General features: G+C 47.6%; 10 protein-coding genes across 17 annotated transcripts in view; 4 read left to right on the top strand and 6 right to left on the bottom strand.

Moving 5' to 3' along the window:
* LOC120707651 (ribosomal RNA small subunit methyltransferase nep-1-like) overlaps positions 1–772 on the top strand; it is a 3,676-nt gene extending 2,904 nt beyond the window's left edge. Inside the window, exon 7 of the mRNA XM_039992603.1 lies at positions 437–772. Within this exon, the coding sequence (XP_039848537.1) occupies positions 437–516 (80 nt within the window). The 3' untranslated portion in view covers positions 517–772. The remainder of the gene's footprint in view (positions 1–436) is intronic.
* Positions 773–14,499: 13,727 nt separating this feature from the next.
* On the bottom strand, positions 14,500–17,515 carry LOC120707652. Of its 2 annotated transcripts, XM_039992605.1 has the most exons (8): positions 17,070–17,515; positions 16,462–16,765; positions 15,916–15,987; positions 15,636–15,703; positions 15,391–15,526; positions 15,226–15,306; positions 15,027–15,119; positions 14,500–14,946 (listed from the first exon to the last, which is right to left on the bottom strand). In XM_039992605.1, the coding sequence occupies exons 2-8, from the start codon at positions 16,684–16,686 to the stop codon at positions 14,848–14,850; spliced, it is 774 nt and encodes a 257-aa protein (XP_039848539.1). In that variant the 5' UTR covers positions 16,687–16,765; positions 17,070–17,515; the 3' UTR covers positions 14,500–14,847. The 2 variants fall into 2 exon arrangements, with proteins under 2 accessions (XP_039848539.1, XP_039848538.1); XM_039992604.1 differs by having other exon boundaries at positions 16,462–17,515.
* Positions 17,516–17,594: 79 nt separating this feature from the next.
* On the bottom strand, positions 17,595–18,375 carry LOC120707653 (formin-like protein 5). Its single transcript, XM_039992606.1, has one exon. The coding sequence runs from the start codon at positions 18,339–18,341 to the stop codon at positions 17,649–17,651; it is 693 nt and encodes a 230-aa protein (XP_039848540.1). The 5' UTR covers positions 18,342–18,375; the 3' UTR covers positions 17,595–17,648.
* A 3,003-nt stretch (positions 18,376–21,378) lies between these two features.
* On the top strand, positions 21,379–23,797 carry LOC120707656 (guanine nucleotide-binding protein subunit beta-like protein A). Its single transcript, XM_039992613.1, has 2 exons — positions 21,379–22,370; positions 23,383–23,797. The coding sequence occupies exons 1-2, from the start codon at positions 21,480–21,482 to the stop codon at positions 23,494–23,496; spliced, it is 1,005 nt and encodes a 334-aa protein (XP_039848547.1). The 5' UTR covers positions 21,379–21,479; the 3' UTR covers positions 23,497–23,797.
* An 886-nt stretch (positions 23,798–24,683) lies between these two features.
* LOC120707654 lies at positions 24,684–29,797 on the top strand. Of its 6 annotated transcripts, none has more exons than XM_039992608.1 (4): positions 24,684–25,529; positions 26,605–28,004; positions 28,204–28,265; positions 28,810–29,797. In XM_039992608.1, exons 2-4 carry the CDS (start codon positions 26,654–26,656, stop codon positions 29,542–29,544), a joined length of 2,148 nt encoding a protein of 715 aa, XP_039848542.1. In that variant the 5' UTR covers positions 24,684–25,529; positions 26,605–26,653; the 3' UTR covers positions 29,545–29,797. The 6 variants fall into 6 exon arrangements, with proteins under 6 accessions (XP_039848542.1, XP_039848543.1, XP_039848544.1 ...); XM_039992609.1 differs by having other exon boundaries at positions 24,684–25,451; XM_039992610.1 differs by having other exon boundaries at positions 24,685–27,863; positions 27,894–28,004.
* A 624-nt stretch (positions 29,798–30,421) lies between these two features.
* LOC120707657 (acidic endochitinase-like) lies at positions 30,422–31,687 on the bottom strand. Its single transcript, XM_039992614.1, has one exon. It carries the CDS (start codon positions 31,493–31,495, stop codon positions 30,584–30,586), a length of 912 nt encoding a protein of 303 aa, XP_039848548.1. The 5' UTR covers positions 31,496–31,687; the 3' UTR covers positions 30,422–30,583.
* Positions 31,688–33,733: 2,046 nt separating this feature from the next.
* LOC120707658 (methionyl-tRNA formyltransferase-like) lies at positions 33,734–37,525 on the top strand. Its single transcript, XM_039992616.1, has 10 exons — positions 33,734–33,904; positions 33,989–34,186; positions 34,292–34,394; positions 35,013–35,083; positions 35,163–35,267; positions 35,830–35,863; positions 36,090–36,190; positions 36,679–36,738; positions 36,795–36,992; positions 37,111–37,525. The coding sequence occupies exons 1-10, from the start codon at positions 33,785–33,787 to the stop codon at positions 37,201–37,203; spliced, it is 1,083 nt and encodes a 360-aa protein (XP_039848550.1). The 5' UTR covers positions 33,734–33,784; the 3' UTR covers positions 37,204–37,525.
* A 1,642-nt stretch (positions 37,526–39,167) lies between these two features.
* Positions 39,168–42,581, bottom strand: LOC120707659 (probable ATP-dependent RNA helicase DDX46). Of its 2 annotated transcripts, XM_039992618.1 has the most exons (7): positions 42,201–42,577; positions 41,906–42,122; positions 41,739–41,790; positions 40,882–40,980; positions 39,781–39,845; positions 39,532–39,690; positions 39,168–39,442 (listed from the first exon to the last, which is right to left on the bottom strand). In XM_039992618.1, exons 1-7 carry the CDS (start codon positions 42,500–42,502, stop codon positions 39,374–39,376), a joined length of 963 nt encoding a protein of 320 aa, XP_039848552.1. In that variant the 5' UTR covers positions 42,503–42,577; the 3' UTR covers positions 39,168–39,373. The 2 variants fall into 2 exon arrangements, with proteins under 2 accessions (XP_039848552.1, XP_039848551.1); XM_039992617.1 differs by having other exon boundaries at positions 41,906–42,581.
* A 272-nt stretch (positions 42,582–42,853) lies between these two features.
* Positions 42,854–47,166, bottom strand: LOC120707661 (IST1-like protein). Its single transcript, XM_039992620.1, has 6 exons — positions 47,003–47,166; positions 46,163–46,295; positions 45,960–46,063; positions 45,666–45,837; positions 44,118–44,258; positions 42,854–43,452 (listed from the first exon to the last, which is right to left on the bottom strand). Exons 1-6 carry the CDS (start codon positions 47,050–47,052, stop codon positions 43,096–43,098), a joined length of 957 nt encoding a protein of 318 aa, XP_039848554.1. The 5' UTR covers positions 47,053–47,166; the 3' UTR covers positions 42,854–43,095.
* Positions 47,167–47,864: 698 nt separating this feature from the next.
* On the bottom strand, positions 47,865–51,580 carry LOC120707660 (caffeoylshikimate esterase-like). The gene is made up of 8 exons (XM_039992619.1): positions 51,155–51,580; positions 50,539–50,568; positions 50,046–50,175; positions 49,811–49,957; positions 49,593–49,723; positions 48,818–48,955; positions 48,440–48,538; positions 47,865–48,284 (listed from the first exon to the last, which is right to left on the bottom strand). Exons 1-8 carry the CDS (start codon positions 51,563–51,565, stop codon positions 48,075–48,077), a joined length of 1,296 nt encoding a protein of 431 aa, XP_039848553.1. The 5' UTR covers positions 51,566–51,580; the 3' UTR covers positions 47,865–48,074.
* Positions 51,581–67,868: the final 16,288 nt, after the last annotated feature.

The raw sequence follows: 67,868 nt of genomic DNA on the forward strand, positions 1-67,868 counted from the left end.
TGTTAATTAGTTCTACACTTGCCGCATGCACATGTGCAGGATTATTTGTCAATTTGTTCATACAGCCATGTAAATTTACTGTTTTGGTGATTTTTCAAAAACTTTCTAATTCGAGGAATTTTCTTAGAAAGTTTTAACTCAGCAGCAACTGCCTTAACTTAGTAGCAACTTGGAAAGTTGGAGTTATTGCCAGTTTGATTTGAATAATGAAATTATCCCACTTCTAGCTAGTTTGAGCATGAGCCATTTTTGCTGGTTCTATCACCTAGAAACTGGCAAATGAATGTTCACGACTATGCACTTCAATCCTGACACTGCTGGCTAGTTTTTTGTTCTTTTGTTGGTGCTGTACGTGTAAAGGTAGTCATGTAGTGCTTGCATTTTTCTGCATCTGTTTTCCTTTCAACCATATTGACAACTTTCCATGATGGTGCAGTTTGCAACTACCCTCTCAGTGCTGCCTGTTGTTTAAATCGGATATGCAGCGCCCTGGAGCAGAAGTGGAACATCAGATGAATGGAAATTTTGAAACAGACATCTATGTACTCGATGGCTAGTGCCCAGTAGCACTGTGTTTTTTCCATCCTTCATGTACTGCCTTTTTTTTTGGGCCATACAGAAACAAGAAATTCTCCAAAACAACTGCAGGATCTAAGGTAGCGTTTGGTTGGAGAGCAGGTAGAATGGAACAGATCCTAAAGCGTCCCCTCATAAGAGAAAACTTAAATGTGATACTAACATCAGTCCCAGGAGGCTGATAACATATTTATTACATCAGATGGTTCATTATCATACAACTCTATGTGGTAGTGAGCAGAGAAATGCCACTATCGCGAGGATTACAACCCATACCAACAGAACGATATTAACTATAAAAAGAGGGTCATCAGAGTCTTGCGCCATCGGAATCTCCTGCGGGTGACCTAAATCCACAGGCAAGGCTGGGTGCAGGACGGTACCTCTACTCAGTTGTAACATCCCGAAAATTCACCAAATTAAATCGTGCGCTAAAACTGTTTTTCGTCGTTGAGCTCGACTCCCCCTTAAACTCTAAACCCTATTCCCAGAATTTCTCCTGAACAACCCGACACCCGAATTCAATTCGCGTCCCATCTTTTCCCTTCCAACGCGACGCGTCGCGACCGGCCGCCGCGAATATCGCCCCCTCTTTTTCCTCTCTCCCCTCCGACCGCGTGCCCCATCTCCCGCGTCCCGCACGCCACGCGTGGCTGACCGCGGCCGCGGTCGCCGCTGGCGCGCACCGCCCCCTCCTTTTCCTTTCTCTTTTCCCCCTTTTTCCCCATTTCCTTTTTCTTTTTCCTATTTTCTTTCTCTCTCACCCCTCTTCTTTTCTTTTCTTCTCCTCTCTTCCTTTCTTCCCCGTCGCGCGCCTGAGCCGCTTCCAGCCCGGCCCGCCTACCCCGCGTGCGCCTCACCTCCCTCCCGCATGTGCACCACCCGCTCCCGGCCGTGCACCGCGCCGCACCGAGCCGCGCCCCTACCCGACCTCACCTGCCCCGCTCCCGCGCCCCGAACGCCGCTCGCTCCCGAGCGCCGCCCGACCCCTCCTTCCTTCCCCGCGCGCGCTCACCCCGGCCCTCCGCTCGGCCTGCCCCGCACAACCACGGCCCGGCGCCACCCGCGCACGCCCGCACACTCCGACCCCGGCCAAAGCACCGCGCCGCGCCGGCCCGTGCACACGCGTGCGCGTGCACGCACTCGCCGCGCCACGGTGCACGGAGCCGCGCTCGCCCCCGGCACCGGCCGCCCGCGCGCAGCCGTGCCAAGCTAGCTCCCCGCGTGCACGCACCGCCACCGCCTTCCCCGTTCGCGCGTGCACCGCGTGCCGCACCGCCCGCCGCGCCATTCGTCGTCAGGACGGCCGCGCGCAGCAACCCCGCCCTCGCCGCTCGCGCCACCACCACTGTGCAGCACAGCAGCTTCCCCACGTGCTCGACGACGGCCTCGACGCCCACGCCGACGCCGCACGCCGCGTCACGACACAGACGGACGGCCGAACGCCACCTACACCCGGCCTCGCCACCGCCTCTCCCTCGCTATAAAGCGACCCCGGCGCCGCTCTTTCGCCCCATGACCGCCTCCGCCGCCTTCAGCTCGCCTCTCCTAGCCCGCAGTACCGCCGCCGCACGCACTGCAGCACGCCGCCGCCGCTTCCGTCGCCCCGCCCCCTCGACTCGCCCCGGCCCAAGGTAGGGGGCGCACTGGGTTCCTTCCTCCCCTCTCTCCCTTTGCCCCATGCCTGCTCACCCCGAGCCGCCCCCGCTCGCGCCGCCCATGGCCGCAGACCCCCGCCGCGACCATGGCCGCCGCGCGCCACCCCTGCAGGACCCCTGCTCCGAAATTGGAGAGGGGAATCAAACCCCCGAGCCTCCACCTCCTTTTCCCCCACGATCCCGGCCACCCTAGCGCCTCGAACCACCGGCCCAAGGCCGCCGCCGGCGAGCCCCTCCCTCCCCTGTTTCCCAGCGCGAGGGGGAGGAAGGGGATGGCAGTTTTGCCATTAGGCCCCCCCTTTCCTCTATTATGTAAAGAGCCCCTCCACCTTTGCGAGTTTCTTTCAAATAAAACCCCCTCTTTTATTATTTTTCTAAACAACTCCTCCACCGTATACAAACACTTTTAAATAGAACTCTGCCCTTTTATAAAATAACCCAAATACTTCTAATAATTCCAAACAGGCCCTTTTTCCTATTTACCAACAAGTCCTTGGGCTCTCGTTTGGGCCCTAAACACCCATTAACCTATCATTTCATGCGCCAAAACAACTTCGATCAACCCCAAACTTTACCATACCATTTCTAATATAATTTTGGGCCGTACCTTTAGCAAACCACTCAAAGATGTTACTTCTATCTCCATATTTTATGTGTCCCCGATTCGAGCTCAACGATAAACTTTTATTTCTGTGTCTTGATTGTGTGCTTGATTGTTTGCGTCGTAGATCACGGTGTGAATGAAGGAGAGCCCGCTAGCGAGCAGGAGAACGAGGACCAGTTCCGCGACCCCGAACCCGAAGGACAGGACCTCCCCGAAGGCTACGAAGACGGCAAGTTCAATCCCATCCTTTGATGCAAGTTTCTGTCCTAGTTTTTATAAACACATCCCAATGGCCTGCTTTATAAAATTGCATATGTTTTGCTTGCATGAAAACATGGTTGGATAGCCACCCCTTAATTTGTGATAACCATTCCTTGACCACCTAGATTAATGTCTGATTTTGCTTGGACGTTAATCGATATTAGAACGCTTAGAACTTTACTCATAATACTATTTATTTTATAAAGAAAATGTGTGCGTATGGGATGGGATAAATGTGGTGTTTTTGTAAAGAAAGTTTAGACGGGATGGATGGCATTTCTACGGATTTGCCATTTGGTGTGCTCGCGCCAATGTGGCAGGGCAGAGAAGGGAGATATCCATCTTGTCGTGTCTAAGGACCGAGTTGGTGTGTCAACTCACCTAACTCCACTTTCGTGCAAACCACTCGACCGTTGTATGGGCAACGACTTAGCATAAATCCCACTAGTTAGTCTGATAGCCATCAGGAGAGCTGAGAGCAACGGGTGACTAAGGAAAAGGGATAAGCCCCGAGTGACTTATGCCCGGTTAAACCTAGGTGAAAGGTCGATGACCCCTTGGTGCATCCCGTGATGGCTAGTCAGGTCTAGCTAAGGTGGGTAATGGCTTTGTTGGGATCTGCACCGACACTAAGGTTTTTCTACAAAAAGGTTTTCTGTTAAATGAACCCCTGCATAAAGTATCGTTTTTCTGTAATTTAAACCGTAACCTTATCCTTGGTTTACCTATGCATATTATTCTGATATAACCCCCTCCGTGGGTGTGGTTGGACTTGCTGAGTACGTTTGTACTCACCCCACTCTTACTTTTTACAGAAGAAGACCCAGACTTCGTGCCAGACGACGCTGAGTAGGGTTATTGTTCTACACCCAACCTTGCATGTGGAATCGGCCCTGTTCGAGATGCCTTTGCTGTCGCAATAGTCTGAGCCCGTGCTAGACCCCATGTGGTTTGCGGTCTGGTGCTATGTCGTAGCTTGGTTACTTATTATTATTATCTGTATCGAGTATCCTCCAAGGTTTGTACGGTTTTGAACCATCCAATGTAATAAATGTGGCATCAGCCTCATGGGACTGGTGTTTTGTATCACATTTAAGTCTTCTCTTATGAGGGGACGCTTCAGGTGGTATCAGAGCCGTAGGTTGGCCGTAGGACGTGACCCTAGGAGCGAAATCCGTTTTCAGATCCTTTACCTTAGGACTTTTCTATCCATAACCCTTTCTTGACACAAACACTTACCTTTGGTTCTTGCCCTGTTCCAGATGGCTGACAATGGATGGATTGGCGGAATCTGTCACGCAGAGCCCGGCCTTCCAAAGTTGTTGATACTCAGCCTGGAACGAATCAGAGTTGTGGATCCACCAGAGTTTCTCTATCGGGAGTACGACTCCAAGGGCACTCTTCGGTGTGACCTGATGATCTTCATAGCAAGAAGCACCCGCTACCCTGATGTGGACCCTTGGTTCATCTCCACCACTGGATTTCGCTTCCCGGATACCTATCGGAAAGCCGCTCGTAAAGCCCTGCGACGGCTCCAAATGATCTACAAACATCACCTTCAGCGGACTCCTATGGGATTCTTCCCGCCAACTGAAGGAAGAGGACGCACCTGGATCGCCCGGATGAGAGGACTCGGAAGAGAAGAAAAAGACCTAGAAGACACAGTATCCCACCTGTCCATCTACCTCACCGGCCTGGATGAGCTCTACCGCGAGCAAGCAGCACAACTAAAGCAACAAGTCCACAGAGCAGAAAAGGCAACCCAGGAGCTGGATGAACAACGGACAAGAACCGTGCACGCCGAGTATTCCCTAGCCGCCCTCCAAGTCCAAATGGAAGAAAAAGAGGCAGAGCTGGAAGAGCAGCGGGCAAGGGCCACACGTGCCGAGAATTCGCTAGCCGCTCTCCAAGCTCGGATGCAGAGGTACGAGGCTCGCTGGGGAATAGGTGGATGGATAGAGGAAGATGAAGAGGAAGACCCCGTAGAGACTCACTGGGATGTAGGCACTCAGACCGAAGAAGAAGAGCCCGAGGAAACCCATTGGGATAAGGGTACTCAGACCGATGACACCATAGAACAGTGCCTCCCACTGAAGAAGCGCCCCATTCGGAGTGAGGAAGAATCCCCATGATAGGAGTAGCACCCCAAGCTGGAACCTTGCCCTAATAATCGTGTATCCATGAAGTCTGTACCCCACCATGTTGTAATAATAATAAATATCACCTACTCCCTTTGTGTACCCCAATTAATTGTGCAAGTTTTTCACCCTATCTTTGTTTTCAGATGGCTGAGGAAGGATGGACCCAGGGCGACTGCCAAGCTGCACCTGGCCTCCCCAGCCTGTTGATCAATGCCCTGGAAAACCTTGGCGTCACGGAACGCCCAAGGTACTACAGCAGAGAGTACGAGCACCATGGTACGCTCCGCTGCAGGGTGATCATAGTCATCGCCAGAAGTGACCGCTACCCCGACATCCAGTCATGGCGAGTGACCGCTACGGGATTTAGGCACCGAGACACCTATCCCTTGGCCATCAGAAAGACACTCCGCTACCTGTGCCGGATTTTCGAAGAGCACCTAACCCCCACACCGATGAGGTTCTTTCCGCCGGCCATCAGAACCCTAGTTTGGGAAGCTCGCATGAGAAGCCTGGAACGGCGCCACCATGAAGAGGGCCCTCTGTATCAAGTGGCTAACTACCTAGCCGCTTTGGATCAGCTCTTCGATGAACAAGCCCACCTGCTGAGGGAGCAGACCCATCGTGCTGAGCAAGCTGAGCTCGCGGTGAGGCTCCAACAGGTCCGAGCAGCTCAAGCCGAGGCAAGAGCTGCAGCCGCAATTAGCAGTGAGGCAGTTGCACAGGAGAGCCTCAGACAAGCCCGAGACTGGCGCATGCAAGAATGGACCAGAAGTGGAACCCCAGTTCCGGCCATCGGAGAAGACCATGTTCTTCTCGGGACACCCGTCATAGGAAGGGGAACGCTCTTTGGAAGTCCTCAAGCACCACCCGAGAACCCCGAAGGGTCTACTGCTGTCGGAGAAGGAGAAGCTGCTACGCAACCCCAAGAGAACGGGGACTTAGAGGACGGCGAGCAAGGACTACTCGCACACCCCGCCCCAGAAGAAGGCTCACCCCGTGAGTAGAATGTCCGACCCTACCCCAGTGTTGTACCCCTCTAGCCCTTTCGGTTTGAGTTGTACCCCTAGTATGAACTTGTACCTGGACGTATAGTACGCGTTCTAGTCGTGTCCCCGCGCTTTAATAAAGTTGCTTGTTTGCCTTGTTGTGTGCTTGTTGTGTGTGCCTTTCGGCGGAAGGTTGATTCTGCCTTTTTACGCATTAAACAACTTAAACATCACCTAATCTTAACCCTAACCCACTTGTTCTACAGATGGTTTCCCGAAGCGTTACGAGGGCCTCCCGTGTCAGGGACCCTGCAGCCGCTGATGCAGGAGTACGTCCTAACGGGCAAAACCATCCTCAGGAAGAACAAGAAGTGAGTCAGGGCAGAGGAGAAAATCATGATGCACAGCTGCCACCACCACCACCACCACCCTTCACGGACCTGGCACAAATAATCCATAACCAGACTCTCATACTGGAGACACTGGCCAATGCCATAGTGAACAGGCAGCCACGAGAGCAGACCTTTAATGACAAGCTGACAGCTTTTCTGAGGGCCAAGCCACCCACTTTTGCCGGATCCAGCAACCCCTTGGATGCAGATGATTGGCTCCGCGTGATCCAGAGGAAGCTCGAGCCGTTTGGGTGCCAGGATCGAGATAAAGTCCTTCTGGCAGCACATCAACTTACCGGGACTGCCTTAGCCTGGTGGGAAAATTACTGCGCTGCTGCCAGAGATGCCTCCACCATCACCTGGAATGAATTCGTGAGGGAGTTCCGCCGTTATCACATCCCCTCGGCCACCATGAAGCACAAGGCAGATGAATTCCGAGCACTTCAGCAGGGGAATATGTCGGTGGAAGAGTATACCCACCAGTTTATGGAACTGGTTCGCTATGCACCAGAAGAAGTGAACGACGACGAGAAGAAGCAGGATATGTTCAAGAAGGGACTAAACCCAGAACTCAGGACCCTGCTCACCCCTCAGATCTATCCTGACTTCAACACCTTGATGAACAAAGCAATCCTCACCGAGAAGGCCAAGAGTGATGAAAGAAAAGATAACAAGCGCAAGTTCCTGGAGAGCAAGGCCCGCCAGCAGGATCGTTCCCAGAAGGCCAGAAGCTTCAGCTACAATGCACCAAGCTCCCAAGCCCCAATGCAGTATAGAACTCAGTCTCAAGCAATAGGACCACGGGCCCCTAACACACAACCCAGAAGCCAGAACACCATGAGGGCCCCACAGAGTAATGCGAGCCAAGTCACCAACAACAACAGCAACGTGAGGGCCTGCTTCAACTGCCGTGAGACGGGTCACTTCATCGTCGATTGCCCCTATGCCAAGAACAAGCCGGCTACTTCAGCTTTCTCCAACACAGTGAAAGTTTAGACGGGATGGATGGCATTTCTACGGATTTGCCATTTGGTGTGCTCGCGCCAATGTGGCAGGGCAGAGAAGGGAGATATCCATCTTGTCGTGTCTAAGGACCGAGTTGGTGTGTCAACTCACCTAACTCCACTTTCGTGCAAACCACTCGACCGTTGTATGGGCAACGGCTTAGCATAAATCCCACTAGTTAGTCTGATAGCTATCAGGAGAGCTGAGAGCAACGGGTGACTAAGGAAAAGGGATAAGCCCCGAGTGACTTATGCCCGGTTAAACCTAGGTGAAAGGTCGATGACCCCTTGGTGCATCCCGTGATGGCTAGTTAGGTCTAGCTAAGGTGGGTAATGGCTTTGTTGGGATCTGCACCGACACTAAGATGATCGAGTTGCGGTACCCCGCTTGTGGGTAAAGTTGCACACCTCTGTAGAGTTAAAAAAAACTATTCGAATAGCCGTGCCCACGGTATTGGGCGAGTTACGGTGTGGTCACATAACTAGTGTTTCATTGGGATGGGCTGGTGTGAGTTGTTTTGGAATTGTGTCCGGCAGTTGTGCCGTGTGCTACGACGGACGGGGAGTCCGGTAGCAGTTTAAAACTTGAACTCTGTGTTACTACAAAAACTGATTTTTCTAAAAAAGTTTTCTGTTAAATGAACCCCTGCATAAAGTATCGTTTTTCTGTAATTTAAACCGTAACCTTATCCATGGTTTACCTATGCATATTATTCTGATATAACCCCCTCCGTGGGTGTGGTTGGACTTGCTGAGTACGTTTGTACTCACCCCACTCTTACTTTTTACAGAAGAAGACCCAGACTTCGTGCCAGACGACGCTGAGTAGGGTTATCGTTCTACACCCAACCTTGCATGTGGAATCGGCCCTGTTCGAGATGCCTTTGCTGTCGCAATACTCTGAGCCCGTGCTAGACCCCACGTGGTTTGCGGTCTGGTGCTATGTCGTAGCTTGGTTACTTATTATTATTATCTGTATCGAGTGTCCTCTAAGGTTTGTACGGTTTTGAACCATCTAATGTAATAAATGTGGCATCAGCCTCCTGGGACTGGTGTTTTGTATCACATTTAAGTCTTCTCTTATGAGGGGACGCTTCATCAGTGTCGTCAGGAACAAAGGCTGGATCTTCTTCTGTAAAAATAAAGAATGGGGTGAGTACAAACGTACTCAGCAAGTCCAACCACACCCACGGAGGGGGTATAAACAGAATATAATGCACAAGGTAATTCAAGGATAAGACTAGGGTTTGTTTTGCGGAAAGCAATATTTTATGCAGGGGTTCATTTGAAAGAAAGCATTTTCCAAAACCAGTTTTCTTGTACTGAGTAACACGATGGGTTGATCCACACAGGATCCAAGTTTTAAGCTGCTACCGGACTCCTCATCCGCCGTAGCACACGGCACAACTGCCGGACACATTTTCAAAACAACTCACGCCAACCCATCCTAAGATAAACACTAGTTATGTGACCACACCGTAACTCGCCCAGTACCGTGGGCACGACTATTCGAATAGATTCTAACTCTGCAGAGGTGTGCAACTTTACCCACAAGCGGGGTACCGCAACTCGATCACCTTAGTGTCGGTGCAGATCCCAACAAAGCCATTACCCACCTTAACTAAACCTGACTAGCCATCACGGGATGCACCAAGGGGTTATCGACCTATCACAGAGGTTCTAACAGGGGCATAAGTCACACAGAGCTAATCCCTTCTCCTTGATCACCTGTTGCTCTCAGCTCTCCTGATGGCTATCAGACTAACTAGTGGGGTTTATGCTAAGCCGTTGCCCATACAACGGTCGAGTGGTTTGCACGATAGTGGAGTTAGGTGAGATGACACATCAACTCGGTCCTTAGTGGTGACAAGATGGATATCTCCCTTCCTTGCCCTGCCACACAGGCACGAGCACACCAAACGGCAAATCACACAGAAATGTCATCCATCCCGTCTAATCTTGTCTTTCGAAAATTCCACTTTTATCCCTTCCCACACACACCCACCTTTTCTTTATAAAACAAATTGTATTGAATTTAAGGTCCTAAGCGTAGCGTTCTAGCAGTGATTAACGTCCAAACAACACATTCAGACATTAATCTAGGTGGTCAAGGAATGGTTATAACAAATCAAGGGGTGGCTATCCAACCGTGTTTTCAGTAGGCAAAACATATGCAAATTTTATAAAACAGGCCAATAGGTTGTGTTTATAAAAACTAGGACAAAACATGCATCAAAGGGCGGGATTGAACTTGCCGTCTTCGAAGCCTTCGGGGAGGTCCTGGTCGAAGCACTGTCATTCGGGCTCGGGGTCGCGGAACTGGTCCTCGTTCGCTTGCTCGCAGTACTGCACGTCAACGGGCTCTTCCTCGTTCACACCGTGATCTACGGCGCATACAAACAAACACACAATCAAGAAAAAGAAATAAAAGTTTTATCGTTGAGCTCGATTCGGAAATAATTAAGATATGGAGGTAGGAGTAATATTTTTGGACGGTTTCTTAATGGTACGGTCCAACACTATATTAGAAACGGCGTGGTAAAGTTTCGGGCCGAACGGAGATGGTTTGGCGCATAAAGTGATAGGTCGTGTAAAGGTTTAGGAGTTAAATAATGGTCCAGGGACCCGTTTGTAATTAGTGGAAGGACTTGATTACAATTTCAGGGAAGGTTTGGGTTAATTTGGAAAAGGTAGGGGCTCAATTAGAATTAGTTCTATAAGGTGGAAGGGTTTATTTGAAATATAATAGAAGGAAGGGTTTATTTTGCAAAATGGTTAAAAGGTGGAGGGGCTCTTAAATAAAAACAACAAACAACAAAGGGCAGGGGGGTAAGGGCATTTTTGCCCTGTCTTCTTCCTCCCCTCGCGCTGAGAAACAAGGGAGGGAAGGTGGCTCGCCGGCGGCAGCCTGGGCCGGCGGCTCAGGGCGCGAGGGCGGCCCCGGGGTGAGGGAAAAAGGAGAGGGAGGAGGGAGGGCTCGGTCCCCGGTCGCGGCTCAGCTGGAATCGGCCCGAGGTGGCCTAGCCACGACGGCCGGCGGCTCAGAGGCGTGGTGGCGGTCATGGAGGTGGGGGAGAGCACCGGGGGACTCTGTGGAGTCGATTACCCCGCTCACCTAGGGCAGGGGTGACGCGCAGAGGCGGGACGACGGGAGAGGGCGGCGACGGTCTCTGGAGCTTGGCGTGGCGGCGCTGCAGGGCAAGGAAAGAGGCGGTGAGGGGCTGGGGTGGCTGTGGTGGCTTATGGAGCGGAAGACGGCGCGGGAGGGGGTCGCTTTATAGCTGAGGAGAGGCGGTGGCGAGTCCGGGTGTAGGTGGAGGCCGGCGAGCGGCGCGGAGCGCCATTAATGGCGTTCGGCCGTCCGCTTGTGTCGTGACGCGGTGTGCGGCGATGGCGTCGAGGGCGTCGTCGAGCTCGTGGGGGAGATGCTGTGCGTGCACAGGGGTGATGGCGCGAGCGGCGAGGGCGGGATGCTGCGCGCGACCGGCGGTGCGGCACGCGGTGCACGCGCGAGCGGGGAAGGGCGGGGGCGGTGCGTGCGCACGGGGAGTTGGCTTGGCACGGCTGCGCGCTGGCGGCCGGTGCCGTGGTAGAGTGCGGCTCCGTGCGCCGCGGCGCGGCGAGCGCGTGCCCACGCACGCGTGCGCACGGGCCGGCTTGGCGTTGCGCGTCGCTCGGCCAGGGAGGGGAGGCCGGGGGTGGAGCGTGCGGGCAGGCGGCCGCTGGGCGCGCGCGTCCGCGTGAGCCAGGTGCGGCGGCGGGCCGAGCGTGGAGGAGGGGCGGCGTGGCCGGGCGTGCGCAACAGGGGAGGAAGGGGGCCGGGGCAGGCCGGGCCGAGCCGTGCTCGGGGAGGAGAGAGGGAAGGAAGGAAGGAAGGAGAGGGAGAGAAAAGAGAAAGAGAGAAAAGAGAAAAAAAGAAAAGGGAGAAAAGAAAAAGGGAAAAGGGAAAAAGAAATGGAGAAAATATAAGAAAATGGGAAAAAGGGAAAAAGAAAAAGAAAAGGGGAGAGGAAAAAGAGAAAGGGGGAGATGCGTCGGCGCCGACCGCGGCGATCGGTCGCGCGTGGCCCACCGGCGGTCGAGCGGCGCGGGATGGGACAGCGGCGAGGAAAAAGAGAGAAGTACGATTAGCGGAAAAAGGGTGGAACGATGAATGAAGTCGGGTGTCGGGACGGCGGAAAACTCTGGGGAGGAATTAGGGTTTGAGCTCAACGATGAAAAATAAATTTTGAAAATAACTTAGCGTGTGATTTAATTAGTAAATTTTTTTCTGTGATGTCACAGATCCATTCCTAAATTAGGAATGGAATGGTTCCATCTTATGTTTGGTTGGAGGGTTGGTGCGGTTCCATTTTTGTGTTTGGTTGGAGAGATAGGTATATGATAGCTCACGGTCCGACGAGCTCCGTTACTTCTGGGTCCACCTGTCGGTGAAATAGAGGCATCTTCTTCCTCGTTGCGGTCGCTGGCTACGGGCTACGGCTACCTGCATGGCTTGCCTGCCGCTGCCGCGTACTCGCCCGGCCCCGCGCGCCCGCTGCCGCCCGCACCTGCAACCTCGCCGTCGGCTCCGCGCGCCGCTGCGGCCGCGCGACCAGCCTCCTTCGTTGCTACGGACGAGCGCTTTGCTTGCTGCTTGCTTGCTTGCTGCAGCCGAATCGAAGCACCGGCTACCAAATTGAAGTCACGAGCTAGCGAATCGAAGTCATGTGCCAGTGAATAAAGTGGTTAGCCATGGACAGTGCATGGAGCAAGAAAGATGGCGTAAAAGTGGAGCGAACTCGTTAGACCGATTTCACGGAACGAGCTTATCCCGAATCTATATGGAATATTCTTCGTCTAGAGCCACTCTGTTCTCTCGCTCTCCAATCAAACAACTTCAGAAATGGAGCCGCTCCGTTCTGTTCCAAGCCATCCCACCAACCAAACACACACTAAGCAAGAAATGTGAGGAAATTCAAAGCTTGGCAAGAGATGACCTTCCGGCATCAACCAAGTCCTGGCTTTATTTCTGTCGGTACCCAGGACTGGGGTACCCCCTCTTGCTGTGTCTAGGTAAGGATCTTGTAGTTATCCTTAACTACATCCAAACAGCCGGACCCCTGCGGTCCGGAGTCCTGTTCTCCCAGCAGCGGCCCGGACCGTTCCACAGTTGGGAAAGGTCCGGAGACACCACGTGTCCCGGAAGAGGCAGAAACTCGTGCGCGAGCAGCCGGGGCTCCGGACCTCCCAAGGAGACCGGACCCCCGCAGGGTCCCGGACCCCTCATGGGGTCCCGGACCCCCTGTATAGTAACCGGACCCCTCACTAAGGCGTCTGCATTGATATGACAGAAGCTGAGGCGTTTCATTGACCAGGGGACACTATTGGTCGCGTATTACCAAGGCAGTGAAGTCGCTGGCGCCGCCCATACCGCATCTGCCAGCCTGCCGTGACAGATGGATACGACGGCTCGGCCTCGCCCATTATGACGCTACATAATAGCCTCAGCAGGCCACGCCGCAAGCTACGCTACTCCAACGGGCGCCTCGCTGATGGGACAAGGGAAGACCCCCCCTGAGTCAGAGGAGCAGCAGTACGCATATCGGAGGAGAGATTCGCTACCACTGTAGCCAGAGTCACGTTGGGCCCACCTGTCGGGTATCAACGTTCTATGTATCCGCTCCCCCTTGATCTATAAAAGGAGGGGGCGCCGCTAGAAAACCTCAGGCTGGGCAAGAGCCAAGGCCAGCAGAGGATAGGTTCATACACACCACCAAGAACAATACATCTCCCAGTGGACGTAGGGTATTTCGCTCCGGCGGCCCGAACCACTCTAAATCGTGTGTTCTTGAGTCCTTGTCTCAGCGTAGATCCAGCCCCATAGCCTAGTACTTCCTCGAGTACTCCCTCACTGGGAATAGGCGGGTGCGTTCCGCCACCCGGCTGTGGGTACCCCTAGAACCCCACAACAATTTCTGTTGCCGAGGACGAGGAGAGGAGCTAACAATGCGATGATAAACCAATTTGTGTTCGTACTTTAATTTGTGAATCGCGAAGCTGATTCCGCGGCGAGCTTGGTGGCGTCTCAATTCTTCTTTTTATCAGTTATTCTATCTCAATTTTTGTACGCGTAGAGGTTGGCAGGGTGCGGGGGTTTGACCTGTCGAAGGCGAGGCCTATATTGATTCGCCTTTTATTTGATGGAGATTTGGATGCTCTGTGCGTGTTGGGGTGAATATAAAAAGGACCAGCTTTGTGGGCACGGACAGGAGGGACAGACATGGACTAAGACGAGATATGGGCGCTCTATTTTGAGTTCGCAATGTTTCTCCGTGTCTAAGTCGGGGCGGAACGCAATCACGTAAGTGTATCGAGTGATTGATGACGTTAAACCAAACGTTTGAAAATAAAATTGAAGAATTTTCCATAAAATTTCATAGCTTGATGTTTAAACAAATATCAGATGCTTCCGCTGCAACTTATGGAAGCACCCGATATGTATCTGTGACGTAGAGTACAATGACATATTCACATATATCACTCTACATTTTTTTTTGAAGTTAAACACTCTACAAATTTTTGAACTTAAAAGAAAACATGTACATAAGAAAGAAGATATAATTTTCGTAGGGGTTAACGAGTTAGGTGAGTTGAAATTTGTGTGGGTGGGTAAATGGATAAAGCAAATAGTTGGACAAGCCAGCTTTGTCATGAATGCATGTACATGTTTTACTCAATTTTCCTACATTGTTTCACATTACAGGCACCAGCCAACTTCATCTTCATGACTTTGTGAAGTTGAGTGGCTGTACCATAGAATTCTTTTGTACACAGAAACTACTATTAACCATCGCACCATCAATCACAATGATTTTGTATCTTCTGAATCCTATCGTAACAAGCCTGGAGCTCAAACTTTTCTCAGATATTTACAGAGCCATTGAACACACTTCATGGCTGCGGAGCATGTCATGAATGCATGTACATGTTTTACTCAATTTTCCTACATTGTTTCACATTACAGGCACCAGCCAACTTCATCTTCATGGCTTTGTGAAGTTGAGCGGCTGTACCATAGAATTCTTTTGTGCACAGAAACTACTATTAACCATCACACAGTCAATCACAATGATTTAATGATTTTGTATCTTCTGATTCTGAATCCTATCGTGACTAGCCTGAAGCCCAAACTTTTCTCAGATATTTACAGAGCCTGCTTGATTATGAATCGCCGTGCAGCTTCCTACCGGATGTTGATGATGATATGCTGTTGCTGTTGAGGCGGCACTGGCTGCAAACCCCCTGCTCCACGAGGTTCTGAAACCGGCGTCTCGTGCACAGCCTGCATTTCTCATGAAATTACACATTGTTAATCAATCTAGAATTTGAATGCAAATTAAAATGCGCCTGAATTCCACAGACCTGCCGCTGATTGCACCGATGAAGCAATGTGCTAACTGATATCAAGATGATGTAGACAGGTATGACAATTCCAGCCGTTCTGAACATCAGCAGCTGTACCGGCAGAGTGATTTGCACAGTTCAGGTCTCCAGTATGCATATAATTTGGGATTAGGAAGATAGTGAGACACGTATGAGATTTCAGACTTCAGTGCCTTACAGTGATTAGCTCCATTGAGCACACTTCATGGCTGCGGAGTATAAGCAAGATTGCGTCACGGAGCACCAACAAAATCATTAACTGCAGGCATGTTAAATAAAACATGGTGGCTGCAGAATGAAGAGTCATCCCAAAGTAAAAAAAAATGTGCTTTGTGACACTTACAGCAATGGCAAATACTCGGCAATACATGACGCCTTTCGTGTTGGAACTTTGAGAATAAAAGCTTGATACGCTATCAGCTTGATCCGAGACATGACCGTAACTAGCACCATGATTTTCTCGTCTTTCTACAGCGACCCTATAACGAGGTTAAGTTTAGTTATTACTTATTAGGTGACCTTGCGTGATCAGCTTTCGGATCTAAAAATAAATGTCCATCTATCAAGTATAGGGGCATCGAGTGGCACCTGAAATTTATTAGGTGCCTTCCATTCCGAAACAACTTCAGAGGAGCAGTGTAGTTTGGTGTCAATAGCTGTGGCATCAAGAGCAGAAACAACAAATCAGCCAACAGTCATGTCCTGTCATTCAGCACCGTAGACTGAAATCGACAACTTCCGCTTAAGTGAAATGAAAAACTGAATTGTATTATGAAAAGAAAAGTGCTAAAATATACCCAGCTGCTTCTTTTCATGTAATTCTGTTGAGAATAGTTAGTTATGATGAGGAAGTTTGGGAAAGAGTCACCTGCAAGCATATCTCACATATGGTGTCTCCCTTCTCGTTGCACCACCGCTGGACGCATCTGTGGTGAGCGTACTGCAGCCAGCAACAAACTAATTCAAGTAAGACTCCCGTTCTTCAGGGCAGTACAAAGATCTGGTGCGCATGCATGATGATGTAAAAGAATGGAAGAAAATAGTCGAGTCTGGATTTTAGTGATCACATGGCAATTGTGGCATCTTTTCGGAGATACAATTTGGTTACGATAAGTCAATAACTGATAACACAAGAAATCCCTCTGGTTGCATCTTGTTAAAGATGAAAAGAAAATTTGATGCAGCTAGCAATTTGGTAGAACTTAAGAAAAATGCTATCAAAGGGTGAAATATTCCATGAAGGCTCCTTTTTCTTTTTAAGCGATCATTTCAGCAGCCTCTTACACACTAATCATGAAAAAGCATGAAAAATGTAAATTTCATCTTATCTGTAATCGTACTTCAATGCAAACTTTATGATAGCCAAGGATCAAACTGGAACACCGAAACTAGAGGCCGAGGAAATTAAGCTTGCCTTCAAGCTGCCCTTGCAGGAGCAGGGGGTCTCCATGTAGGCCTCGTCACCTTCCTCCTGGCAGATTCTGCACTCCACCATGACACCACTCTTGGCCTTGCTCACGCCCAGCTGAACATCTTGAGGATCGGTCCGATCGTCGCCGGCGAGCGACTCGTGAATGGCGGACCGGAGCGTCGACTCCGTGAGCAGCCGTCCCGTCATCAGCGCCAAGTGGTCCGCCATCCTCGAGCTGCTTCCGGAGACCGGATCAACGCGAAGCCGTGGTCGGCATGCGGCGGCGGCAGCGATCGCTGGGACGTTGCTGAAACAGAGTTTCTTCAGAGTTCAGAACAAGCACCGCCAAACCAAACACGCGTATCTGAACCAGGCGACAACGCGCTGTTCGCCAATCACCATCTCCCGATACGATTCACGGGAAAATTTTCATGTTACCATCCACGAACACGGGAGCACAAGCGTGGCACGAGACAACTGAAAAGGGTCTCCTTTTGACCGTCCTTTTGGCTCAACTCTCGCGCTCGTGGTAGAAAGGGAGAACAAATCCCTCAAAAAAAAGGAAAAGAAAGGGAGAACAAAGAGGCATGGAGGTGGTGCGAAAAGGCTACCTGCGTCCTGAGCAAACGGCAAAGGGGAGCGGAAGCCAGCCGACTCGCCGAGGCAGAGAGAAAAAAGGAGCGAGCTTTTCACGGCACGAGGCGCGTTATACTAGCGCCTGCCCCTGGCCGCGGACAGGGGAGGAAGAAGGAAAGGCAAGGATGCCGGATGCGATGCAAAGGCCACGGCGAGAGCAAGGGAGCAGGAGCAGAGCAAGGAAGGGAGCAGAGAGCAGAGCTGAGCCTGAGCAGCAGGGGCAACGGCCAACGGCTACGAAACGACAAGGGATGAAGGGAAGGGAAGGAGGCGGGACTAGGATATCTGAATTCCCAGACACCCAGGGTGATCTGGGGAAGCAAGCGCACCAGGTGGGCGGCATCCTACTGGGGTCCCTCTCGGCGCTCGGCCCTCCCTTGCTCCCAGGTGGGCGGAAACAATCTTGATTCCGAGGCCGCCTCACGATTCGCGCCAAGGAATCGCGGTGGCCCCCTCCGGTGACTGGTAAGGCTCTCCGCACTGGGGATATGTATCCCGTTTCCAATTCGCTTTTGGAGTAAAAATCACCGCAGCGGCGTGCGCTAAGCCACGCGCTAAAATAGCGAGGCGACGCCAGTCCGCGACAACCAGTGCGGTACGGCGAAGACGGTAAGCCTGCCGAGCGCGGCCCCACTCATCCTTCCCGCGTCCATTCCTAATCGTTGCTCCGCCTTGGCCGCCATGGACGCCGAAGCAGGAGTCCCGCCCCCATGGCGAGGCGGAGGCGCGACCACGGGCATGGCGAGGCGGAGGCGCCCCGGCGAGCCATCTCCGCAGCGGGATGGAGGAGCGGGCGGAGCGCGGCGGCTCCTCGCCGGCGCCCCGGCCTCCCGCCCTGCTCCCCGGCTCGGCTCGCGGCGGCCCGCGGCTCTGCTCCCCGGCTCTACTCGCGGCGAGCACGGCGAGGGAGGAGGGAGGGGTCTGCCGGGATCCTGCCGCCGTCGCCATGGAGGGGCTCGCCGGCCATGAGGAGGAGGGCGCGGATTCGGCCGGCGGCGGCGCTCCGAGCTCAGGGGAGGAGGGGAGGGGGTGGCACGCGCCCGCGGCCGCCATGGCACGGAGCGGGGGAGGCCGGCCCTCCCCTCCGAGTCGCGGGAGAACGAGGGAGGGAGGAAGAAGGGAGGAGGGCCGGCGAGCAGCGCCGAGCTCTGCCGCCGTCGAGGGCGGGGCCATGGCCGGAGCTCAAGGGCGCGCACCCGCTGGCCGCCGTCGTGCCCGCGAGGAAGGAGCTCTGCCCGCGGCGCCATCGGGGGCAGCCCTGCCTCCCCGGCCCGACCTCTCCTCGTCCGCCCCGCCGCGCGTCCGCCCCGCCCTGCTCACCGCGGTCGCCGCCTTGTGCGCGCGCTCGCCATGGCCACGCCGCCTCGCCTCATCCCCAAGCCGCCCGGAGCAGCAGCAGGAGGGAGGGTCCACCGGGGAGGTGCGCTCGCCGCCGCCGCCGCTGAGATCCGCCGGGGTGCACTCGCCGCCGCTGCCGCCGAGATCCGCGCGCTCGCTCCATGGGACCGCCGAGGTCCGGGGGCAGCGGTGAACTCCATGGGCGGACGGAGCCCAAGTCCGGCGCCGTCTCGCGGGCTCCTGGGCGGCCGCGAGGAAGAGCAGCTCGGCCGTGAGGGAGCCCGGCGCGTGCGGTCCCTGCTCTCCTCCTCCGCCCTGCTCCACTGCCCCCTGTTCCGCCGCGCCGCCTCGCTATGGACGTCTCCGGCATGGCCGGAGACATGCGTGGGGGCGACGGCGTCGCCGCCTCCGCCTCCGAGCCCCGCCGCGCGCCGTCATGGCCACCTCGCCACGTGCCGCCGCGATGGGAGAGCGAGGAGGGAGGAGGGGGCAAGGGCGGGCGCCATGGCCACCTCACCTCGCCTCTACCGGGAGATGGGGGAGATGGGGGAGGGAGGGAGATGGGGAAGGGAGGGCGCTGGGAGGAGGAGGATGCGCCGAGCTCCGCCCGTCCCGCGCAGCCGGGGGCCGCGCCGAGCTCCGCCCGCGGCGTCGCCTGGGGCTGCGCCGAGCACCACCCCCGCCCGCGCGTGGGATCTGGCCGGCGCGGGCTCCTGCCTCGCGGAGAGGGGCGCGGAGTCGAGTGGGAGGGAGGGAGGAGAAGGGAGCAGGAGGGGGCGGCGCGCCGGCGGGAGGGCGCAGGAGAGGGGGCGGCGTGCCGGCGGGGGGAGCAGGGGAGGAGAACGAGAGAGATAGAGCGGGGAGGGAGAGAGGACGCCGACGGGGTAAAAAAATATATGATCTGTGGGCCCGTCTGCTGGTAGTTGGTATAGAGTGGAGATATAGAGAGTGAACCGGTGCAGCAAAACTGAATATAGAGAAGAGAATCTCGATGACCAGGCAGCAATATTTTTTTTTAGAGAGTGAATTTGGAGAGTGACAACTACGGAGAGGCTGATAACCGATTGATGGACGGGGACAACGGTGTCAGATTCTAGACTTTTTTCTCGAACACGTAGGAGAGCTACGTATTTTTATATTAAGAGAGAACGTCAGATTCTAGACCTGCGCGGTCAGAGACGCAAGTGAAAATCCATGAGCATGAGCCGGACACTTGTGAAACGGAGAGGCACTTGTTCATCTGTTTGGATCAAGATCAAGGCCATGACGAAGGCCTGATGATGATCCACAGCGTATACGTGGCAGTTGGCACACCTGTTCGACTCAGCTCTGATGTATGGACTCGATAGCCAACTCCCCTCTTCTGTTCCCGGCGACGGTGACACCACCATCGGCACTTCGGCGGAATGGAGGTGACAGATGAAGAGGAGGATTGGAGCTCTCCATTGTTGTACTGCACCGCCTGATGCTTCGCTTCCAGCCATCATCACTCATCGCTGTCGCTGCACATCTCTGCATCCCGTGACGTGGACGGGAGGATGGGATACGTGTGTGGCCTGGCCTCCTCCGTCCATGAACCGTGGCCGTGTGCACAACTCTGATGCTTTTCTTTGTTCTTGAGTTTTTGTGTAAGAACACCTTTTTTATTTATATATAATCACACTACTACAGAACATATCTTTGTTACAGACCATTTGTCCCGGCTGCCTTTGGGCCCGGAACAAAAGATGGCTTTTGTCCCGGATCCAACGGCTAGCCGGGCCAGCGGATAAGGGTCTTTTGTCCCGGGAGGAGCCACCAACCGGGACAAAAGGGGGCCAGCGGGAGATAAGGGCTTTTTGTCCCGGGTGGAGCCACCAATCGGGACAAAAGGGGGACCTTTTGTCCCGGTTGGTGGCTCCACCCGAGACAAAAGTTTTAACCCTTTTGTCCTGGTTGGTAACACCAACCTGGACAAAAGGCCCCTCCACGTGATAGTTCAAAAAGAATTATTCTATACTAAGTCACATGTACTACTTAGGTGAGTTGGCAAGAAAACCATACGCTAGGCAAGAGGTCTTGGGATCGAATCCCGCGGGGTGGCTTTTGTCCCAGTTTGGAACCGGGACAAAAGGCCGAATATGTAGTAGTTGTCAGTAGGGGATTTCTCCCCTTTTGTTTCAGCCAAAAAAAAAAACGTGGCCGTGGCGACCCCCACAGCAGCACAAGTAATCGACGCAGACGTTGATCAGCCGTAGGGTAGGGAGCTCTATCACTACCATCCAAGTATATCGCTGAACTTGCTCCGGTTAAAGCCTTAAATTTCGGTTACTGTTAGGCGTCTAAGAGTTGCAAGGAACCGCTCAACGGACAACGAGAGATGAACATGGATGAAAGAAGTTGTTGTTCAGGACAATCTTAGCAGGAAAGTCTGGTTGGTGTTTTTGGCGCCAGGAAAGTTTGATTTGCGTGGCCAAGAAAGTGCTCTTGTGGCTAATGAGCAGAGTTCAGGTGCCAATAACATGTTTGGTTTATCACATATTTTTTGAATTTAATCAATCCTTTTGCTTTAAAGGACCGCTTGCCATGATCATTCTACTCATCTCACAAAGATAACCTGAATATAAAAATATATGCTGTTTACGGTTTACTTGAATGTACAAGAGTTTAATTTGCTTATTCAGCAAATTTCTTTTGAAGAAATATTTCTTGAGAAGTTTTTTTTTTGTTTGAAACGGGTGCGTGAGCTGTAGGCCCATAACTCGAATGTTTTGCCGGGATTTAGGCCCATATCACATGAACGTGGAGCAGAGATGGGTTCTGATAACGAGGCCCATATATTGCCAGCCCATTGGAAAATCAGCCTCGTTTTCCTCCTCTCCCTCCATCCGTGATCTCTCCCTGAACTAACTTCACAGCCCATCTCTATAGTGCTATAAACCCTAACGCGCAGGCCATCTCCGAGTATAAAACACCACGCCTCCTTCCCCGCCCGTCTTCCTTCCCATCCCCCCAGCGCCGCCGCCTCGCACTCGCAGCCCCTGCAAACCCTAACCCTCCTCCCCACCATGGCCGGCGCGCAGGAGACCCTGGTGCTCGCCGGCGTGATGCGCGGCCACAACGACGTCGTGACGGCGATCGCCGCGCCCATCGACAACTCCCCCTTCATCGTCTCGTCCTCCCGCGACAAGTCGTTGCTGGTCTGGGACCTCTCCAACCCCGTCCAGGCCGCCGGGGACGGCACCACCACCGCCGACTACGGCGTGCCGTTCCGCCGCCTCACCGGGCACTCCCACTTCGTCCAAGACGTCGTCCTCAGCTCCGACGGCCAGTTCGCGCTCTCGGGATCCTGGGACGGGGAGCTCCGCCTCTGGGACCTCTCCACGGGCCTCACCACCCGCCGCTTCGTCGGCCACGACAAGGACGTCCTCTCCGTCGCCTTCTCCGTCGACAACCGCCAGATCGTGTCCGCTGCCCGCGACCGCACCATCAAGCTGTGGAACACGCTCGGCGAGTGCAAGTACACCATTGGTGGCGACCACGGCGCCGGCGAGGGCCACACCGGCTGGGTCTCGTGCGTCCGCTTCTCGCCCAACACACACCAGCCAACGATCGTCTCCGGCTCCTGGGACCGCAGCGTCAAGGTCTGGAACCTCACCAACTGCAAGCTCCGCTGCACTCTCCAAGGTCACGGCGGGTACGTCAACGCCGTCGCTCTGAGTCCTGATGGTTCTCTGTGCGCCTCCGGAGGGAAAGACCATGCTACCTTGCTGTGGGACTTGACTGAGGGCAAGAGGCTGTACACGCTGGACGCGGGCTCCATCATCCACTCGCTCTGCTTCTCGCCCAACCGCTACTGGCTCTGCGCAGCCACACAGGACTCCATCAAGATCTGGGATCTTGAATCGAAGCACATTGTGCAGGACCTTAGGCCTGAGGTCCCTGCTGGCAAGAACCAGGTTAGTCTCCCAACCGTCAATGCGCATTTCTGATGTTGCTCCTGATCAATGTAGTTGTAGATCACGTTGATATGCCTTCATTCATGTGCCATTGACTGATTTCTGATTATTTTTATGATTATGGATTCGAGATGTTCAGTTCATGTTTCATTGGCAATTTAGTCGTATAGGACTGTTATGCTGTAATGATGTATTCACGTGCCCTAGGGTTTATATGAAGAATTGCCTGTATGGAATGCTAATTATGCCCTACTTTCTGAACTATAGTTTGTCAGTCGGTAGTTTGATGTTTTCTGTACTGATTGAACCATACCACAATTTGAAGGTTTGGTGGTGTCATGACATCCATTTGTAAATGTAGCTTGTTTGGTTGAAGGTGATACTCACATTTGGTTTATTAGAACACATCCTGCTACTTGCTTCAACTATTGTAGTTTGGTAGTATCTTTGTGCAGGTCAAACTGTAAATGTTGATTTTCAATGTATGATGATATCCCACCTGTCTCTTAATTTGTACTCCACTACTCCCTCCGTCCCAAAAAGACTGTTGTTTTAGCTTTTAAAATTTGTCCCTCAAAGAGTCTTTTTGGGATGGAGGGAGCATGTTATACTATGTTATTACATTGCCTGTACCATCCCTATAGAAATAAGATAATCTCCTCATGTCCTTGTTGACACCTTTTGTTTGTGTCTTATTTGTCACACCATTTTAGATTATTGGTATTTAGCGCTGAAAGTTCCCTGTTATTTTCTTGGACTTGGTCTGGATATGTAGCTTATATTTTCCTTGTATCATGCTCTTTTCACTGCTAGTTGTACATTTAGTGCTGTTTGCACCAATTTTGTCCGTTTCTTATCAGAGTCTAAAATTTTTATGTCGTTGTTATAGCATGACAATATTTACGCTGTTAGTTTTGATGGAACATATCTCATGCTCTATGTAATAAAAGCCGCTTTGGTGAAGTATGCTTATCCGAATAGAAACTTAACAATTGTTGCTGCTGTCATGCAGATTCTGTACTGCACAAGCTTGAGCTGGAGCGCTGATGGAAGCACCCTCTACGCTGGTTACACTGATGGAACCATCCGGATCTTTAAGATCTCTGGATTCGGCTACTCGATCTAAATCAAGAATCTGTTTTGATAGTCTTGTCCTGGGTAATGGCTGTGGTATCTTAGTTTTTCTTTTTGACTGTTTGAAGGCATAATATCAGCCCATGCACCTCTGCTTAATTTACCCTTGCTGTCAGTAGTTTCAGTCATGAGATCATGGATACTGCAGAATAGGGTCTGTTTTGCGCCATGTTTTGGTTTGTCTCAATTTTACTGAATCTTGCAATAGATGGTGGTCAGGGTGCACTCAATTGGTGATACAGTCACGTTCATGATTTTGGTTGCTTGTTTTTGTGGGAAATTCTTTGAATTCAGATATCCTTTACCAGTTGCTGCGATCATGACGATTCTATTGGATGGGCAATATGTAGTGAATGGATTTTCTTGTCAGTCACGGGCGGAAGTCGCCTTTTTGTAACAGAAGTTGGGTCATGAATTGCTCTAGCCATTCATGCTCCCAACCAAAGCTGCCGTCTGTCATTGGCTGAGCTTGATCCCTGCTGTGGTTTTATTGCACAGGTACTTGCAACAAAAAGATGAGTTTTACATGATGAAATTTCTCACATCCTATAAAACAAAGTTTTACATGATGAAATGTCTCACATCCTATAAAACAACTCACTTCGCACTCTTCATACATATACAAATGCTTATGAAACTCTATTGAGACTGGGCTACGTTCCATCTTTCGTTTGGACAACCAAGTGCGGAGGTAAGTGTTTTTAACTTCACACAGGCTTGCAAGTTGGTAAGATGTTGGTAGTCCCAAATTTAGCATGGCCGAGATCACGATTTCATTTGTAATTGCGTCATACTCTCAGCTCATGCAGTTACAAATGCCCACAGGAGGTGACTAAATTTAGCATATGCCTGAAAGTCCGTATTCTGAGGAAAATAGCAACCTCAAATTCAACTTGCGATTTAATCGCAAAAAAGAAAATTCAACTTGCGATTTAATCGCAAAAAAGAAAATTCAACTTGCGATTAACATTTTCATAGTTTCTAAATTCTCGAGGTGCCCACGTCTGCTGCCAATCAGAGCCATGGTGACGTGGCTGCAGGGGCATTGAATCCAATCCCAGTCACGCGAAGAGACACGCCGATCCCTGAGATATTTCCCGTTGACTGCCAAGAAAGTATCCGTCGGGCGTCGGTAACGGTAATCATCTTCACCCCCCCATCGCTTGGCTGAGACTCCGCGACGTCACCACCCGCTGCTCCGACGTCCCCTACGCCAGTTGCTCCCCCGCACCGCCTTGTCCGCCACTAATGGCGGCCTTTAGCCCCATAGCCATAGGCCACCCACGCGACGCCGCAGCTTACTCGGCGGCCGACGCGGCCGCATATACGCCACGGCTCACTGTCCGCTGCGCCTCCCCCTCTCCCCACGGCGCGCGCGCGCCAGGATTGGCTCATTTTCGCTGGCCGGGGAGGAGGGGATTCCCCGTGACGGTGGCCGCGCGGAAATTCGCTCCGCCTCCCGTGCTGTGTGCGGCGCCTTCAGCCCACACGTTTTCCTTTTGATTCCCGCGGATCGGCGGATGCGGAGGCCGCCGTCGGGATGGGGACGGGGATGTTGCCGGGTTGGCAAAGTAGTGGGGCTGCTTGGCACTTGATCCATTCTTTCCTGGCAGTGGTGGCGCAAGTGGCCGGCAGGACAGGTGCCCGGCGCCGCCGGCGCTGCATCTAGCTGCTTCTCTGCGAGTGGCCGGGTTCTTTTAAGCCTTGGCTGGTTGCTGTTTCTCGCCGCGGAGGCGTTCCGGGCTGATCTCGCGCGTGCCTGGGGAGAAGAAGCCAGCGGTCGCTGAGTTAGTTCAAGTCTCCTCTTCTGCGTTCTGTCTCCTTAATAGTGGTTGCTTGTTCCGCTTTGCTGTGTAGATTTTGCTTGAATTTTGGGCTCTTTATTATACGAACCGCAGCATTACCATGCCAACTTCGCTGAGGACGGCACTAATAGCATCTTCTTTTGTAAGCACTTCTCCTGCTTCGTATAGCAAATGAAGAATTCTCTTCTAGTCCTCTTGGATTGAGGTTTTGGGATTTCGGGTGAGTATTAAGGCGTCTCTTTTGTCAAGTGATTCTTGGGACAACCGTGTACCTTGGATGTACAAGTTTCGCCACTGTCCTTTGTTGATGTTGCATAACACACTCGACAGCAAGCCTTGCCTGCAATAAGAACCTCGTAAACGTGCGAAGATTATTTGTCGCAGTTAGTGCTAGTCCTAATTTCATGTTCAAGGATATTACAACACTTCTGCACCTCTGCTTTGTATTTTGACTAACTGATATATTAATTCCTTGAAGTGCGATTCTTTAATGAAGCTACTAATACTACTTTGTTGGTAATATTGCCATCAGCTTGTTTTCTTGAACTAAAGCTGATGACTTGTACTTTCTGCAGCTCTAGTTTTTGTTTCATTGTTGATACGTTGTGGATTCATTCAAGACGGTAATGCATAATTTTCAAAAAAAAAGATGGTAATGCATATACTATTTTACAATTTCTGATAGTACAACTTGATGTTTGGTTGGGTGTAGGTTTAATATTGTGCAAAGAGCAATTTACAATTCAATATATAAAAATATGATAGAATGAACTGGAGAGTGGAGATAGTCTTTGACTTACTTTTGATATGAAAATATTTCATGAGTTTATTATTCACAGAAGGGATAAGCTAAATGAAAAAAAAACATGGCTGGGGGGGGGTGTGAAATGGCCCCCACCGTATTTCATTAAGAGGAAGCGACCACGGCTTCTCCGACCGCGGAAAAACCCCCCGAACCCTGGCCCATGCCCACAAGGGCCATGCCTTGCGGCGAGCACAGCGAGGGGGATAAACTAAATGAACATGTCGACGAATCTTTAGAATAAAACAAGAAAAGAACGTTGATGTTTCATTTTTCGCTTCTAACAAGTCTTTTGTTTAAAGGAAATTCAAATAGAGATTGAACTATAGTAGAATTGTTTGTGAAATTTCTAGCGCCAGTAATTGTTATGATTCTTGCAATACTCTCTGCCTTCCACTCTTGGTTGTACCTTCTTCACTTGGCATATATATTGCTTCACTTTTTTAGCGAAGTCTTCAATTTGAGCTAATCTCCATTCTTTCCATTCTGACAGAACATTCAAGCAAATTTATGAAACTGCACTGCACTTGGAAGCTGTAACCATGTCAGATTGCCCTGCCAAAATATTTGGAGAGAAAGAGTTTCAAATTCTGTCGAGTGAAAGAGATCTTGGTTTACCTTGTGAGCTCATCAAAGCTAGAGTGTCTGAAAGACTGATGCTTGGAGTGCGCAATACAGGTGCATCTGCAGAGAATACACATCAGTTTAGTTCTAAGACGTGGGGCATAACTCATAATGTTTGCCAAGGAGTTGAATACAAGAATGTTGATCGAGTTGGTACACCTTTTGGAAGTTCCACGATGCAAAAAAATATGAACTTATATTCTGCTAATACAGTGGTATCAGAAAGATTTTCTTTTCATAAGCTTTCAGATATATCTGTGAATTCTCATAAAGTTTTGAGCTCAGACAATCTGAGAATGGAGTGGGATCACTTCCCCATGTTTGAAATTAACCGAAAGATTGACAGTATACTTAATCCAAGGCGCACTGCATTTGGTACTTCACCTGATAAGTCTTTTGTTCAGCAGAAAAAATTGAAGGTAAACATGTCTACATCTAATGTGATGGCATTTTCATCAAAGGAATATCAGTTCCATCCACTTCAAATAGCTGATGAGAATATAAGTAAGTGCATATCTACAGGTGGCATCCTGTCTCACCAAGATAAACATATTGGTCTCAATTTTGATCAGGCTGGGAAAAAACTGAAAGGTCAATTATCAATTGAAGAGTCAAACTCTTGCAGCAAGAATGAGACTGATCCATCATGTTCAATGACAGACAAGCTCTGTGCTAGCAATCTTAATGTGAATGCAAAGGAAGCACCTTGCAGAAAAGAGAACGAAAATGCTGAAGGTACACTCCTGGAAATGAAATTAGGAGCATTAGGAGGATGCCCTAAGCAACAAGATTTTGAGAGAGTAGCACATCATGGCTCATTGCTTGGTAGAGAATGTGAGATGCGACAGATCAATGCTTCTACCACCAGTAAAGGGGGTGATGTGGGAACTAGTGATCGTGGTATGGTCTTTGGTAATCTATCACAGAGTGAACATGAGAATCTGCATGCACAGAGAGTGATTTCTGCAACGAAGTCGACAGAATCATGCGACCTACCTGGTAAAGTTGAAAGCACACTGGCAATGAAGAGTAGGGTTGAAACATTGGCCCTTGGGAAACCACCAAAGGACATATTGACAGATGGCAAGCAAAAAGTTCCCTGCTTATTTGAAATGCTAACACTACCTTCCAAATCACACGGTGCATATTTCAATGATCCCATATCTTCAGGTAGATCTTGTGGCAACATGGGTAGTTGTTCGCTGGGAGCGCAGAAACAGTTCGCAACTAAGACTGATACTTTGTATGGTGGCACACATCATGCATCAGGTGAGGCTATTATGGATAATCCATATTAGAGCATGCTCTTCTGGTACACCTGGATGGAAAAATGCACAACCTATTTACTTTTTTGTTTATGCCGAAAGGTGTGCCTCGTAATACCACTGAGAGAAATAGTCTCAACACAAAATTGTAATAGCTTTACCCACTGTAATTTATTGATATGCTTTTTCTTCCTTCTTTGCAGGCTTCGCTTCAACGTCAATACACAAGGTATTACACCAGCTTGGTGTTTGCAACCATAAAAGTGTCAGTGCTCAAACACCATGAATCATAAAGCTTTATTTAACTCCATGCAAATAGGTCACACAACGGCAGGAGCTTTCTTTTCCTTCATGCTTATTTTTTTAACTTCATGCAAACCTTTTTTTAGTTTCTGTAACTTTACCAAGTCTTGGTGCTATCCTGCGAATATCGTGGTACTCCCTCCGTTCCAAAATGTAGGTCGTTTTGACCTTTTTAGATTCATAGTATTTGCTATGCATCTAAATATAACATATGTCTAGATACATAGCAAAATATATGAATCTAGAAAAGTCAAAACGACCTACATTTTGGAACAGAGGGAGTACTATTTAATGCAAAATATGCCTGAAATTAAAGAAACACAAGTTATGCAAAACATAACCCAGAGAGTATTCTACAGTAGCTTTGCCTTATTATATGCTTGACACCTTGTCACTCATTCCATATTGGTCTTTGAAGACAGTGATCATAAAAAGCTATTTCATATTGGAAACTTACAATTCTTACCATTGTTGTGATTGTGAACAGCTTAATTTTTTTCCCACAGGACTCTGGCTGTCCAAACACGGCAAAATCTGAGCAGATAGCAACTTCATCTATCAGAGGAGTATCAAGCTGCAGTGGAGGACACGAAACTCTCAACACGAGTGCAGGGAATCACAGGTCTTGTCTGAAAGAATCGTGCACCAATAAGCAAGAATGGAGCATGTCAAAGACATCGAACATGAACCTAGATCTAGTTCTTTTTCAGATAAGCAGAATGAGGAATCCAATTTCCAGTGCTCTAATTGAGTCACCAGTATGTTCGGAGCCAAGTGACAGGTGGCTCAAACGCCTGCAAAATGGTATATTGGATCCTCATTTGCCTTGTTCCAAGAGATCAAAGATTGGAGATGGTCCACCACCTGGAGGAGCATGTACCGTCTTTGGTTCAGAGCTTAATTTTGACATGGGAAAAGCTGACATGATCAACCAGGGGAAGGAGGTCCAGGTAAGGTATGGAAGATTGATTAACCAACAAAATCTAGAAGCCTCTCTTATTTCGGCAAAAAGTCTTAACAGCTGGATAGGAAGATGGTGCCAAGGTGGCACCCCTATTTACCATGGCTCTTCAAATGTTGAAAAGCAAACACCAAAATTTAATATGCCACCTGATGATCTTGAAGGCCAGTTTCCAAGCATTGCTGCAATGGCGATGATGGGGCGAGCAATGAACAAACTGCGGCCTTGCGAACTTCAGAAAAGGGGACCTTCGGTAGTGTGGAAGACACAAGGGCTGTGACATTTTAGAAGTGTGCTTTTTCCCCCCTGTCCACTAGCTGTGCCTGTCAGCAGATATCTGCAGGTAAAAAAGACGTGTTGTTAAACTGATTATAATGTGTGATTGCCTAGTCTATTCTTTGTCCTAAATCTTACTTCTTCTATTTATAGTGTCTCACATTCTATTCTATTATGCATTAAATTTTGTCAGTTGTCTTCTGTGTTCCATGAAAAACAAGATCGTAACATTAATGGACAGTATAAGCAGGCCTTTATCCTTCCTTGAACAATGATGAAGAGCACCAGTGCAACTTATCTCTAACACATTATTGTTGTGGCACCAGAAAGGTCCTGAATGAAAAAGGATCCTAGTTTATCGCAACAATTTCTCTGTTCTTTTCTAATCTCAGTGCTTCCTCATATTAGTCTTTGTGGCCACATTCAGTGCAACTATATTGCAAAACAAATTCTGAACGGATATTGTTAAAAATCGTTTAAAATAACAGTATCTTCTTATTTTCGGTCTCAGTTATCTTGGGCAAGATCACTGCTTTTTTCATGCTTGACGTTTTGGCCATTTTGCTGAATCTCTTCTGTGGCTGTGAACCTTAGGATCTCATTTTGATGAGCAATACCCATGTGGCCATGTTCCACCTTTTTAGTGCTATACTTCACCCCTTTATTTCTTAACAACTATTCCCGCCAATAGTAGTAAATATAGGTCATTTATGATTCGAGCTGGTTTTTTTTTCTAACTTTGATCATCGACACATGAAGAAATCAAGTATTTGACTTTCATAAGTATAAACCATTTATGATTTTTTATTGTCAATATCATGTTCACAAAAAGAAAAGGACAATTCCAGGAGGACGGTGAACAACTCATCAATGAGACAGGCAAAAAAAAAAGAACTACTCGTCGGATTCATTTATTTGTGTATAGAGATTACAGGACTTGCAGCCGAGCATGGTATCATTTGAAGGAGAAAGGGGGACGTAACTGAGCTGAGCATGCTCGGGTCACCTAGTAGCAGATTATTAGCAGTTCACTTGGCAAGCGTTCACACGCTCCCGCGCACGCTGCTGCTGTAACCCGAGGCGGCGTCTCTGGCGCGGTCCCACAGCATGAGGCCGCCGTAGTTGGCCGCGCCTCGCACCGCCGGCAGCACCTGCGACTTCAGCGTGTCCGCGTCGATGTACCCGCCCTTTTCCGTCGCGCCCTCCGCCGCCGGGAGGCCCAGGAAGACGTCCGCCGGCGGCGGCACGGCGGCCGTCCACCGCGCCCACGCGTCCTCCAGGTCGCTCGCGCCGCCCGGCGCGTACTGGCACCTGGCCATCGGGTTGTTGTAGAACTGCACCCACACGTGGCTGAACAGCCCCGTCCCGATCGCCTTGCCGAGGTGCGCGTCCGGGTACGGGCACTGCGGCGCCGCCGTGAGCAGGCACGCGCCGCCGCACCGGGACGACAGGGCCCTGGCCAGCTCGTCGTAGTGGTCGCCGCCGCCCTGCTCGATGTCGAAGTCGACGCCGTCGAGCGCCGCGTCGCCGAGCGGGCGGGACGCCGCCGAGGCGCCCCCGAGGAAGTTGTCCCACAGGTAGTCGGCGAGCCCGCGCGCTTCCTCGGCGGAGGTGAGGGAGTAGGTCCGCGTGGCGCCGCCGAGGGAGATGAGCACCTTGACGCCTCTCGCCTGGCACGACCGGATGTCGGAGCTGAACACGGCGCAGGTGCCCGCGGCGGGGTCGCAGTGGTCGGCGAGGTTGAGGACCGGGGGCTGGCCGCCGCCGTTGCCGAACGCGCTGACGAAGGCGATGTTCACGAAGTCGTACAGCCCGGAGGCGCACGTGTCCGCGAGGGTTCCCTCCCCGCCGCCCTGGCCCCAGTAAACGGCGACCTTGCCGGCGCTGGACACGGCGGCGAAGGCAGCCAAGAAGGACGCGGCGACGAGAGGCCGACAGAGTCTGGAAGAAGCCATGGACGAAGCTGCGCAGTCTGTACGCCCAGCTCTCAAGTACACGCTTTCAGGTATGCCCAGCCTGATGTGTGAAGACGGGATCGATGGGAGTGGCGCGTTATGTAGAGTTTGCCTGGGCGTGTACGGTTATTGTTATTGCATCTTGCATGCCTGTGGGCAGCAGCTGGCGTGTGATCATGGACGCCGCGGCGCGGCGAACTTGTCCGGTGGAAGAATAATTGACTTGACTTGGGATCGACCAAGTCAAGTCAAGGGTCGTCTCGATGTAGGAGTGGGTGTTGCTCTGTCGACCAAGTCAAGACTGACCTGTACTCCGTGACAAATCAGGCAGCACACGTGGATCCACAAGAGACGCGTACGTGTCTGGTAAGGTGTGGATCAGAGTTTTGTTTTGTGTAATCTTGCAAAAACATGCCCGGTATTTTTGACAAGTTTGGAAATGAGGGTTTTCAAAGGAATGCTAAAAATTATATGAGTAAAATGCACCAGCGGTCCTCGAACTTGGCTCGGGGTGTTATCCCGATCCCCAAACTTCCAAAATGCACTTTCAGATTCGTAAACTTGTTAATCTTATCATGTGAGGTTCAAATTACAGTTATTTAAGCTAAATCAAAATATTAAATGTGTTTAAATAAAAAATTATATACACACCAAAATAATTCATACCAATTTATTTGTACAAATATATTTAAATACAAAAGATCTGCATAAAAAAATTGTAAAACAAAAAACTCATATGATCAAATTTGTAAAAAAATTGAAAAATAACAAAGGTCACAATTTTGAAGAAATATTGGAAAAGAAAATATTCAGCATAAAGTTTTGAAATAAAATTTTGGTCAAAAATAGAAAATATAAGAGTTGAGCAGAACATTTTAAAAATAAAATTTGGACACACATGTAAACACCGTGTAAGTTGAAACACTTTCACTTTATAACTTAAAAATAATGATTTGGACTTTATGTGATACGATTAGCAAGTTTGAGGATCTGAATGTCTATTTTGAAAGTTTAGGGATCGAGATAACATCTTGAGCCATGTTCGAGGACCGACAATACATTCTACTCAAATTCTATTTTGATGATATACACTATGCATTTGCAATGGGAGTGCATTTGGCTACGGAAGTTGATAGAGAGAATTCACTTGGGAGTTTGATTTTTAGTCACGGTCCATTATTTGGTTTGTGAACGGAGTTGAGAGAGGGAGTGGGATATCCTTTGTTTGGTACGTGAGTTTTAACGTGGGGAATCATATCATAATTCATGACAAACGGTTAGGATCATTTGTTTATATCGTATAAAGCATAATTCCCTCCCAATTACCACCCCTCCCCACGGGAAGATATCGGTGTGGGAGTTCGATCTCTAAACTCCCTTTTCCACATCCAGCGTGAACTCTGTCTCCCACCAAACAAACAAGTGGATTTAGTCTCCTATATCTAAACTCCCATTCCCTTGCATCAATTACCCTCAACTAAAGGAGCCGTGGAGAGATAGTCAAGAGAAGCAGTACCTTTGGAGGGGGGAAAAAGAGAGGAAAACTGAGCTCGGAGCCTAGAAAAAAAATCTCTAACTCCCTTTCCAAGCGTGAACTCTGTCTCCCACCAAACAAACAAGTGGATTTAGTCTCCTATATCTAAACTCCCATTCCCTTGCATCAATTACCCTCAACTAAAGGAGCCGTGGAGAGAGAGTCAAGAGAAGCATGTACCTTTGGAGGAAGAAAAAAAAGAGGAAAACTGAGCTCGGAGCCTAGGAAAAAAAAATCTCCCATGGCCGTTCGCTCGCTCGTTCTCTCTAGACAAGCTTACCTAAAGTCCTAAACCTTTACACTTTCCACAGCGAGGCATCATCCAATCTTTCGGGGGGCGAAACACAACAGCGAGGCATCCTCGAGCTTCCAGCCGACGGCGATTGCACCGGGGCGCGCAGGCTAGCAGTGCCAGCGAACCAAGGCAACCGTGGCACCACACGGCACATCAGGTTCGCCTCAAAGGTCTCACCACACACGTCGCTGCTGATCGCTTACCCCTCGACGGCTCGACCTCGCCAAACTGTCTGGAGAGTGGAGACGGGGGCGCTCGTCGCCGGCAGCTTTGTCCGCGACCCGCGATGATGGGTGGTGGGCTGTTTCCGTTCCGCAGCCCAAGAAAGGCCCAGGAGGGCGTCGGGCCCGTCAGGGGCAGTGGCTCGGGCCCAAGTTCCACCTCCCACCAGTAGCGCCACACAGGTCCACCCTCTGAAATCCCGTCTTCCCCATCCCAACAATCTCCACGGGGGAGAGCCATGGCGCGGTACTCCCCACCGCTGCTGCGCCGCGTCTTCAGCTGCGCCGCCACCTCCGCTTCGCCCGCCGGAGGCAGCGGCGCCGGGAAGAAGAACCTCGTCTTCCTGGGCTCGCCGCAGGTACTGCCGCACCCGCAAAATCCCGGTTTCTCGGTTCGTACTCAGGTCTGATTACTGAACTGCGAACTCGGTTCCCGAACTCAGGTGGCCGCCTCGGTCCTGGACACGCTGCTGGCCGCGTCGGGCTCCCCGGACTCCGGGTTCCAAGTAGCCGCCGTCGTGACGCAGCCGCCGGCCGCCAAGAACAGGGGGAGGAAGCTGATGCCGTCGGCCGTCGCGCAGCTTGCGCTCGACCGCGGGTTCCCGGAGGAACTCATCTTCACGCCGGAGAAGGCCCGGGAGGTACCTTCCTGGTTACCATTCTCGAGTCTGGGTCCTGTACTCATGTAATGTAGGCTATGGGAGTGTGGAGGAGCTGAGTTGATAGTGATTTCTGATGCAATGCAGGAGTCCTTCCTGTCGGATTTGAAGGAAGTGAAACCGGATGTTTGCATAACTGCTGCTTACGGGAACATTCTGCCCCAGAAATTTCTTGATATCCCGCCGTGCGGTATGTCTGGTTGTCCAAGTACTTGTTTTGTCTTTCCTTCTTCTAGTGTTTGGGTTTAGTGATCAGCTGCATAAGGCACCCCACCATAATTGTCTATGAAGTAGGAACTTCGGTTCACTGTTTTTGGCAAAACTCTAAGACGTAATGCAGGTTAGATTACTGGCAACCACTTCATAGTCATGTCTACCGAAGTAACATTCGTGCATTACGTAATGCAGGTTGTCACAGTTACGTACACTAATTTTCATAACATATATAATTGTATTTCATGGCATGTCATATATACAGACATTGGTTTCATACGTGGGCTGTACTGGTATGGTATACTACCATTGGTTTCAGTATGGAATCCCTATCCACTTCTCATATCGTCTTATTGCTTTTCAATGGTAACTAGATAGCTACTGGATTCTTCAATGGCCCGTGTAACTGAAAAAAAAGGAACCAGACTTGATGATGCATGATGATCACACCATATTTCTTCATGGACAAGCTAGCTTGGAAGAATTGGTGTTTAAAACCCTAATTTGCTAGATAATAATTGGGAAGTGTTGAGTTTCAGATACTAAAATGCTTGGGAACCCTAAGCCCTGATAATCTGCTGTGTCTATATTTCAGGTACAGTCAATATACATCCAAGTTTGTTGCCTCTATATCGTGGTGCAGCTCCTGTGCAGAGGGCTCTGCAGGTCTTAACTCTCTCCTTGTTACAACTCAGTGCCACCGGAACTATGTTATACTTTTTATTTATACCCACTATTTCTGTAGGATGGTGTTGCAGAAACAGGTGTTTCCCTTGCATATACTGTTCGTGCATTGGATGCAGGACTAGTGATTGCGTGTGAAAGGTTTTCTGTTGATGAATACATTAAGGTAGTTTATATTCACTGCCTTGCTAGTTTGATCCTGACAATTGAAAGTTATACAATAGATTCTGCAATTTGTTTATGTGGACATGGATCTGTGAATTATGATTACAAACCAATTACATAAATGGTACCAATCAGAAATTTGAGGCCTCCCTGTTGATGTTCAATCACATAATTTTAAGAGGAAAATTGGTTAGCGACCAAGGGTTCCAGCGTCCCCATTGCAGATAACTTGATTGCACAAAACTATGCTTTGGTTGTTCATTATCTGGCTTCATACTGAAACTGGATATTAGACATCGAAGAATTTAAAGCATTATCAATCATCGCTGCGCATTCTTATTTTTGTGGGGTGTCCAACCGCACATCTGGTTAGTGATGAGAGCTAAAACTTTCCACTGCTCGAGTAACATGATATGCTGTTAGTTCAATTTACTGGAACAAGTTTCTAAGCAGAATTTGATTAGTTCACACTAAAAAACTAAAAGTGAAGCATCAGATGTTTGGTTATCAGGTAGCTATTATCCTTCATTGATCATTTGCTATGCCACTTTCTTTGTCTGCAGGCACCAGAGCTACTTGCTATATTGTTTGATATAGGTAAAGATTACAAATTAATCATAATCCATGAAAGGTGATCATTTTCATGAAAGTGTAGCTTCTAGAAGCTTACCTCTCCTAATGGCATGTTTGCTGCTCTGCTTTCTGCTAACGCTTCACTGGGTCTAATGATTAGTTGATAAGTTTTGCAAATAAACAGGATGGATGGTTTTAACACTTCATTTTGTATTTCAGACTTGGTAATGTTGATTATTGTATTGAATAGGATCCAAGCTGTTGATTAATGAACTACCATCCATTCTTGATGGTTCGGCTAAAGAAAAGGCACATCCACAGGATGACTCCAAAGCTACGCTGGCGCCCAAGGTAAGCACTGGCAGCAGCAGTTCATAGTCTACACTAGATGGCCACCTTAAATTTCTTGTATATATTAAGTTATCTGTTTCATTGTACTTATGAACCGGAAATGGCGTAACTGGAATCTAGAAGAACTTAATTTTACGATTGGGAGGCTCCACCCTTTTCTTTATAGAGAACTTGAGTTTCTAGAGCTTATGTACAACTTTCTAGAAATACATTGCACTAAAGCTACTGTTGAGTGTATCATACTTCCTTGTATAGTTGTGTTGAATTTTCGTGCCAACAGTCGTACCTACTTTTCAATAGATAAGATGTACTATTGTACTTGCTGAATGTGTTGTGCCTGGTACCAGAGATTTGTAAGTCTAATCTACAAGCACTTCAGAAGTTAGCAGGCTAATGCACTCGAATAATTTTCCACTAGTTGTATAGCCTAACTAAATTGCCATGATGGTCTGTTTTACTAATTTACCTTAATGACCTATGTTTTCCAGTTAAATTCTGAGGAATCATGGCTATCATTTGACCAAGAAGCTAAAGAGCTCCATAACAAGGTGAGTTTCTAATTTCTGTTGTACTCATTGAAGCGATTGCCAACCAACTCCTGTAGGTGCGGGCATTTTCAGGGTGGCCTGGAACTCGTGCAAAATTGCAACTCATAAATCAAAATGGTGAAGCAGATGCGCTAGAGATTAAGGTTATCAGTACGAAGGTTTCGGCATCATGTGACAAGGCTGGAGATGAAAATGAGATATTATTCTCGGGGAGTTCCTTGCTGATTCCTTGCAGTGGATCAACTTGGCTCGAGGTTTGCATATAGTTTTTCTAAGAAATAGCAGTTCTGCCATTCAGTTGCTTTTGCTTTGGGCTTGTGGTCTTCTCTCGGTGTTTCTATAGCTTATCTAATCTTGTGTTGTGTATACTAGGTGTTGGAACTTCAGCTCCCCGGAAAGAAAGTAACAACGGCTCGGGACTTTTGGAATGGTTTGCGTGGTCAGAAGCTGTTGAAATCACCATAAGAGTGGATATCTGCATTCAGATTGCTGCGCCTGCATGCTATCATATGCACAAGGAGATACATTCCATGCTCGGCCCCCTAAAATTTTGCAGGGGCATTGACATCATCCTAGCTGCGCCCACAAGGGAGTATTGCTATGACTGAGAAATTACTTGAGGTCTCAATTTAATACTATTTTTTAGTTTAATTTTTCATGATAACTTGAGAGGGAAGGTGGACAAATTTAATTCGTACCATCCCATGAATTTTGGACAATAACATACAGATGTTAAGGTATGTTAACTGTTTGATTATATCATTTGAAAGAACTGTCCGTTGAGAGATGGCGGCGCTAAACTGATTACCATTGCTTCAAATCTGAAAAAGAAAAACCCAATTGTCTTTGTAAGTGCTGAGGCAATAGTTTATCTTACTATCTTGTGACGTTCAAGCCGACCATGCTGGATGTCTTATATTCTGGGAAGGTGCTTGCTTGTTTCTCGTGGCATGGTCGACTGAGTGAAGGAGTGGTCTTGCCTCGCAATTCTATACAAGCGAAATGTTCCTTATCTTCTGCAAGGTGAAGTAGAGATAATTATACGTAAATAAAGAGACAATTGCATGTGTGACTTTATGAAAGACTTGTCTTCCACGGCGATGTATCTGCTGCTGGATTGGGGAGTTGGATACGGTGGATGATCGACAATCAGATAAGGGGATGCGACAAGTCACTCGCAACAAGACCAACTGCGCGCAGATTCAGCCATTCAGAAAAAGGATCCAAATGGCGATCGTTCGGCGTCCTGCTAATATTGTAATCTCCGTGTGTACCTCATAGGTTCATGCGTCCTTGCATCGATCGCTCTTCTCGGGATTTTGTAATGCTGCTTCAACTTCGGTTCGATCAGACAATCAGCTGCTGCTGATGTCTTCAGAGAAAAGTAAAAAGACTTGTCCATGAACTGACGTCGGGGGATTCTCCCAGGGTGACATAAAGAGTTAGGCAGCACATGTATCTTAGGCACTGTTTAGATCTTTACCCATAAACGCAAAAAAAACATCACATCGAATGTTGGGACACATGCATGGAGTATTAAATGAAGTTTATTTACAAAACTTTTTGTATGGATGGGCTGTAAATCGCGAGACGAATCTAATGAGCCTACTTAATCTATGATTTGCAATAGTAATGCTACAGTACCATCCACTAATTATGGATTAATCATAGATTAATTAGCATCATTAGATTCGTCTCGCGATTTACAATTCATCTATACAAAAAGTTTTATAAGTAGACTTTATTTAGTACTTCAAATTAGCAAGATTCCAACACAAAATTTTTTTATGTAAAGAACTAAACACGGCCTTATCCGTTCGTGTGCCATGCCATCGCATGAAACCATTTGAGTTATAAATGCACGCAGCCGGAAGGGCCAGGGTACCCGAGCTGATCTCAGTCTCAGGTGCGCCCAAGTACTCCAACCACAAACGGGGGGCACGCACGCGTACGTGCACACGCTCACATACATTCTTCGCCATTGCCCGGTCCGTCACTCCAAGAGCGCAGCAATGGCGGCCCGCCGCGAAGGCCCGCGGCGCCGGGTGCTTCCACCACCGGCGCCTGCGGCCGTGCCGATAATAATGATGCGCCGCGGCCGTGGGCGCACTGATCTCCCCGCGTTCCTCATGCTGCTGGGCGCGTCGGTCGTCGTGCGCTCCGCCTCAGCGGGGGCCACGTCGTCGTCCGCCACCGCCACCGGCGACTGGCTGCTCGCGGGCTTCCTGCTCTGGCTTCTCGGTGTCATGCTGCTCTCCTTCCACCGAGCGCAGACGCTTCGGCGTTTCATCGTTGGCCGCCTGCTGCGCCGCTTCTTCTAGTCTAGTGGATCGGCCCCGTGCGCGTGTGCTGGCTTGGGCTGTGTAGTTTCATTGCCAGCTTGTTTTACCAATGTTCATGTACGCCGATCGGCTATGCAACTTTTGGACTTGCAGTGTACCTGTGCCTTAATATAATGTTCAAATGATCCATTACCACAGAAACAGAATACCATAATCTACTGTTCGTACGTAACACAAAAGATACATACAATTGGAAACTGGTTATAAATTCTCAATTTCCATCCTGCACAATATGCTAGGTCACAGTTACACACCAGCAAAGTCGAACTTGAGCAGGGTAGAGAGGATAAACTTCATGTATTAGAATCCTGTCGCAACTTCTGAGCCCGTTCTCTCCACGAACCCTTTTGCATTGCCAGAACCTGTGGAAATGGTTTCATGAGTGGTGTAGGAATAGTGGAATACACAGAAATAAACAAAAAAACATGGGAAACATACTCGATAGCCTTACTTTGTCGCTAATAAGGGAGCTGCTGGGTTGAGCTTCTATATCTTCAGCTTTCTCCTCCTCATCATTGGCTTTAAGCTCATTCTCAGCAGCTTCAGTATCAATAGGTACTCCAAATATAGCCTCCTCGTGCGCATCCCTGACTCTATCTTCATGCTTTGACTAAACAGCAATGAATGGGGGGAAATATAATCAGGAACAACGGAAAGAGTGCAGAAATATCGAATTGTAACTCATTGTTCCACTGTATACCTCCACAGCAGAAAGCCGGAAACTCTTTCCAATATTCTTCACCAGTGAAGCATCATCATTAGCAACTACAAATAAAAATCATGGTAAATTCTGGGTTACCAAGGCTAAAAAACAGATCGCATGCATGGCCTTTTTTGTGGGCATATATTGCTGTCAGTTTTACCGTTGATACAGATGCACATGAACCTGAATGACAACCGTGCTGGCATGAATAGCTAAACGTGCCTTGGATGGAGATCTTAGCCTGTGCTCAGTTGCTCACTTTTTTTTTATATCAAACATCTTTCTACCACTTTTCACTTCAGAAAATATTCAACTGATAATCCAAGTTTTGAATCAAACAACATTGCCTGATAACATGTATCAAACTTCAGATGCTTCTTCAGAGAACACAATATAACTAGGAAACTATTTTATGCTCAGCAGGCTGTTCTGTCTTTGTACAGACAATAGACAATCCCTACATCAATCGAAAGATCTGAGCTAGTATCATTCAAGCCATAAACAGCTTTAGCTCCACAATCCAACAAAATATGCAATTCCATAACAGAAATTATGTAAGAAGCAAGTTTTTTCTCTCTCTCTCTTACATTGTGTCTAACCCTGATAACTCTTCAAATTGTTGAACTGATGTACTGACATAGGGAAAGCTGGAATTCTAAATCTACACTCATTTAAAGAGGAGGGCCATTTCATTGTGCATAAAAACCAAAAAATTACAAGGAAACACACCCAACGAAAAAGAACCCCTTATGTTTAAGATATCGTAGCTTTCTCGGGAATCTGATAACTCAAATAAAAATGTATTTTAATTAACACCCTATTATGTATATTTCACAAAGTTCCATAATGTGTTCTACACCCTAAAAATAGGATCATAAAACATATGGTGTTTAAAAAACCAATATCAGTAAGCCATGTGGGTGTCTAAAATAATACCACACCGATCTGAATAATAATTTAATTAACAAAATGTCATCCAGAGACACAAAAGGAATAATCAAGACAGTACAACCATATCCAGACTCACTTGATCAAGAACCATATTAATGGAAACTCATATCAAGGAATTATCAAGACTGAAGCAATATCAATACTAACCTTCAACATCATCGTGATCTTCATCAAGTGGAGCATCCTTATTAAATTCAAATCTTTCCCACCGCACAGTTGCACTTCCAAGAGTGGAATCTTTTGCAGCTGCCAATTAGGGGAAAAGAAAATCTTCAGAACAATGAAAATGTCAAAAAAAAGAGACTGCAAACCTATCATGGAATGTGACCAACATAAAACATTGCAAACCAATGCACATTTCAAAGGAATTTTGCTTTTGCATACAAGATGAATTAGTTTTGAGTTTTGGCGCTATATCACGAGGCTTAGCTACATAAATAAACAGAAACACACATAAGCATAACACTGCTTAGACTTATATATGGTGGATTTCACATTTTTCTTTCTGTATACAGGATTTAATTTTCAGTCTCGGAGCTACATCATGAGGCACAGCGACAATGACCAAACAGAAATGCACATATTCATCACACTGCTTAAGACTTATCTATGATGGATTTTGCATTTCCTTTGTGTATAGAAGAGTTATTTTGAGTTTCGGAGCTATATCATATGAAGCATAGGTAGATATCCAAACCAAAATGTACATAAGCATTGCTCTGCTTAGAACTAACCATAATGAATTTTAGCTGATCAAGCTAGCATAGCAAACTACCTCAACTTATCGACAATTATTTTCCAAAATTTCACTACACTACAGAACAACATATTCAATAAACCTATGCTACCAGGACCAAACCATTGCTGTGTTCCAACAAGTAGCCACAAAATTTCTATTGGTTGAAAAGGCAGCACCCTAGCTCCTAAAGACACAAATAATAACAAAAATGAAGAACTCTGAAAATAATAACAAAAATGAAGAACTCTGAAAGTGCGGAACTTACATGTCTCTGAAAGCTGAAGCTTCATCTTTGCTTTAACTCTCTCAGCTGGAGTCTGCAAGAGCATCAGGTTCTAATGATTTCAAAACACCAGGAAGCTTACAACACAATTGTACAGCAGATACAACAGATACAAATTTACAAAGCAGCAAGACCAGGGCGCGACCAACCATTCTATCATATCCTTCTATGAGCCGCGAGTAGTCCACTTTACCGCCGTCCCTACCACCGCGGCCCTTCGAGCTATCACGGCCGTCGTCGTGCCGTCGATCCCCATGCCGGTCCCGCCGGCCTTCCGAGAGCGAGCTCCTGCCACTCCGGCGGGAAGGAGACCTCGACCGAGACCTAGAGCGCCTCCGAGACGACCTGCGATCCCTCTCCCTAGACCTGGACCGGCGCCTGCGCTCCCTCGACCGGGACCTGGACCTCGATCGGCGCCGGCTCGAGCGAGACGGGGACCTGGACCTGGACCTGGACCGGGTCCTGGGAAGCGAAGGAGGCGGTGAACGGGAGCGACGGCGCGTGCTGGATGGGTGCTCAGAATGCGGCGGCGGCGGTTTGCCGAGATTAGGGGGTTGGGCGGGGGCGGGGGCGGCGCCAGCGCGGACAAAGCCCGACAGGAAGGAGGAGGCTGCGGTGGGCTTAGAGGGGAAGGAGGTAGCATCGGAGGAAGAGGAGGAGAAGCCGAGCCCCTGCTTGAAGCGGCGGGCCCCCTCGCCCTTGCGGTTGAGCTCGTCGTAGTACGCCGCCGCCTTCGCTTCCTCCATCGCTCCCGGCTCCGGCAGGGTACGAGGCCGGTGAGTCGGTCGGGGACGGTGCGAGTGGGCCCTTTTTTTAGGGCATAGTGGGCTGGGTAAGCTGCAACGCTATTCCTATTTGGACGAAACAACTGGGCCTTCTAGATATCTGATTTTTTTTTCCTCCTAGTTTATTATAAGCCCAGCCCACAGCCCAGCGATATTTATGTCCGGACGAGCCCAGCATAATGCATACAGGTTTCTAACATTTGGCAGCAATGTTACTGTATACCAGTAAAAAATGTTGTGGTTGAAGCAGCAAAATGCATGATAAAGCTCGTTTGGAACTCATGAAATCCCCACAATCTGCTAAGACAGTGATACAGTACAAGTGACATTCTTGCATTCCAAACAAGCCCTTGAGCGGATACCACAGACATTTTCGTTTGAGTACAAAGGAAGACGGGAACAGAAAGCCACACAATTTCATTTGATGTGCTTGCAAAGGGAATATACAATAACAAAGTTGTTCGATGAAATATTTTTGTCAGTCATAGTGCTGCATTGCCAGATTCATAAACCGTCTAGGATTCCCTGACTCTGCCTTGCTGGAACCGAATGCGTCACTGACTTGTGATTTTAACCTTTGCAAGTTCAGCTGCCGCACGAGCAGCGGCAGATGCACGGGTAGCGGCAGCAATGGCAGCTCTGGCTTTTTCTAGTACATCTGATGAACTTGGGTTGGCGCCGGATCCCTCCTCAGCAGGGGCATGGTGATCCTGGGTTGCCACAATGGTCTTAGAGGCAACATAAGCTCTTGAACCCCCAGCTGGTGAACTTGGAGACTCGAGAACTTGATGTTTTTCCACATCCCTGACAGGTGGATTCAATGCTGGCGGCTTATCTCTTGAAGCAGAAGCAACTGGAGAGTTCTCAATAATAGGTGGCTGGACCTGGTGGACTGAAGATCCCGAGCCGTCCTGCATGCCAGCATAGAGCACATGAAGTGATTTCTAAAGGATTTGGTCAAACTTAATTGGATACAGTTCTCGATGGAGCTATGTAAGCATATATGCTAGTAGTGAGTTGATTCTGGTTCCCTTCTCAATTCCTTAATCGAGTGATCGACCACACCATGTTAATGAATCAGCAGGCCCTAGTTTTAGTAAGCAGCCAACAAAATTTTTAGCATTAAAAGAAATATGTTTGCTGTTCCCATATGTAAGAACCAATATCGATCCAAAGACAAACAAACAGTGATGGTAAAAAGATAAATGAGGTAAATACAGAAGATTAGAGTATTAGACCAAAGCTACAAGGAAATCAATTATGGCATATCATGTGGAGTATCCAGCTGACAGTTGAACATTCCTAGCTGAACGGCAGATGGAAAAAAACAGCGTCTTGCATGAAATTACACAATTGCAAGAGCAAATTAATGGTTTCTCAGAATGACCATAAAGATCTAAGAAAATTCCTTCAACTGAAACAACAAATAGGTGATAAGCCCAACAAAGTAATGGTAGTTGTTTAAGCATTATGCTCCAGTAATGTAAATACGTAATTTTGAAGATCTAACATGAAAAACCTTTCATATGCATCCACGTCTAATAAGCAGGGAATAAAATGAGTTAGCGAATGCTACCAGTAGATCTTCATGTTTTTTGTTGAATTCTGCTTCAGTATTAGATGAATCCCATTCAACATTGTACTCTTGGGCGATAGCTTTCAGAACTTTCAGCTTTGATTCACCTGATGGAGCCTTCACTGAGAGCTTCTCAATTATCTGTAAACAAGATGCTCAATATTTTGAAAAGAGTAAAATGCACTGGGGGTCCTTAAACTAGTGAGGGTGTGTCAAGTAGGTCCACGAACTCCGAAAATGCAGATTCGGCCCCCTAATCTATTTAAGTGTGTCACTGAGGTCCAAAACCCCTTTGACCGGGTCTGACCGCCTACGTGGCCTGCCACGTCAGTCCTACCTGGACACAACAGTTGGCGAGGGCGGCCCCTGCTCGCCTCCTCCGCCCCTGCTCCGTCGCGCATGGGGATGGCCGCCGGGGAGGAGGATGGCCGGCGCGGGGAGGCGCCGAGGCCGCCGTCAAGCATTGCCCCTGCCACCGCCGTCCAGGGCCGCCCCGAGCGCCGTCGCCGCTGTCCCAAGCTGCCGGCGAGCGCGGCCCCCACCCTCGCCGTCCCGAGCCGCCATCGAGCACCGCCCCCACCCCCGCCACCGCCGTCCCTGGCCGCCCCCGAGCACCGCCCCTGCTGTCTTGGGCCGCCAGCGAGCGCCGCTCCTGCCCTGTCCCGCACCACCTGCTCCGCACCACCGCCGGCGGTCCCGCGCACCACCCCAGCTCCCGCCAAGAGCTCCGCCCCGCCCCCACCGCTTGCTCTGCGCCCCGCCGTGGATCCGCTTCGCTCCCGCTCCAGCTCGCAACTTGCTACTCGAGAAGCGAGCAGAGGGAGGAAGGGGGCGCAGGTGGCCTGAGCCGAAGACCATGCCCACGTCATCGCCGGTGGCCGGGTTGAGGAAGGCGCGCGAGGCGAGGTCGACGCACCCCTGCGTCCGCGGCCGAAGGCAGCCGCTGCGTTCGCCACCTGCTGGTCCGACGGCTGCCGGGTGTGCACCTTCCTACGCGCAGCCATGCACCTCGGGTGAGGGATGGGGAGGGAGCTCCGCGGGGCGAGCGCGAGCGCCATGGCCCCGGGCTCGAGCTCGGAGCGCCGCCGCCATGGCCCCACGCCCCGCCGGCGAGGGAGGGGGAGGGAGCCCCGCGGGGCGCGCACGGGCGCCATGGCCACGGGCCCGAGCTCGGAGCGCCGCCGTCGCCGCCGGACCTGCACGGATCCGGCCGCCGGCGCCGTCGTGGCCGGGAGGGGGAGAGGTGGGAGCAAGAGGGAGAGAGAGGCCGCCGCCGGGCCGAGCTCCGCCCTCGCCAACTGGTCCAGTTAGAACCGACGTGGCAGGTCACGTAGGCGGTCAGACCCGGTCAAAGGGGTTTTGGACCTCCAGTGACACACTTAAATAGATTAGGGGGCCGAATCTGCATTTTCGGAGTTTGTGGACCTACTTGACACACCCTCACTAGTTTAAGGACCCACAGTGCATTTTACTCTTTTGAAAAGGTAAAAGATGCTCACTTTCTGAGCAACACAATTCTGGCTTGAGCAAGTTGGAGGTTCCACTTACTGTGCGATTGACACCACTGTCAGGCCGCAACTCCATAGCAGCAGCAACAAACTCTTTGCCATACTTGGTGGTAAACAAATTGCGGAGATGCATTAGCTCAGGCAAGTCTGAACATCTTCCTGATGCAAAGATTATACTAGCAATTGCTTCTCGCAGTTCTAAGGGGCATTCCCTGGTCCATGAGAAAACTAACAGGTGTTATCATATTCTTTTAGGTGACCAAAAAAGAATCTCGAGTCATGAGTCATGATATTAATAATTTAATTCAAGCACAATTGATAAAGCAGAACCTACTTTTGAACCTCAACAATAGGGACTCGTGCCAGAACAAATTCACAGAAAAGCTCCACAATCTCATATGCAGCCAATATATTTTGCTCCCGAATAATGTGTTCCACCTATGATTGATAACGATAGATCAGAAAATGCAAAGGAAAGAATAAAAACAATGATAACTATGCAAAAGAAATTGCTATAGACCTATAACTCCAACTTACTCGAATCCTTGCAATAGATTCCTGGCCGGTCTGAAGATATTGAACCATCTCTTTGCGCATATTTATCAGTTGTAACTCCCTTCTATTGCGCAGCAGCTTGATTCTCGAAATGACAAGATTCAAACATGTTTTGCTACATAAAGCACAGAAATTCTGTTACTTAATGGTTTAAACAAAACAACATTTACTTCGCTAAGTCCACCATGCATGTAAATGACTAACACTGTAAGAAGCAAGAAGTAACATGAAACGTCAGCTGACTATGGGCAAGAACAATCGCCAACTGAGCTGATAATGATTGGTACTTCCATAACTCAGATCCAGTAAATTATGAAAGATCATTATCTATTGTTAAAGAAATTGCACTAACACACATGGGAACTTACTAAATCTATTATCAATTTCATCGGCCCACGGTGGATTCAGATATCTCACTGAAGCAGCCATTCTTAATTCTTAACTTCTTACTACCAAAAATGAAGCTGCCAATCAATCTCCCAATAGTGAGCCCGATTAGGAGCATATAAAAACATAATATACATGAAACTGCTCAGCAACATGTAACATACAGCTCTCAAGAATGACAATTTGCCACTGAAGGAGGAGGGGTGGAGCAAAGAAAGGCATCCTCAACAACATCCGGATCCAGCTAGCACTGTTACTTTTTTTGCGAGATCCTAAGAAAACGTAATCAAGTAGACAGCTTTTAGCGAACCTAATCTAAATCTAGAACTCCGAGCAACACACTGGAATTCGCAATCTTAAAATCCGCCCCCAAACCGAAATGAAATTTGTCGCCAAGTCAGGGGTTCGTGATTGGAAGGGGGCGAGAAGTGTAACCATTTGGTGCCGAAGGTGGAGCGGTTGAAGAGCGAGTTGAGGGACGACATCGTCGGCGGCGTCGCCCGCGGATGCACCAGCCAATGTCAACAGCTCAAGGGAGTAGTAACGGGGAAAGACAAAGCTCTTCCCTGTAGTTTTGCAGTTATACCCCTTTCGTTGTTCGTTTTTTTCAGTTGGATATTTTCTTTATGAAATTTAAGACTTTTAGTGGCGTTTTCTTTGTTGTATGGAAAGGTCTAATGGTTAGGTTACATCGACTGTATATGTTTTTAATACCAGTTTTATCAATGAACAACAACAACATAGCCTTTTGTCCCAAGCGAGTTGGGGTAGACTAGAGATGAAACCCAAAAGGCACAAATGTCATGGTTCAGGCTCCTATCCAAAGCTACCTCTTCAATTATTAATCCCTTCGATCATAAAAGGACAAGGCTACGAATATAGTTTTGGTCAAACTTTCAAAGTACCTTTTCTATCTTTATGAAAAAATAGATTGAAAACATGAATCATTGCAGTTATAAGTCATCTTCAAATGCACTTTCATAATATCATAGTTCTATTCAATGTTATATACTCATTATTGCATATAGATACACTATTATAATTTAAGAAGAAAGTAGTGTCTTACGATATCATCTAAAGCATCAAGTGCTTGTAGGTTAGTAACAAGATGGTGTCTTTCATATGACAGCTCCAAGGATATGTCTACTGTGCCTCTCTCACACACGTAAAGTGCTTGTGGTGTCTGGAGTTCAAGGAAACAGGATGCGGGGTCGGTTTCTGAAATGGCATAATTCACCTAACGTGAGCCTTTTAGTAAAAATATATGAACAGTAGAATTCATGCACCAAGTGCCAGATAGAGCGAAGAAAAATAAAATTGAAGCCTAGTTTAGATCTTGGCATGCGAAACTTGACTATGTAAACACTGCCGTGTTCACAATTAACAAAAAAATACATAACCAGTTAACATCATTGAGATAGCAAGCGCCAAAGAACTACTCAGAGATTAATCTCTGCCTACCATGCCAAAATTTAAAGCACTAAAGAGTCCCATATAAGAAGGGCATTCAACAATGTGAATCAAGCCAGGAAATGATGTCATTAATTGCGGTTGAAATCCGGTCGTCTGGCTCTCCCTCTAAGATCGAGTGGTAACTGCCATCATAGAGCTTGAGGGTCTTGTCTTTGGTGCTAGCTTTCTCATAGAGGAATTTGCTTACTTGAGGATCTGTTACCATGTCTGCGGCTCCATGAAGAATCAGCAACGGGGAGGAGATCTATAGGAATATCACATGTGTTAGATGTGTTTTGCTTTTAGGTACTTGTACAATGAGACGAAATGTAGGTATTGCATGAATTGCATTTGGATTATGTTTAAACTATATAAAACAAGAAATTCAATTCCATAAGAATAAGCACAAGTGATAGTTACCTTCTCCAACTGTGATTCAATGTCTTTAGTGGCCTTCAAAAGTTCAACTGCTGTTCTTAATCTCATTTGGTCAGAATATGATATGGCATTGTACTCTGCCTGAAATGAAAAAAGCAAGTAACTTAAATATTTCAACCAGAAGTGATGTATTGATTCATTTTGTCAAGGTAACATAAACTATTGCTAGAAGGTTGTGACGAACAAGGCAAATTGTACGAGAATGTAGAAAGTTTCACACCATGAAACTAATGCAGAAAAGAGAGGCAGACCACAAATGTCGCATGGATAATACGATACATGCTGGTTGCTAGATATCACATTACATTCAAGCAAACCAAGTTGAAGATAATAACACAGAAAACTGTGTAAGGAACTTACTATTTTTCTTTTCCTTGGATCTCTAAATGCCAAATCTCCTATATCTTTCTGCGGAAATAACTTTGCTTCAGGAAGAAGACATGACAATATGCTCAGCGCCTTCAATACTGGTGCCGGTGGTGTTACATCTTCTGAAATCTTGCCAATAGAATTCAGTCTCGTAAAACAGGGTTACTGAACAAAAATGAGGGCAGAAAATAAATCAAGTACCTAACATAAGTTCTTGGGTTGAAGAACTACTAATACCAGTCGCTCAGGGGCGAAGCCAACTCAAAACTAACCCTGGTGCACCCTCTATCAAATATATAGCAATATATGCAATTGTAGAGGAAATACATGGAAAATTTGAGGTAGATATTAGTAATTTTTGGTTTTACTGTGGTGCACGTGCACCAGGAAAAGCCAACATGGCTTCGCCCCTGCAGTCGCTAGTTGTTTATGACAGATTAGTAAACAAAATCAAGGTAATTTCTTCATGTATGCTTCAGATTAGTTGTCATATCAAGCAGTAAAGCTGGACATGTATTATGACTGTAGTACCTTTGCACAGTGAATGTAAGTAATTTATTGATCAGTGGTTCCCCATTCACAGTGCACTATATTTCTACCTACTGTCAATTGTGAATTAACACAGCCACAGTTGTGCTTTAGCACCAGTCATGATCGGAGAATTGGTTGATGCTGGAAAATATGCCAACTTATACTAGTACTAACAAAGGAATGCAATTATGAGATCACCAAATTTGATCGGTAAAGAAGGAAATTTGAGAAATACTTTGCACATAGGCGCGACAAGAAGCACACCATCCCATTCTTTTTGTTGCTTCAAGTGTATTTTCAGGGCAACCGCACCTCCCATTGACTGTCCCAAGAGAAAGTGTGGCAGCTCACGCACTTCCTTCATGCCTGAACATCAACAATCCTAATATCATGATGCAAAGGCTATATCATTACATATCTACTCTTATCTACAGAAGATATGCCAATAAAAACCTCTTATTCGTGCATACTGTTCAATGACATGGTCCACCATTCCATCAAAGCTTGCAATGTAGCCATGCAGACCATATGACAAGCCAAAACCAGGATAATCCATAGCATAAACCGCGTATCCAGCATCAGCAATCCTCTTAGCAATACCTGGTATTTTCAAGCTCGTTAGTAGACATGCAGGCAAAGGAATAGAAAAAAAAAACAAAGTAAAACATGACAGAACAAGTAATGCCACCTTCAAAAAAGAAAGTGCACGTATCCCCATATCCATGGCAGAAGAAAAGTGCAGCCTTGGTGGCAGTGCCCTCTCTTGGCAGCCAGCTCTTCCAGAATATTTCAACTCCCTTTGAATTAGTCTCATAATTCTACAGAAACAAGTAATATCAATACCCAATGCGAGGAAAGAAGCTCTTGAATTACTTCAAGAGTTAAACTTACTGCTGATTTATTAGTTTCACTTGAAGGCTAAGTGTCTACAAGTATATTAATCTGGGTCATTAGTTATTGTGGCAATGCCAGCATCATGCTACTCCCTGTTAAGTTCTGCTTGCTGGCCACGAGCTTGTGCAGTGGCTCAACATATCTATCATTTAATGGATGTCGTGATCTCAACTTTTGCAGCAGCAATTGTACTTGTGCTCCTTGTATTGCATATTTGCGAGGGAAAGTACAACTACTTGAACCAAATTGAAGGGAAGGTCAATTCAGAAATTCCATCATGTCCCCACCTCTTCCATCTGAATTTCCTTGGGAGCCATCTGCAAAATAAAAGGCAGGACATGGAAATTGAGAAAATGGGCCAAGTGTGTGAATCAGTACAAGTAGGATACCAACTGTAACTCAATAACTCGCGCAGATGGTTTGTCACGTTCTCAGAAGGGAAAAACTCGGAAAAGATTTACTCAGATTAGCATGGACTATCCGTTCAATTTTTTGTTTCCTAATCGGTAAAGCAGATATAGTTAGACGAGGCAATATGAAGATTTCAGTTATACTATGGAATCCATCTCACTCAGATTGTATCAGGATATTGCAAATTGCACATCGAAGAATAGGTCTGCCCATTTCTATCTCATATACGTCGTTCTTATTGCCTCCATTGTGATACTGCTAATTTGTTGTGCTTGCAGCGGCACACAAGCACTAGAGCTACGCAAATCAATAGAACAAAATCCTACCAGTTGAGGAGCAATTTCTGCTCACACACCTTAATGAGGGGTGGCGAGCTCCGCAGGGTTGGAAGCATTCGACCGTTTTCGCGAGTATTAATTTTTGACAGTTTGGAACCTGAGCTACAGCGTACGAAACCCAATCGTGCGAGGAGCGACGACGGGGCACACGAACCTTGAAGAGGCAGTGGTCGAGGGTGGGGAGCACGGGCGCGAAGGCGGCCCGCACCTGGCGCCGCCCGGGGGCCCAGTCCAGGCACTGCGCCGCGGCGGCCCGCAGCTCGTCGCTGGCGCCCTCCAGCGCCCGCGCCCGGTGCGCGCCCTTGGCCGCGGCGGCCGCGATCAAGGCGGCGCGCCTCCCCAACGGGCGAGGCGGCGCCGCGATCCGGTGCGAGATCGCCGCCATGTGAGGAGGCAGCGGGCGGGAGGGAGGGAGAGCCTTGCCTGCTCCGCTGCTCGGCTGGGCCTGTCGATCGGAGCTGTGGCGGTGGCACGGGCGCACGTGAGGGGGCGCTCTGCTTGAGAGGGAATTTTTCGCGTGACGTTGCCGGGCGCGAGTGGGCAGGTTGGTGCGTGTCTGTGACATGTGTCCTTGTCTGGGAGTTGCCCACTCCGCCGCCGCTGGGGACGCCGGCTTGGGGAGGCTTGTTTGACTTCGACGATTGGACCCCTCCGCATCCGCGTTGTGCGAGTGCGCGTTGTGAGTTGTGACTTGTGAAGGGTTGAATTTCATTGATTCCAAGGCTATTACATACGGCAACATATGTTATGCAAATTATTTTTTATACAAACTGTAGAATTTTTAATTTGGACTACCGGATCAAGATTCAAAGGGACACAGGGAAATGTGAGGGGGGATTTGCAAAAATGTGATTACTTAATCTAAGGGCGGGCGGTTAATTGTAAAATTACCCCTTCTCATGTCTCTTGGATCTTAATCCGGTAGTTCAGATTGGAATTTCCATAGTTTGCATACGAAAGTGGTTTACATAGCATACGTTGACATTACATTCAGGCCCCTGACAGGGCACCCTTGAGTAAAAGAGAAAATACAAATAAGTCCGGTTGTGTTTAGTTCGCGAAAAGTTTGAATTTTAGTACTGTAGTACATTTCGTTATTATTTGATAACTAATGTCTAATTATAAACTAATTAAATTTAAAAGATTCATCTTATCCTAATCAGTTATATTATGTAATTAATATTTTTTGTAATTATATTTAATATTTCATATATATATCTAAAAATTTAATGTGACGAGTACTGTAAAAAAAAATTAGCACCGCTGCCGTCCTTCGTCGGGCACCGCTGCCGACTGTCGTTACCGCAGTCCGGTCATACTCCACCTCCAGGCTCCAGCGGAGAAGGAAAACCAGAATGAAGCTCACGGCCCATACCCGGTTCGACGAAGAAACTTCAAATTTCAAGCCCATGAGTAACACACTGAAAGTGTGCTTCATGTCCATTGAACGGACCAGGCAATCACTGTGTACACCGGAATCTGCCACGGTCGCTTCACCGGCCAAACGCCAGTCAACAGCAGCAAACCCGTGTGTTAGACTCGTGAGTCGTGAGCAACGGCAAGCGAGCCAAGTTGGGCTGAAAAATGGGCCGTACCACTGACTGTTCATTTGGGCTACGGAAATAACATGGGCCGGGCTGATGCTGTATTGTATTTAATGACAATGGGCTAAGCCTACGGAAAGCCGATAAGCACTGGCGCAGGTTATCGGGCTCGAATCCCTCTCTTTGGGCTCTTGGACAAGGATTCCGTTCGTCTTTTCCCGCCGTAGAAGAGCTAAGCTGAAACTTGCAGTTGCGTATAGTAGCTGCAATGTTACCAGAATTTCCATCGGACCACCACCTTTTCTGACGAAGGGGGGTGGTGCACTTCCAAGAACAAGCCCACGCACGCATTATGGAACAGCTGCCGCAGGTGCAGTGCCGTTGTCATAATGCGTTTTCGTACATTGACCTGCCCCTGCTGCTTGTTTATTTAATGAAGTAAGTGCGTTCGTATAGTCTCGCGAAAAAAAAGAAAGAAAACTCCGTTCGCAACTTGTTACTTGTTAAGAGGGTTCCGACGACGAAAGGCAGGCACACAAGTACAAGCCCCTCACCTTATCCGTTCGTTTTCTAGCTGCTCGTGTTGCTAAACAATTCAGGCTGACCCAAGCCGGCCTGCCGTAGTTCGACTCAAAAAAAAAAAGGGATGTTCGCTTGTGTGTTCTCCTCGACTCGATCGATCGACAAAACGGACATGAGGTCGGCGGCCCTCTAACCGGCAGGTGAAAAGGAGAGAATCTAACCGGGGAATCAACGACGTTTGATTGATTGTTTTATTAGTTAGGTTGAGAAATCCGTATATAATTATGTGCCACTTGTATACTTGCAACTTGCTCTTGTTCTCCCTCCTAGATAGTACGTACGTAGTAGATGAACACACGCATGCATCAATGATTCAATGTAACAGTGGTGGCAGAAACTGGTAGTGGTAGTAACACTCTGCCAGAGTATATATGACATCTCCTACCGGCCACCCTTGTACGTATTATCTTCAGGCCGCGCGTATGCTCAGCTCATAGGCTGGGTAGGAGATTGATATTTTACAAGCCAGCAGCGCGCGTCCCTGTCCGCACTAGCTTCTTGTCGATCCCAGTGTCAACTTCGATCGCCAGCCGGGAGCGAGCAACCGGACAACGCATCGATCGCCAGATGACGACGACGGCTTGCTAGCTAAGCGCCGCGCTGACCGCCGAGGCGTTTGTTGTGTTGTACGAGCTGACAAATCGATCGATCGAGCTCCACTGATCGGCGGCCGGGCAGACTCGGTGCGTAATTAACTTCGTGTTCCATCCATTAATTAATTTATGGTGCTCTGATGTGATCATCATCTGCTGTGCGCGGGAGAGAGCTAATAATCTAGCACAGGATATGAAAACTGCATGCTAATTAATTAATTAATTAATTAATTAATTTGTGCGCGGTGCTCTGGTGTGAGTGTGAGTGTGACCATCGTCTCCTAGCTATGTGAGGGTATGTTACGTTACACAATGAGGCTTGTCCATAATATATAGGGTTAATTGGATTCATGCCATTACAATTTTTCAAGTTCTCTGATTTGCCACTACAATTCAACTATTTAAAGACATATCATTACAATTGTTTCTCTACCTGAGATATGTCATTTTGTACGTCTTTAATGCTCTTGGGTTCACTCGCAGAACTCTGTATTTTCGTATGGTCCAAAGTGCTCTGGCTGCCACTTCCTAATGTCATAGGATATGGAATAAGTATAGGTTAATAATAATAGAATAAGCATTGGTTATTCATAGGATATGGAATAAGTATAGGTTAATAATAAAAAAAGGACCTAATATAATGTCACCTAGTAGCTAGGGAATTCTTATGACCTTCCGTATCACTAGGAATAATTGTATCACTAGGAATAATGTTTCTTTTTTCTTTTCTAGATTGTAATTTCATGGATTTATTTTCTTCGGGAGTTTTAACTATTGTATCAATGGGAATAATATTTCTTGTCTGTGACAGACCCGCCGAGTTAAAATGCTTAATTAAGCGTAACCGTCATCATCTGAACGCATCAGGCGCATTAGCTTAATTAAGTGTAACTTGACAGGCTGCTTTCAAACCACAGGCCGACCGAAACACACCAGAAGTCTCGCACGAAGGCGAGCGCAGAAGGTACCAGCACGATACAATCTTACAAAAATAGCAAAATATATTAAGACTTTTACAAACAACTTTAAATTTAAAATTTACAAAAGAAATGACAGCACGGAAGAGAATCTAACTTACAGAGCATTTTTACTAGAGAATAAATAAAACAAACTAAATAAGCCGAGGACTACCGAGACGTGAAGACAAGGCGCCACATCGAGCCCACCGATGGGAAACCTAGTTAGCTCCTAAACCTGAAACAGGGCAAACAACAAACCCTGAGCAACTAATACTCAGCAAGACTTACCCGACCAGTGGGTATAACTTAGCCCACATATCTAGACATGCAAGGTTTTCTGGCTAGTAGTTGATTTTGCAGAAAATCACTAGAAGTGAGTCCTTCTTTCCAAATTTTATCTCCCATTTACATCGATAGATCCACTAATAATATAGGATTTTGTAATTCTACAACAATCAAGGTGAGCAATACATTAATTAAATAATAGCAGCCCTCATTGCATCTAATCTCATTATATTCCATTTCCTTTCTACGATGTGACCAAGAGATCAAGGCTCTCATAACCGCGAGACACGGCGAATCGATCCGATTTAACCTTGCAAGGTGGACCTAACCAACACGGCACGCAAAAGCCCCGTCGGACCCCACGCACCAACCTTTCCCCTCCCCGCCTCGAACTACAGGAACCAGCCCAACGACATATGGTCAGCCGAGCTCAACGTGAGACCACCAAAAATAAACATATGCATCCCCAATTCTTCGCGACTACTCGACTCGCCCCAGGAGTTGGGTGCGGGTTCCTGTACTTTCGAAGCAAAGCAGTACTCGACTTACCGGTTTCGACTACCTCCTACTCCCGGCATGCGGCTAATACAATTCAATCCCCGATCAGCACAGCTGACAACGGAACGGTCCTTAATCGACATAGATGGGGCTACACCTTCCCCCATCCGGTCTCCCATCCCATACCTTCCATCTTGAATATAATAATTCATATACTGTAATATAAAGACATCATATATCTCGCGAGTGACAGAATTATCACTCGACTTCTATCGAGCCCTATTAAGCATAGCAGTGCTAACGACCTATTCATACTAGTATAAGGCCCAGGAAAACCTAGGGATCATGCAACTAAGGTTTCAAACAATTCCTAAACCTAATGCACAATTATTAGAGACATATATAGGTGTCAAAATTTGAAATAGTAGGATGTGCACCGGGGCTTGCCTTCGGGCTACTGCTCAGAGCTAGGGGCAGACGGGCCTTGGGCCGGATCCTTGCGAACCCCCTGTTGGACTTGCTCCAGGTGCTCTTTCGCCTCCGCGATCACTTCATATACGACTCCTTCGGCGGCGGCGTCTACACGTATGCCCATGACATGAGAATGTATGCAAATACGATATGCAACAACAATCTTTGAAATGACCAAGTAGAAACACTACAAATTTACCCCAAATTTACCCAATTCTACATCCAACAGTTCTAATAAAACCCGGAATATCCGGAGTATCCGGACTCCGAAGTCCGGAGTTTCCGGGCCTATACCCGGAGTTTTCCCTGGAGTATCCCAAACCCGGAGTATCCGGGCTTATACCCGGAGTTTCGCCTGGAGTGTTCAAAACCCGGAGTATCCGGGCTTATACCCGGAGTCTCCGGGCTTGACAGCATTTTCGCCCCAAAAACTGAAATCTTGATTTTTGGCAAAACCATCCCACCAAAATCAAAACCCTTTTAGATCCTAGTTGAGGGATGCATATAGAGTTGATTGACCAAAAGAAATCACTTAAAACCTTCTAGAAACATAGATCGGGGCGGCACAAGTTGAATACCTAGGATGAGCTTTTCTTGAATGAAGAACTTGAAATCCAAAGCCACCCCGAGGAGGAGCACATGGGGGAAAGGGTTCTCCACGCCGATTGAAGCTTCCTTAGCCTTGGAATCAAGTAGAGAGGGAGGATTTGCACTCTAGGGCACAAGAGAGAGAGGGAGCTCATGAGGGAGAGGGAGAGGGAGAGAGTGCACGTGAGGGGAGAGGGAGAGTGAGCTGTGAGGGAGAGAGAGAAAAGGTGAGATCACTGTTTTAATGATTGTGGGGCCTAGAGGACAAAAATTACATGAACTAGGAACTCCATGTCCGGAGTATCCGGGCAAATTCCCGGAGTATTCGGGGGTGTTACATTGTCTTTTCCAGATTGTAATTTTATACACTAGTCTATCGTGCTCCCGCACGGGCTAGTTAGAGATATCTAATAATGATCTATCTCACTCTCCTTAACTAATTAAATATTCTAATCCAGTACTGCAAAGATATATATTTATCATTATGTAATTGTAATATATGTGATAGGCTTAGTTACTAACAATTTTTTCTCACTTCACATCACACCGTCATATATGTTTGATATGTGTTTAATTGAACACTTTGTTTGAGCTATGTGAACAACATGAAAATTGGTATTCTTATCTCTTTTCTTATACATGAATATATGGTGACAAAAACATTATGGTTAGTATATTTATATAAATAATATATTAATAATAATAGGAATAGTAATTTAGAATTTTATATTAATGCGCTTTAAGATTTTATTATAATATAATTTTAATTCAGATTTGGGGTCCATTCTAACTTTTTATTATGTTATCATTGGATAATATATATAAAAATTTAGGAGGTTATTTGATATTATTTTATAATGGCATAAGTGGGTAATTTATATGAAGATTAGGGGGTAACTTTAGATTAGTTCTTTATAATGGCAGATGTGGGTAATTTAGATACATGTTTAGGGGTTACTTTAGTCTATTATCATAATAGCAAAGGTGTGTAATTTATTAAAAAAGATAACATATTCAATGACTATTATGATTAGAGTTGCCCAATTGATGGCCGAATTTTTCTGATTTTTGTGAGAATTTATAGGATTTCTCTATTTTTTAGACTGTCCACCTAGGATCCTAGGTAGCTTCATCCGAAGACTTCAAAAGGAGCCTCCAATTAGTAATAGTAAGATTTCTTGCAATATGGTTAAACTAATTTCACGGTTCTGAATTTGTAAATGGCCGGCCAGGAGATCTGAACTTACACAGGTCAGAGCTTGAAAAAACTATAGCTAGGGACTTCATAATATTTAATTCGAGATTAGGAAGTAGATTATAATGGGTTATGTTAAATTAATTCCATGTTGCGTTGTTGCTGATTTGATAGTTTGGTTTTCCTTTTTTTTTCAAACATACAAGTGCATGTGGCAACCCTCAAGTGCCTCTAGACTTCTACTTAGGTACGCAATAACGATATGAGCTCATCTCCTAAACAACTAGCAAGAACATCAATGATCACAAGATGACAATACCAGACACCTAGATGATATCATCTAATGCGTTCTCTTGTTAGAAGGGATGAGAGACTCGCCAAATATGATCAGCTTCATCACTCATCAGTTCAGTTCCCCGATCCCAACGTTCATTCAGTTCTTAATAATTTGTAGTAAGATTAATGGTACCAAAATTTATAGAGAAAAATAAATAAAACTCACCACAAAAAGGACCAAGTAATCCACGACACCAGACCTGATGCTATCAGCGACACCTAAAATACATGCAAAGAATTACAGGCTGATTGATCTGATCAGCACGCACAACGAAAATAGTTACTTCAGTGCCCATCTTAAAAGCTTTATCTGAAGACACATACTATAGCTTACTGAAACCGTCACAGCTCTATCATTCTGTCTAGGTGAAAGCTACTAGTAGCAATTGACTCAACCACGACGACCTTAAATAGTTCTTTGTCAAATTAACTAATTTATTCGATCTATCCATCGTGCGTAGTTGTCATCATTGAAACATGTTAATTGAATTGATTAGGAGGCTTGTAGTCGTCATCCTAACAAACTATCACCTTGATTCATGCCCACAGGATAGTACTTCCGTTGGTATTTGATCAAAATGGCGGATTTAATTTGGTGAAGCGCTTATTAGCCAGTGTGATGGATGGGCCACAGTCACCGTCATCACCGGCTTTTCATGCTGGATCAGAGCGGTTTAGGGATTTCCTGACGGATTATTATAGCTGTTACGAACTGTCATTCTGTAGCGGCGTAACACACTAAAAACTTATCGCAAACATATTTCTGGTATGAAAAAACAGGAAATGTTCCGTTTACACTCTCAAAATATAACAAAAATCCGATTTACAACTTTCAACTATAACCGGATAACGGAGGCAATCCAACTATTGAATCCGGATAAATTTAACCCTTTTAAGTGGTTTCAGAGGTGGTTTTTTATTTTATGACAATTAAAAATATTCAAGTTTAAAATAAAAAAATTCATAAGTAATTGATTTAAATTAAAAATACACCGATTCATATCTCGAAGTAAAAAAGTGTTGGAAGTGCGTTCCTCAGCCCCGGCATCCCCTCCCCCCTGCTAGAGCGACGTGGGCAGTGACCTCCCAGCGCCGCCGCCAGCCACCTTCCCTCGCCCTCCGCCATCGCCAGAAGCCTGTGCGGCTGCTTGGGATGGCGATGGTGGGGTATCTTGTCGTGGTGGCCGTGTGCTCCGGCGGGGTATCTCATCGGTGCATGTTTTTGCGGCCTAGATGGCCAGATCTAGCGTCCAACGAGCGTGCGGCAGGCCCCGCCGGGTGAGCTCGGGCGCCGGGGTGATGATGGGGCTTCTTTCGGCGGCCGGTGCGCGGATCCACGGCCTTGTGGACCATTGACGGCTTGGCGGGATGGCATGCACGTGGCCTTGCTAGGTTGGGGCCTTGCGCCGGCTCCCGGCGACAGCGTGGCTGCGGTGGTGGCGGCACAAGCCTTGTGGGCTGCTAACGGCGAAGTCGTCATCCATGGCGGCAGGTGCCGAAGCCGGTGTTGAAAGTCTTCGACAAACTTGACGTACGCTGCACTGGTGCTGCGCATGCGGCGGAGTTAGGTCCGGCTCTACAAGTTGTCCGATCGGAGGGAGTGATAGCCGACGCAACTGTGCGGCTGCTGCATGCAGCCGGTGCATCGATGCCCTTCTTAAGAGCTCCTGTAGAGTGGTGGGGACAACGGCGATGGCGGTGCCTATTGGGTTGAGGCCCAGATTCTTGGCCGACGACCGGCTAGAGGGATTCTTTGGGCGAAAGCCTTAACGATGATGATGCCGGTAGGCGCCGCTTTCTCTATTGGGCGCATCGTATTCCCCTCTAGCTCTTTCATCCAAGGGTGAAATCTCTGTGACGGTGGCACCATCGGGGTTGCTCCATTCCTGAAGGTGACGCGTTTGGATTTTCGTCGTGGCTTTGAAGTCTCCTTCAGCGGTTGCGCTTTGCTTCTCGGCGCCTGGTTGATGCGTGGAGGTGGATCTTGCAACGTGAAGTCGGAGTTGCTGCGTGGGGGCGTGGCTTGGTGATGATGACACGCGGTGAGACTCCTGTCCATCAAAGGCTGGGGCTTTGCTGGGGTTGCAACAATTAGGGGCGAGGCATGGGCTCGTGTTTGGAAGTCGGATCTACTCTTCATGGGGTGATTGAGCTTAACAACTGTTGGTATTTTGTAACGTCACGAATAAAATCCGCAAGCGCAAGGATACCGCTGTAGCTTTCGACCAAGAGTATTCCAGGGTATCGTATCCACTGAGTAACGTGAGTACGCTATCTACGGGTTCAGGTTCATCTAAGGACACACACACCGGTGTGGAGAAGACAAAAGAGAGGACTTTCTATATCCAGAATCTATGCCTAGAAGAAGAGATCACGTCGCCGTTATACTTCGAGCTAAAGGTATCGACCGGCTTACACAAGCCGATAGCTTCTAAATGATGCTCTATCCGATATCCGAACGTGGAGGATTACTAAAAGGCTCGAACAGGGCTGTCACCACCTGCCGGCTACCTTTACAAATCGTGGGACTATCAGACAACTGAGTGGTATAGTCTAGCCTAGACACCACGTCTACGCCGTTTCCTACTAACCTTAGCCCTGGCCAAGACTACCCATTTCTATCGCGGGTCTTAAGCTAAGATCAAATGCTACTCGCTAGCATACACATCAACTAATATAAGGCAGAGATGATAACTTGCAATCTAAACTCTAATTCCAGATAAACAAACAAAGAAAGTCTCGAACACTTACAACCGAATAAGCATCCGTCGAGGTACAACCTTGGCTTGTCGGGCTGGGCTGTCCTTTGGGCCCACTTGTCATTGGTGTGTGCCTCAGCCTCTATCACGTAGGTTCCTTGCTCTGGTGGGCCCTCTAATCCATATTCTGACACGTGTCGTGCTCTGATTCGTCGAGACATTGTGTCTTGGATCATACTTCACCACTTTTGCTGCAAATTTGGCTGGAAATCACCTGCACATATTCTCAAACACCATCTGTGGAATTTGTTAATAATCAATCCTATTCTAGCATTTATTCCACATTTTGATTCCCTTTTGTGCAGGAGTTGATGGTCAAAATTGGTCGTTAGTGACCGTCAACAACAACGATGACCGGTTGCGGGCGTTTGCTTTGGGGCAGTTAGTGGATGATCTGTGGGTGAACTACTATGGGAAGTCAGAGTTGCCGGTAGCATTGCTTCCATGCTCGGCAACTATGATCCATAGCAGTGTGCCGTAATCTACGGCGACTAAGATATACTCGCATCCTTGGGATTTCACAAAGGGTCCCATGTAGTTAATACCCTAGACGTCAAAAAGTTCAACTTGAAGATTGTAGTTCAGGGGCATTGAATCGCGAGCTGTGATCCCTCCATGCCTCTGGCAGTTTGGACATCTGCGGATGAAGTTCTTTGTATCTTCATACATAGATGGCCAATAAAAACCGCTCTGCCAGATTTTCGCTTGAGTGCGAAATACACCATAGTGACCTCCATATGGTGCTACATGGCATTTCTCTATAATCTTTTGTCCTTCTACCGTAGGTACACAACGTCTAAGTAACCCATCTGCATAGACTCGGTACAGATATGGTGCATCCCATAAGTGGCGTCTGCTCTCTTGAACTAGCCTCTTTTTGCTCTCCCCTGGGGGTACATACCCCGAGACCATGAAATTCACGATATTCGCATACCAAGGGTGCGAAGCTGTTACTTTGAGAACCATATCATCCCGCAAGAAGTCATTTATTGGCAGGTCTTGGGTATTCGTATTGGTCATGCGCGATAAATGATCCGCCACTAAATTCTCTACTCCTTTCTTATCTTTAGTTTCCAAATCAATCTCTTGGAGTAGAAGAATCCATCTGATCAACCTTGGTTTAGCATCCTTCTTAGTGAAGAGGTACTTGAGTGCGGCATGGTCTGTATAGACGATGACCTTGGTACCCACTAGATAGGATCTAAACTTGTTGATAGCAAAGACAACTGCTAGGAGCTCTTTTTCTGTTGTGGCATAATTGAGCTGAGCTCCAGTGAGTGTCTTGCTTGCATACGCGATCGCGTGATGCTTCTTATTCTTGGTTTGACCAAGTACGGCCCCCACCGCGTAATCACTAGAATCACACATGATCTCGAATGGGAGCTTCCAATCTGGGGGTTGAATAATTGGAGCTGAGATGAGTGCCTTTTTGAGAGTAACAAAAGCTTTGTGGCACTCATCTGTGAATTGGAAAGGAACGTCCTTGGCTAGGAGACTTGTGAGGGGTCTAGTGATCTGGGAGAAGTTCACAATGAACCTTCGATAGAATCCGGCATGGCCAAGGAAGCTTCTGATTCCTTTCACATTGATGGGAGGCGGAAGTTGTTCAATAACTTCAATCTTCGCCTTATCCACCTCTATCCCTCTTTCGGACACTGGGTGTCCTAAAACGATGCTTTCACGAACCATGAACTAATATTTCTCCCAATTGAGGATCAGGTCCTTCTCTTGACATCTCTGCAAGACTCTGTCCAAATTTTCTAGACAATGATCGAAGGTTGTTCCAAGGACCGAGAAGTCGTCCATGAAAACTTCCATAATTTCTTCGATCATGTCGGAGAAGATGGACATCATGCACCTTTGGAATGACGCGGGTGCGTTGCATAACCCAAACGACATTCGTCGGTAGGCATATGTTCCATAGGGGCATGTGAACGTAGTCTTACTCTGATCTTCAGGATGGATGGGTATTTGATGGTAACCAGAATAACCATCAAGGAAACAGAAGTAGGAGTGCTTCGCCAATCGCTCTACATCTTATCGATGAAAGGTAGTGGGAAGTGATCCTTCTTAGTGGCCTTGTTGAGTTCTCTGTAATCTATACACATCCTCCATCCCGTGACGGTTCGTTGGGGAATTAGCTCGTTCTTGCTATTTTCCACCACCGTCATGCCTCCTTTTTTGGGCACGACTTGAACTGGACTTACCCACTCACTATGCGGAACATGATAGATACTTCCAGCATCTAAGAGTTTGAGGACCTCTTTCTTTATCACCTCCCTCATAGCATTGTTCAACCTTCTTTGGGGTTCCCTAGAAGGTGCTATTGCGGGATCCAATGGGATTCGGTGGGTGCAAAGGGCAGGACTGATGCCCTTGAGGTCTTGTAGGGTATAGCCTAGGACTGATCGATGCTTCTCTAGAACAACGATGAGTTTATTCGTCTCCTCTTCTGAGAGTTTGTCGCTAATGATCACGGGAGACTCTACATCGCTATATAGAAAGGCGTATCTAAGCCCGGAAGGTAAAGGCTTTAGCTCAATTGGAGGTCGTGATGGCGTCTCAGTCGCAGGCAGTTCAGAAGTTTCACCGGGGTCTTCTTCCGCATCGCTAACTTTCTCCGGCATTTCCTCGATATCCTCCTCGAGGTCCGAGTCAACAGACTCGAATGTGGAAGTGGCCATTATTTCCTCGATTGGCTCTGGGATAGGGAGATCTTCCACTGAGCATGTCAATGCTCGATCCACGGTGATGTGGAACATGTGCTTCCCTAACTTGATGTTTAAACATCCGTCTTTAGGAACATCCGTAAAGAGAGCTTTAAGGGGATGTCCTATCAAGAAATCGAAGTTGAGATCTTCGAAGATATGAAAGTTTAGACGGATTTTAACATCATTGTGCCAAAATGGCACATCGGAGATTATCCCATAGTTGCTTGTAAGAGAACCTGAAGGTCTCTTGAGCTGCCTGTCTGTCGGAGTGAGCTTGTAATTACCCAGAAAGGCTAAGGCAAACTCATCTGACATCAGGTTAGCTCCAACAGCGGGACTATAGAGAGCGTCCACAATTTGATCTTTGAGATGGCAACGGAATGATGAGCAAGGAGAGTTGAGAGAGATTGGAGATAAGGATAATTCTCCTTTCTGCAGCCATTCGTTGCTGATCAATGTTGTCAACTCTTGAATCGTCTCCCGAAGAAAATTCTCCTCTAATGGATCCGTAGGAGTGACCGGACTTGGTGGTCGCTTCTGACAGAAGTATCTTGAGGTGTTGCCGAAATTTTTGAAGACATCCGGCTCGATACTTCGGAGAAACTCCAGAGGTGAAGGGTCTTCCTCCTCCGATGTTTCAGATTTATGTTCAGGGGCGGTTTCATAGATCAAATCTACTGATGGGCTTTCAGAGGGTTCCGATTTGATTTCTGAAGGCTCCTCTTGACGCATCTTGGGCTCTGTGGGAACTGGCTCATGGATACAAATGAAAGAGGTTCTGTCCAAGATTTTATCGAGGACTTCCCTACTTTCGGCTGGGGTAAGATGAGCGAAAGATCCTCCAGAGGTAAGATCGAGATGGTGTGCACACTCCTTGTCAAGACCAGCATAAAAATGCTGGAGCAATAAATGCTCAGGTAATGACAAGTCTGGGCCTGATTTTACCAATAAGGTAAATCTAGCCCAAGCTACACCGATTGATTCCTTATCATTCTGACGGAAAGTTAAAATTTCCGTTCGTAAGGCACATATTCGTGAAAGCGGGAAGAATGCAGAATAGAATCTGTCCCGAAGTTCAATCCAACTTCCATTCACACAGCCTACGACACGAATGTACCATTACTTCGCTTCTCCCGAAAGGGAAAAGGGTAACAATTTCCATTTAAGAGTTTCGCGTGTCATGCCCGAAATTTTCTTGCATGAACACACTTGCTCGAACTCGCGCAGATGATGGTAGAGATTTTCACAATCCCTTCCTGAGAAGGAATTTTTCTGAATAAAGGCTATGTAGCCTGAGTCGAGTTCATAGCTAGTAGAAAGAATTGGGTCAGCAAAGAATGCTGGCTCATAGAACTCGCTCTTGGGTGAAGAGAGCTGTAAAAGGGATAGCTGCTCCATGGATAGCGGGGGTTGAGGTAGAATCAAGGAAAAAGAAAAAAGAAGATACGAGGATGACTGAGTCCATAGATAATGTAGCTACCGTTCCTCGGCAATGGCGCCAGAAAGCTTGTTGGTATTTTGCAACGTCACGAATAAAATCCGCAAGCGCACGGATACCGCTGTAGCTTTCACCCAAGAGTGTTCCAGGGTATCGTATCCACTGAGGAACGTGAGTACGCTATCTACGGGTTCAGGTTCATCCAAGGACACACACGCCGGTGTGGAGAAGACAGAAGAGAGGACTTTCTATATCCAGAATCTATGCCTAGAAGAAGAGATCACGTCACCGTTATACTTCGAGCTAAAGGTATCGACCGGCTTATACAAGCCGATAGCTTCTAAATGATGCTCTATCCGATATCCGAACGTGGAGGATTACTAAAAGGCTCAAACAGGGCTGTCACCACCTGCCGGCTACCTCTACAAATCGTGGGACTATCAGACAACTGAGTGGTATAGTCCAGCCTAGACACCACGTCTACGCCTTTTCCTACTAACCTTAGCCCTGGCCAAGACTACCCTTTTCTATCTGGGGTCTTAAGCTAAGATCAAATGCTACTCGCTAGCATACACATCAACTAATATAAGGTAGAGATGATAACTTGCGATCTAAACTCTAATTCCAGATAAACAAACAAAGAAAGTCTCGAACACTTACAACCGAATAAGCATCCGTCGAGGTACAAGCGGAGAAGAGTGCCGACAAACCGGCACTTCCCCCGACTCTTCCTCACTCTCCTCCTCTTCTTCTACACCTCCTAGTCTACCTAAGCATCTAGGATGAAGGCCTCAAGCTCCAAGGAAGGAAGGGTGAGTTGAGAGGGTGAGATGTGTGTGGTGTGTGTCTATTCCTCTACCCCCTTTTGTATTTATAGAAGGGAGCCACGGGGTGCAGCAGCTGGAACCGACCTCCTCATCCAATACCAAGCCTCCATGTGTCTGACTTAAGGCAGTGGGGCCCATTGGGCCGTCGACCGACTAGGCTGGTCGGACGACTGGCCAGTGGGGCCAACCGACCTTGGCTTGTCGGGCTGGGCTGTCCTCTAGGCCCACTTGTCATTGGTGTGTGCCTCAGCCTCTATCACGTAGGTTCCTTGCTCTGGTGGGCCCTCTAATCCATATTCTGACACGTGTCGTGCTCTGATTCGTCGAGACATTGTGTCTTGGATCATACTTCACCACTTTTGCTGCAAATTTGGCTGGAAATCACCTGCACATATTCTCAAACACCATCTGTGGAATTTGTTAATAATCAATCCTATTCTAGCATTTATTCCACATTTTGATTCCCTTTTGTGCAGGAGTTGACGGTCAAACTTGGTCGTTAGTGACCGTCAACAACAACGATGACCGGTCGCGGGCGTTTGCTTTGGGGCAGTTGGTGGATGATCCGTGGGTGGCCTACTATGGGAAGTCGGAGCTGCCGGCAGCATTGCTTCCATGCTCGGCAACTATGATCCATAGCAGTGTGCCGTGTTGTGCTCGGCCATGTCGCGTGGGTTCGTTAGCATCTGGGGTGCTCTTTTTGGCATCTAGTTGGCTAGCTTTCTTGTACATATTATTTTTTTCGTCTTAATTGTGCGGCAGAGCTCCTGCCTTTGTTTAAAAAATTAAAAAAAAATACAAAATAGTTACCAGGATTTTTTAAAAATGTAGCCTATCTATCGGCACTCTAGCTGTTAGTTATTCAGGAACAATTTTATTTTATTTTCCTAGTATGTATTTTATTGTAGTTATACCTATTTACATTTTAATAAATAAGACATAAATAGAGCCACAATCGATAGGTTGTATTTTTAGAAAAATTTTGGTACTAGTTTCATATTTCTCTGATTTAAAATGAGTTAGTTATTATTTTCCTAGATCTAACAAGAATTTTTTTATTTTTTAGAAAAAAAATACAAAAGCACCTTTGAGGCCGACCAAAAGGCCAAAGCTATCTGGTTTCAGTGGATGGCTCTTGTTATCCGGTTTCATAGATAAAAGTTGAAAATCAGACTTTTGTAATAAGTTTGATAGTGTAATTCAGATTTTTCCAAAAAAAATTATAGTTTCAATGAAGTAAGTGCTTCTATTACATTAGAGAACGTTGAAAAAAATATGCGTTTTTCAAGACGAAAATATGTTTAATCAAAGAAAAAGGTAACTTTTTGGACTATGTGCCCTTTGGTCGCTCTAGGAGCTTGCACAAAGTTGGTAGTAGTGGAGGCGGAATTGATGTGACACGTAGTATTTATTCGTTCGTCGATCTGTTATATATGCTAAAAAAAAGTGTGTGCAAGTGAGGTCGCACGTCAAACCAACATGCACCGGCGCATCGTCTGAAATGGAGGGATCGGATACATGAAGGACGAGGGGAATGATGTGGCATATGATTCCAGAGAGAGCGACGCACAATGTCCGGATGGTACGTATTCCGCGGGCACCACACAACACACTGGAGAGAGAGGATCGAAATTCAGAATTTCAGATTAATTAAGGGCCTCATCACAGTGCAATGCCGCGGGAATCGCTCGGTGAAAGAAAGGTGAAAGCTAACATGATTGGCAGTCAGATGTATGCACGATCTAGTGCCTTTGGATCCCAACGTGCTGCTCCAACAACTTAGCTTGCATGCATCTATTATCTTATTATTTAGCCAACAAACAGAGCCTCCACGTTCATTCTCAAGACTTAGAAATTTCCACGTTAATGAGAGAAAAATAAAAAAAATAAAAATTATCCAATACTACCATTACGATAAAAATTAGCCTAAAATACTCATGTGCCTAATTAAAAATCACCCACCAATGCCATTATGAAAAATTAAATATAAAATATCATTTAGCTATGTATCAGTTACAAATATATACTATTAATAAAAACTAAATCTAAGAACAATCAATCAAAATAAAATAAAAATAAGAA

This window comes from Panicum virgatum, chromosome 5K (assembly GCF_016808335.1).
Source record: "Panicum virgatum strain AP13 chromosome 5K, P.virgatum_v5, whole genome shotgun sequence".
Lineage (NCBI taxonomy): Eukaryota > Viridiplantae > Streptophyta > Magnoliopsida > Poales > Poaceae > Panicum > Panicum virgatum.

Coding starts and splice junctions, on each gene's coding strand:
- LOC120707654 (XM_039992608.1), top strand. CDS start 26,654: ATGTCAGATTGCCCTGCCAAAATATTTGGAGAGAAAGAGTTTCAAATT. Junction 28,005..28,203: donor TGGCACACATCATGCATCAG/GTGAGGCTATTA, acceptor CCTTCTTTGCAG/GCTTCGCTTCAACGTCAATA. Junction 28,266..28,809: donor GTGTTTGCAACCATAAAAGT/GTCAGTGCTCAA, acceptor TTTTTCCCACAG/GACTCTGGCTGTCCAAACAC.
- LOC120707652 (XM_039992605.1), bottom strand. CDS start 16,686: ATGGCGGACCACTTGGCGCTGATGACGGGACGGCTGCTCACGGAGTCG. Junction 15,988..16,461: donor CCTGCAAGGGCAGCTTGAAG/GCAAGCTTAATT, acceptor TGCTGGCTGCAG/TACGCTCACCACAGATGCGT. Junction 14,947..15,026: donor ATCGGTGCAATCAGCGGCAG/GTCTGTGGAATT, acceptor TGAGAAATGCAG/GCTGTGCACGAGACGCCGGT.
- LOC120707658 (XM_039992616.1), top strand. CDS start 33,785: ATGGCGCGGTACTCCCCACCGCTGCTGCGCCGCGTCTTCAGCTGCGCC. Junction 34,187..34,291: donor CGCCGGAGAAGGCCCGGGAG/GTACCTTCCTGG, acceptor GATGCAATGCAG/GAGTCCTTCCTGTCGGATTT. Junction 36,993..37,110: donor GTGGATCAACTTGGCTCGAG/GTTTGCATATAG, acceptor TGTGTATACTAG/GTGTTGGAACTTCAGCTCCC.
- LOC120707659 (XM_039992617.1), bottom strand. CDS start 42,502: ATGGAGGAAGCGAAGGCGGCGGCGTACTACGACGAGCTCAACCGCAAG. Junction 40,981..41,738: donor GCTTCAGCTTTCAGAGACAT/GTAAGTTCCGCA, acceptor CCTAATTGGCAG/CTGCAAAAGATTCCACTCTT. Junction 39,443..39,531: donor GCTCCCTTATTAGCGACAAA/GTAAGGCTATCG, acceptor CCATTTCCACAG/GTTCTGGCAATGCAAAAGGG.
- LOC120707653 (XM_039992606.1), bottom strand. CDS start 18,341: ATGGCGCCGCGGGCAGAGCTCCTTCCTCGCGGGCACGACGGCGGCCAG.
- LOC120707660 (XM_039992619.1), bottom strand. CDS start 51,565: ATGTCACAGACACGCACCAACCTGCCCACTCGCGCCCGGCAACGTCAC. Junction 50,176..50,538: donor AGGAAATTCAGATGGAAGAG/GTGGGGACATGA, acceptor TTGTTTCTGTAG/AATTATGAGACTAATTCAAA. Junction 48,956..49,592: donor TTGTCGCGCCTATGTGCAAA/GTATTTCTCAAA, acceptor TCTATTGGCAAG/ATTTCAGAAGATGTAACACC.
- LOC120707661 (XM_039992620.1), bottom strand. CDS start 47,052: ATGTCGTCCCTCAACTCGCTCTTCAACCGCTCCACCTTCGGCACCAAA. Junction 46,296..47,002: donor TCCACCTTCGGCACCAAATG/GTTACACTTCTC, acceptor TGCTTTATGTAG/CAAAACATGTTTGAATCTTG. Junction 43,453..44,117: donor AAAAACATGAAGATCTACTG/GTAGCATTCGCT, acceptor GCTGGCATGCAG/GACGGCTCGGGATCTTCAGT.
- LOC120707656 (XM_039992613.1), top strand. CDS start 21,480: ATGGCCGGCGCGCAGGAGACCCTGGTGCTCGCCGGCGTGATGCGCGGC. Junction 22,371..23,382: donor TCCCTGCTGGCAAGAACCAG/GTTAGTCTCCCA, acceptor GCTGTCATGCAG/ATTCTGTACTGCACAAGCTT.
- LOC120707657 (XM_039992614.1), bottom strand. CDS start 31,495: ATGGCTTCTTCCAGACTCTGTCGGCCTCTCGTCGCCGCGTCCTTCTTG.